The 70,418-nt window shown below is 48.9% G+C and overlaps 2 protein-coding genes across 2 annotated transcripts; both read right to left on the bottom strand.

The window, feature by feature from the left end:
• Positions 1 to 25,741: 25,741 nt before the first annotated feature.
• SST (somatostatin) lies at positions 25,742 to 27,328 on the bottom strand. The gene is made up of 2 exons (XM_066556567.1): positions 27,109 to 27,328; positions 25,742 to 26,240 (listed from the first exon to the last, which is right to left on the bottom strand). The coding sequence occupies exons 1-2, from the start codon at positions 27,244 to 27,246 to the stop codon at positions 26,028 to 26,030; spliced, it is 351 nt and encodes a 116-aa protein (XP_066412664.1). The 5' UTR covers positions 27,247 to 27,328; the 3' UTR covers positions 25,742 to 26,027.
• An 8,971-nt stretch (positions 27,329 to 36,299) lies between these two features.
• BCL6 (BCL6 transcription repressor) lies at positions 36,300 to 54,541 on the bottom strand. The gene is made up of 10 exons (XM_066556695.1): positions 54,468 to 54,541; positions 45,805 to 45,843; positions 44,629 to 44,796; positions 43,343 to 43,564; positions 42,208 to 43,191; positions 41,421 to 41,602; positions 40,277 to 40,444; positions 39,067 to 39,197; positions 38,499 to 38,636; positions 36,300 to 37,607 (listed from the first exon to the last, which is right to left on the bottom strand). Exons 3-10 carry the CDS (start codon positions 44,787 to 44,789, stop codon positions 37,464 to 37,466), a joined length of 2,130 nt encoding a protein of 709 aa, XP_066412792.1. The 5' UTR covers positions 44,790 to 44,796; positions 45,805 to 45,843; positions 54,468 to 54,541; the 3' UTR covers positions 36,300 to 37,463.
• Positions 54,542 to 70,418: the final 15,877 nt, after the last annotated feature.

Genomic DNA, 70,418 nt, shown 5'->3' with positions numbered 1-70,418 from the left:
AGAGGGGAGCAGCCATTTCCAGTGCTGAGTTTCATGGTGCTGGTCTCAGGCTGTTCTGTACCCAGATGCTGCCTTGTCCTTGTCTAGCTGTACAAGCTGTCTGTTCTCCTAATTACTCCATGGCCACTGGAAAGAGTAAGGGGTCTGTCAGAAAATGAGGAGGACTTCAGGCTTGGTGCCATCTCCAAATTGCTCCCTGGAGACATTGTTCCTCCTCCTCTGCTGCCTGCAAAGCAAAGGAAGGACCCCCTGTGAATTTGTCCTGTTTGAAGTGCTGAGAGGCAGCGAGCTGCCTCCAGTGTGGGCGAGCCTGCCTTGGTGCTTCTACAATTCCCTGTGATCCTCACCCTCCCCTCTGATCTTGTCCAGATGCCACCACCACTTGTTAACTACAGCATCTTTGCACCCAGCTGCTCAGCATCACCCGGCTCTGATATGCAGAGATTCACAGCAGAGGGTAGCTGTGAGCACGTTCCTTTCTGCCCATAAATACAGATATTTTTCCTTTTAAATCGTGACTATCTGAACTCCATTCTATTTACTCCATTACCCACAGGCAAATTGTAAAATGATAGCCCTGTACTTCAGCTGGAAGGCTGTGCTTTGAGCAGCTTCTGCAGCTCAGAACCTCTTATTAATGCTGTGTTGTGAAGGGAAGGGTTGGGGACCAGGGAACGTGTGATTATTTAAGATAAAAATAATGGGAAATACTCCAAGAGGAATGTACTAAAAAGGCCCCCCAGTCTATTAACCACTGAGACTGGAGGGTGTACTGAAGCTGCTCAGTTTAAACCTTATTTGCCACTCCAGGGGATTTTGCTCACTTTCCTGCTTTAATCCACTTACTTTTATAGGCAGACAGGCAGATGGACAGGGACTGACCCCTCTCTCACTCCTCACCCCGTTATCTGCTGACTTTCGTCTGTCTGACACCATCATTTTGTGGCCTCTGCCTGCATTTTTTAAAGGTGTTCAAAATTATTCTTTGAGAGATAAATCCTCCTGCAGTTCAACTGAAAAATCTGAAATAGTCCTGGCTGGAGCAGGGATTAAGCAGCAAACCCTCATTTATTTTCTCCTCAATGCTCAAATCAGACTTTTCCTGCTGTTCCTGTGAGGTGTAGCTCATCCTGCCCCTGCAGACCCATCCTCTGCTGAAGGGCACTTCTGGCATCAACGTGCCCTGGGAATTGAGGAGAATCCCCTGACTGAGCAGGGGATGCTCTGGGGGATGTCTGGGGACCACAGGGGACACAGAAAGCAAAACAGCCCCATCTGCCCACAAAATTTCCCATCATTATGCATTTCATCTGCTTGTCCTAAAAGCACTCACATATCTGGAAGGAAACATCCTTGTGCACATTTACTTTGTTAATATGCTTGTTTTTATCAAAATTCACTAACTCTGAACATTAAATTGTGTTTACTGCCCCTCTGGAGACGTTTTGGAAACTGCCTAGCAGTAATCTGGCCTCTAGCTGTAATCAAAATGGGAATCCCCAGAAAAATCTATGAAAGATGGTATCTGGGGTCTGAACCGACAGGTAATGGAGCCTTCAGAGCTAATAACTTCATGCCCTTTTGTTGACTGGCAGCTTCAAAATTGAATGTCTCTGGTTGTTGCTCTTGGGAGCAGAGCTTCCTGTAGCTGTTCCTCGGCAAACAGTGATTAAACTGCTTTATGCTGCCAGAAAAAAAAAGAAAAAAGATGGAGAAAAGTAGCTTTGTAAACAAGCTCTCAGGACAAGCCCTCCAGTGTGCTCTGATCACCTTGTACTTTCTCAAAGTGAACATAATCCTCCATCTCTTCAAAGTTCTGATGTTTACTTAAAAATTGCTAGACTAATATTTTAAAAAAAAATTTTATTGCTGTTATTACAGTCTATGTTGGGAAACTAATTTGTCTTTTTCATTTTGCCATTGTTCAGGTTCTTGTTTTTTCATCTTGACTCTGAGCTGCATGGGCAGAGGAGAGCAAGACAGGGACCTTGAGCCCTGGCTGCACAGGACAAAAATGTGGGGATCACTCCTTGTCCAGGCAAACCCCTCTGCTGGCTCAGTCCTGCTCTCTTGGCTGCTCAGAGACTCTGCATCCCAAATGGGAGCTGCCTTGGACAGGCCTAATAAGGGGCTAAGGAATAGCAGGGCTGTTGGTTATCCTTCCTGGCACATGGAATTACAGCCTGGACACAGCCAATTCTCCACTCAAGGCTGCTGCATCCCTGTATTCACCTGCTGAGCAAATTTCTGACAGAACATTTGAAAATTAGACACTCCTAAATGTCATAAATGAGCAATCACTTCCCCCCCCCCCCCCCCCTTGGGCTGGTTTTTCATCTTCATTTTCACTTGTTGGTACATGGGGTGAGACATGACTGCAGTGGGAGCAGCACAGGAGCCACCTCCCACTGCCCCTTTGCTGTACCAGGGCTCTGGAGCAGACACTGGCTGTGAGACCGAAGCAGATGCTGATAATAAAAAATACTGAGATTAAACCCAGAAAAATCCATCATTTTCCTTATGCCCTTCAAATAAAACTCTCCTCCTGTTGAACAGGGACTTATTATTGCAGCATCTTGAGAGGAGGGATGTTGCCATATAGCTAATGTGATGATTTCAGGTACAGTTGCTGCTGCCTGATGAAACATCTCTGGGATCAAGCAGACTGCTTGGATTGAACAGGCCATTATTCTATCCCACTAACAGCAGACTCACAGAAGCAAGTTATAATTAAAATCAGGATAAATGTCATCACTAAATTTTGATGAAAAGAGCTTCTGGCTTTGTGCACATCCAGGCATGTTGGGTGAAATGCAGAGGACAGATTCTGCAGCTTCCTCCAATTCCTTTCCCTTCAGCACAAGGGAGCACATTGTAGTGGTCGGTTAGGGATTTTTAGGGTATAAAACACAAGATAATTCAGAACTTGTAGGACTAGACTAGATCTGTTCCTACTGCCAGCACCAATAACACCGGCCATGTCCCAGGTTCAGAAAAGCTGGCTCAGGAGTTGGGGGCTGAGACCCTGAGTCCAAGCCCTGCTGTGGGTTTGGGGATATACTGTGGACAGCCTTGGTCTTGGGGCTGATGTGGAATATTTAGAGGAGTAACAGAGAAGACTGAAGTAGTGGAGAAGATGGGAGAGCTGCCATAGGAAGAGACAATAAAAAAGCTGGGATTATTAGCAGGGAGAGGAGAGGCTTGAGAAGGATGTAATCATGAAGGTTTTAGGTAAGGTGACTTGTTAACTGCACCTCACAGCATCCTCACTGAAACTAGCAGGACACCAATCCAAAGCAGGTAGAAGGTGGCAAGGACTTGCACAGAGGCAGAACACGTCCTGAACATGCTGCCTGGAGATTGTGGACTCTGACAGTGTCAGCAGGGCTGGTGCAATTGAGGTGTTATTGAGGCTGTCCTTCAATCCACAGCACGGGGCAGAAGCAGCAAGGAGCACAGCACCATCCCACTGCTCAGAGCTCAGCAGACTCTCTTGTTTCCCAGCGTAAGATATTCAAGTAAAGTCTGTACGATTCCTGAGGCTGCTTTGCATGTGGGATGTTTGTCATGATCAACGTGGGGTGTCACTTAAACCTGATTCATCCAGATCCCCCTGGAATGACAAGTTCAATATGAATTATCTTTCTTTCCTCCAGCAATTTTCTGCTCCTCTCTATAGATCTGTGAGATATAGAAAATGCCATATAGCTTCTTTCAGGCAGCCAGTGTGGAAATTAAACATCTTACCTCCTCAAGGGACAGATTTTTCCCCTAGCAGGAGCCCAGGTAGCAGAGATGGCAGGCTGCTTTGTCCCTTCTGGTTTCAGAGACACAGCCTTGGTCAAAGCCCCTTGAGGACACATGCTGTTTGTGCCCCACAGCCCTGGTAGCACCCCTGCACCAGTGCAGCTGGCTTCCACCTCTCTTTCCTGCCAGGAAAAGACAGGAAAGAGATAAAATCCTCCCAGGGAGGCTCCAGTGCAGTTCTTGCATCATGAGATGCCTCAATCTTTTTGTAAATGTGAAGCCCCCAAATTTGTATAGATGAGACATAAGCAAAGGCCTCCCATCCACACCTCCCAGCCCCACACAGCATGGGACATTTCACAGAGCTTTTCCTCTTGAAAGTGTTTTCCATAACTTCTCTGGGTTTTTCCCTTCAATCCCACCCTGGCTCAGCACCACCTCATTAGTCCCACTGAAGTTTCCTTCTCTGAGGTGTTGTGGTTTAACCCCAGCCAGCATCAAGACCCCCACAGCCATTCACTCATTCCCCCACCAGCAGGATCAAGGGGAGAGTCAGAAGGGTAAAAGCCAGGAAACTCATGGGTGGAGATAAAGACAGTTCAATAGGGAAAGCAAAAAGTGATCAAACAAGGAAAGCAAAACAAGGACTTAATTCACTGCTGCCCATGGGCTGGTAGGTGTTCAGCCATCCCAGAAGAGCAGGGCCTCATCACACATTACACCATCACTCCAAATATCCTCCTCTTCCTCCTCCTTCTCACAATTTTATATATTGAACATGATGGTCAGTTTGTGTCAGCTGGCCTGGCTGTGTCCCTCCCAGCCTCTCCCCCATCCCCATCCTCCTCTTCATCATGGCAGTACAAAAAGCAGTAAAGGCCTTGGCTCTGTTTAAGTCCTGCTCAGCAATAACAATAACATCTCTGTATTTTCAGACCTGCATCCAACACAAATCCAAAACACAGCCCCAGACCAGCCACTGTGAAGAGAATTAACTCTACTCCAGAAAAATGGGGGTAATCAGCCCAGCCCAGCAGATTTGCTGCCCCAAGGCCGAGCTCTGTGCCCCAAAGGCCCAGCAGAGAAGGCAGCCCTGTGGCTGGGGAGTCTCTGGCCCAGTCACAGCTGCAATAGCCATGCACAGACACATCCCTGAGCAGGACCAAGGCTGTGGGCTGAGCAGTGCCTGGCTCTGAGTCTGGAGCAGGACCAGGGGCTCTCGGGGGTCTCTCGTTGGCCAGAGTGACGTTGGAGAAATGTTAGAAAGTCTCTTTTCCCAGCCCGGTGCTCGAAAAGGAGTCAGAGCTCTTCATTTCTCGGTCTCAAGGTTGTTTATTGTATCTTATCTGTAAAATTTTTTCTCCTGTCCAGCCGAGGTCCACTCAGCAAGACAGTCCAAGGCACTCTGCCTGCCCCCAGGGTGGTGTTATCTTTTCATACTAAAAGCTACATGTACAATGTTTACCATTACTTTCCAATACCTATCACCTATGTTAGACAGTGAGCTTCTACTCTAAACCAGTCTTAAAGTGCCAACATCACCCAGAAGATGGAGGCTAAGAAGAGGAAGGAGAAAGGCTGGACATATCCAGATTCCTCCATCTTGCCTCCTGAACCCCTATTCTAAAAAGCCCAAAAAATCTATTTTTCACCCTGTGATAAATTCACTATCATTGTACTTAAACTTTTGTGGCTTGCAATTCTTCCTATAAAGGTTGGTAATTGTTTTTTCCAAGGGCTAAATCAAAGGCACAGGGATCTTGGGCTCTGTACCAAGGTCTCTGAGCCCCCTGGGCAGGGACTCGATTCCTCCAGGGCAGCCAGAGGAATTTCCTGGGTTCTGACAATGGGCCACTCCACAAAGCTGAGGGCCAGCAGCCACATGTGATAGGAGTGTGTGACAAGTGTCTGTGGGTCTCTGCACACATCCACTCCTTGTCCTTGCCTCTGCAGGGACATGTGCCTGCGAGCACACGTGTGAGCCTGCATGTCCAGACTCCTAACCCCATTTCTCTGGGAAGGAGCCACTCAAGAGCTCTTTCCAAGTAACAATTCCAATGAGGAAACCTGCGCAAATGGTGCGTAAAGCTTTCATGAATCAAGGCCTTAATCAGGACGTCAGGTTTCCGAGCACATCCTTCAGGCCTTACAGCCCTTTAATGCATTCATCACATTAAGAGTTAATTTACGACACGCGGTTCGAGGCGAGCTCTCGGCCCTTTGCTGAGATCTGCCTGAAATGTGAGCCCTGCATTAACAACCCAAATGTATTCCACTCTCAGGGAAAAAAAAAATTACCCTGGATATTTTTGCCCTTCAAGGGAGACTCTGGGCCATGGAACAACATGGCAATGGTGTGACAGGACCACCACCGCGTTCATGAATTTTAGATGCTTGCGAGAAATTATCTATTTTTCTGGACCCTTGCTGGGCTCAATCAGTTCCTCCGTGGTTGGTGACAATTAAAGAACCAATATGATGCAAGGAGGATATTTTAGACACTGCTTGACACCAAGGCTCCCATCTCACTGGCTTTGGCCTCTTCCCTACCTCCCAGGACATGTCCCTTCTATCTCTTGCCCCAAAAAGGATCAGCACGTTTAATGTGCTCCCAGGAAAGCTCCAGGAAATGGGCTTTCATCTCCAAAGGTTGTGTATCTCTATGAAGAAATTACAATTATGTTAGAGGAGGAATTCATTGCCTAATACCCTCTGCCCATGCAGGATGCTGGGAAGTCTTGGGGCTGGACTGTGGAGCACTGTGCTCCATGCAATGTGGATATCAGAAAAGCACATCTTCCTCTCCTTCTCTCTTTTCTTCTTCTCTCTGTTTTGAATGCAGATGACAAATTTCAGACCATTTTTCTCATTTGAGACAGTGCTATTCTGGAACCAAACCACAAATCTGCTGGTGAAGTGAAAAGCAGCATGTTTCCTGGGGAGATCTTGCAGAGCTTTGCAAAGCTCTGCAGTTCCAGAAGGGCACAATAGTTAACAGTGTACTCTTACTGGTAAATAGAAACTGGTCAAAAACTGAGACACAGAGGGCATGAAGGGAGATTACAAAGCCACACTGCTGGCACTGGGACACTTTCCTCCCTCCTCAATCCCACTGTCCCCCTTTGCTGCACCAGCACTGCCGAAAGGCACAGCTCCCTGTCACATCCCAGCTGCAGGTGTGGGTTCCACTGTGTTCAGTAAAGTCACACCCAGAGAAGGGAGATGATAATCAGCTGTGCCCCTACTAAAGATGGCCAGAAAAGCTTTACAGTTTTGGATGAAAAAAAGGCTATTTTGATTTACATGAAAATCTTTTTCAAAACATATCAATTTCAGCACAATATTGTCTAGGGAAAAGAGGCTCAAATTATCCTGTATTCATATGCTGGCATTGGATGATTTTCATTTTTAATCTGTTTTGATTCAAAAACAAATTCACAGTTTATAATGTGTATACCTCTCATATAGCTTTAAAGGTCAAACCAAAAAGCAGCTTGAATTTAGTAAAACTAGACATTGCAATTAAAACAGTTTTTACAAGCTGAGAACATTGGAAGAGTTTAAAACTTCATGGTTTTCTACTTCAGAAACGGAAAAGAAAAAAAAGTAAAAAAAAGAGAAGGATTTATGGAATTTCAATGAAAAAAATAGGGGGTTCCCACACTGCTTTGCATGATGGAAGAAGGAAACCAGAGTTCACATCCCTCACCTGTGTACTTTGGAGATTTGGATGCCTCTTATATAAAGAAAAAACAACAACCCACTTTATTTTTCTGTCATGGGCTTCTGACATTTTGTCCTATTCAAAACGTTTCACTTTTCTACAAGGTAAATAGAACAGACCTGTTAGGCTTTGCCTGGACCCTGCTTAGAGCAGCATCCCTCCATCAGGGTGTTTTCCTCTTCCTTGGTCTGACCAATTTTAAACAGCCAGAGGAAGCCATTGCTTTCGTTAGGTGAAATTTGCCCAGTCCTCCAATTAAAACCCCTCACATTTCCTGGCATGTCTCCAGCCTCTGCTCATTTCTGCTGTTGTGTTTCTCTCTGTGTTCCTTGCTCAGCAGAAAGACTCTGCCTGTGAGCACCTTCCCAACATTTCAAGGCCTGGCCACAGCTGAGGTTGTTTCTCTTTTCTGTTGCACAAGGACCTTGGTCAGGGTAATGCCACTGTGTTTATGATGCATGAGGAAAGTTGGGTGGTGTTATTGAGAAGGCTTCAATTTCCCAGCCCAGGCAAATACTCCACTGACTTTTCCAACAGAGCAGAAACAAGTTCTCTGCTGCACAACAGGCAGACAAATAATCCTCATGCAATTTATCTCAAATCTCTTGATCCAGTCTTTGAATCTAGGAGCTTAAATCATGTAAATACATATGAAAGCCTATTAGCTCCTTTGATCACATTAACCTGCTGCTGTTCACAATTAGTTTGAAGTCTTTGTCTGAAAAGCTCCACATTAGTGTAAGAAGAGACACAGGGGAGGAATTCAGCCTGTCAGAAGAAAATGACTTTTGAGAAGGCAAAAATTTTGTACAGTTATGTGATTCAAACATAATTCTTGCTAGTCTAACATGGAAACCAAATCCAGCTGTAGCAGAAAGAGTTCCAGGATGCCACTGAGCCCTCTGCAAGGCTTGTCTTGGGGCAGACAGGCACTGGCTGTGGGTGGACACAGCATATAATGGGGTGACAAGCATGGAAAAAAGGATAAGGTCAGGGCCTGGACATTAAAGAATTTATGATCTAAATAAACAAATATTTTGGGGAAAAAAATTATATTGTTCCCATTTTAAGGTCTTATCAGGGGCTAGTCCAGATGAAATGCTGAGTTTTCAGCCCTGTATCTTGTCTTATTCGTGGGATGATCCCTTCCTATCTGGAGGGACTTGATTGTGTGTTCTTTGAAAATGTGTTGATCAGGCAATGGGAGAGAGGATTTTGTATAGTGCAATTTCACCTTGGCTGTTAATTATATGGATTTCATTGCCTGGAATGCCTTTGTCTGGAAGGGATGACCATCCTGTTTCCTCCAAACATTTCCAGACAACATTCTTGGGGTAAGCTGTTGGAGAAGCTCACTATCCTTGTGAGATCTGAGCTTGGACCCATCTCTTCTGTCTCATTCACCTGATATTTTTTTTTTAGCCCCTGCAATGAGGTGAATGGATCAAGGATCAATGACAGCATTTTTTGCCTATAGAAGGCATAGAACTTAGTGCTTCTAATCTTGGATTTCTGCCTTCATCTGCCACTGTTTGAGGTGGCTGGAGGGAGCTGCAGCCTCCCAGAGGAAATGTACAAAGCAGCCACATCTCCACTTGTGCAATAGCAGCAGTGTCTCTTGTCTGCAAAGACGATGTAAGTGGTGAAACACTCCATCTGAGCCAGGCACAGCCAGGTTTCCAGTTTAATTAAATGTGAGGATCTGTTGTAGGGGGAAGGGAAGAAATCTAACCCTGTTCAATGAGGGTATTCCAGAGGGAGCTGGTTAAAATAATCCATGGGGCTAATTAGGCATGTTATTTTCTTGTTATTTCTGTGTACCCTGCATGGTATCAAATGTTTATAGTGGCTATACTCCAATCATCAGCAAAAGGAAACAAAGAGCATCCTCTAAACATGATGCTGGAAGAAAGTTCACTCTACCACATCTTAATCTGTGCAAGACTCTGGGAGATCAGCATCTCTACACAGCTCCTTGGTCTGTCAGTGCTAACAAAATACAGTAGTTCTCCCTGTTTCATGTGTCTGGCAGTGCTCACATGCTCTGATATTCTGGGATAAAGCCTACCCCACACTGCTAAAAAAATCTGCTAAGCTCCTTGCTGTGCAACTCACCCTGCTGCCATCCCTGTAGCTGACAGCCAGTCCACACAATGAGACTTAAGTGCTTTGTTTTTCAAGAGGGAGATGGAGGCAGATGAGAGCTACACATGCCTCATGTTTTGTATTTGCACTCGTCCTGATTTAGCCCTTGCAGAGGTTTAAGTAGAGCAGCAGAGAAGCTCTTGTGGCCACTCTGAAGGACCCAAAGGCACTTGTGTCCTGACTCTGCCTCACTGAGCCATCGATGAATTGTGGCAGAAGCGCACCAAGGTGGTAAGAAGAGAAGAAATCCACTTGTAAACCTAAAAAGAGTTTGGGAAGCCTTCACCTGAATGTGATAACCTGGTTTGTATCAGACAACAAAGTGTTGGCTTAAAAACCCCAACCAAATATTTTGGTGCACAGAGCAAAACCTTCAGCAATGGGAGGAGCTGTGCATACAGGACATCAGTTACGTGGTACGTGGCACGTGGCACTTTCAGAGGATGTGGGACCTCATCATTGGCAGAAAAGGTGCACATTACAAATTAAACTAATTTTCAGACCTGTTCTTGCCCTTCTAGCCACAAACACAATGTCACACCAGGCATAGAGCAGCAGCAGGGGATTGCTCCTGTTCCTGCAGGCAGAGGGGATGGCTCCCAGTTGCACACACGTCCAGCAAAAGCAGTGCCACCTCCCACTGCCAGTGGGCTGTGGAAAAGCCACATTCCTTGGGCAATTTGATAGGGCATGATACTGGGAATAATAACAACATCTGAGCATTGCCATGCTTCTCTCCTCACTGAGCCAAGTGACACATGCTTTTCTGGCACTATGAGGGACTGTTTGCTAAATGACACAGCAGCCAGACATTTCCAGACTTGTGATAATTTGGGGAATTGTAAAGAAATAAATTGTTTGCCAGCTGGATAGAGAAAAGAGAGGAGCCAGGAATGCAAAACCTGAGGAATCTGTTCTCTGCTCCCCTGCTAGTGATGATACTCTGAGAAATGATAATTCAGAAGCAGCCCTTTACCTGGCAGAGATGATTTTCCAATTAGCCAAACTTCCAGGTCAGCTCACGTGAGCTCTGTGGAGAACTCACCTCTGCATTATGCAGATCTGCTTGTCATTTCTACCCTTTCAATTCACCTTGATTTCTGCTCTTCAAAAACTAGGAGAGTCAGGAACAGGTTCATACCTGGATATGTTCTATATCCAGGAAAATGCCAGAGATCTGCTTCACAACAGTTGTAGCTATAAAGAAGAAATGAAGGCAAAGGGAGCTCTGCTGCTCTCTCTGGGGTTTGTCCTGAGTGTTGGACTCCTGCAAATGCTACTGGATCAAAGCCAGTCCCAGGGACCTCTGTAGCAAAAGGCTTGGGCTCAGGGAGAGGATCTGCTGGTGCCCAAACACCCACTGAGCTCCATCAGCTCCTGCAGAGCTACAGAGAGACCTGGCTGTCCAGGTGAAAATGAAACAAACCCACTGTCTCACAGCAGCAGCTCCTTGCTGATGGATGCAAATTCACACAGCCTCATGGGTGGATCTTGCTTTGAACACACCTGGGCTGTGAGTACCAGCTTATTTAATGCATTTTCTTCTCTGAGTCTGCATCTCAGAGGCTTTCATGCGGCCTTTCCAATACAGCCTGCAGGACATTCTGTGTCTGCCAAAGGGCCCTGGCTGAGGGGATTGAGGTCTCCATGCAGGCTGTTGTGAATTATAATTGAAATTGCAGCAGTGCCAGGACTTTTCAGGTTTGCAGGTGTTCAACAGCCTGAACACTGATGGGAAACCTTCCTGAAAATATCTGGTCCATTCAATCAGGAGTGCTCATTGGATATCTGGGTGGACCTTTCTGAACTGTGTAGTCCACAAATATCCACAATGTCAGAATAAAGGGTCAAATTAATATTTATAAACTTAAGATTTTAATAAAATCCACTGCTTCTCTGTTGTTTGGCTTTCCCTGACCAAAGACCAACATGCAACCAGACACTTTTTACTCACTACCTTTAATCTTCCTGATACTCAGGGAAATAGAATCCCAGGGGCTGACTTTCACCTTTTCCTTTACTAAGGACTCAAGCCACCCTTTCCTTGGGATCTGTGAGGATGCTCACTCTGCTGACCTGCCTGGGCAGGACAGGAAAATGAATAGCCATAGGGAGGCAAATGTGACCCAATGAAAATTATTGCTAACCTTTAACTTTCCAATGAAGCAGCCATTTCTTGAGCCTGGTGACAGGTGACCCCAGGCTGTGTGATGGGCTCAGGGCTCTGGAGAGGGGATATTCCTTAGATGTATGATCACAGAGTCAGGACACCACTCGTGTCCATTTTGCAGTCTGCTTTCACCACTGCTGAGTGCTGACAGAGTGGCAGCAGCACTGAGGGGAATGTCTGGGGATTCCTCAGTCATCAGCACTTGACACAGTCATGCAGAGTGGCCTCCCAGCATGAAGCATGTACCTGTAGCTGAAGCATTTTGAAGCAAGCTGAGGTTCTCATTATTTTCGGAGTCTGGCCACAGCTCTGTTACTTCCTCTGAGACTGTTCCTTCTGCTTCTGAGGAGCTGGCAGGAGCCCACCCACTCCCAGCTGGCAGAGAGAGTTTCTGAATAAGCACCCTGGAGTTGTGTGCAGTGCTCAGGCCCAGCCTTACAGACCAGGACTGTGCTCTCACCACTGACAGGCAGCCAGGTAAGGAGAATCTGGAGAATATCCTGAATATCTGATCCTGGCTAGATCTGTGCCAAAGACAAGCCCACAGCCCATAGCAGCACCTCTGTCCCAGGCAGCCTTTTCTAAATGGATACTGGGAAGCAAATAAAGATGGCAGAGAGTGGTTGGAAGCATGGAGAGATCTCGGCTATAAGATCAGAGCTGTCTTGGTAATTCCTTTAGGTATGGAAATGGTAACTTTCCTATTTGTCCCTTGGTGTGTTTTGGTTCAAGCCCTGCAGGTCACTGATGGAGACAGTGAATTAGGGACACTCAGAGAGTAACAGACACACAGACCTCAGAGAGTAAATGGTGTCTCTGATGGACAGTTTGCTGTGGTGGTGTTCAGTCACATTTCTCTCACTGTCAAAGCCAACAGGGAACCTGTTGTGAAGAACATCACCACACAAATACTGTCAATCCCATTGGCTCCAGCGATGGAGCTTGGAGGGATGAGTGTGTGCTATGGGAAGCCAGAGTTTGGGAAAGGTTCTGGGAGCCAGGCTGCTGGTGTGCCAAAAGTCCTAGTACTGAAGCTTTTGCCTGAGTTTCTTGGGTGTAATGGCACAGTTCCCAGTCATGATCCCTTTTTCCCATGGGCTCCCAGAGTTTTGAGCCATGCCAGATATGTCAAATGCTCTCAGATCTGCACACTGAAGTTTCTCAGAGATGAATTACCACATGTAATTGCTGTGATGGATAACACAGCAATGTATTGAACAGGGCCCTGGAGTCATTCAGGACCTACATTTGCCCCTTTTGTTCAGATGGAAAATTAAATGATTCTTAAAATAATAAATGTGCACCCTGGAGAGAAATACTCAGCTGCTCCCTCAAGAGGTGCTGTGCTGTTGTGTTGAGCAAGGCATAACGAAGGTAATTGAAAAGTTATTACTTTGGGGGCAAATTTGTCTTGGCTTGTACTGCCTTGCAAATAGATTTAGTTGTGAAGCAACCCATGTACTGCAATGGGGGAACAGATGTGCTTCAGGAAACCAGGCCACCAGATCTGGGGCCAGATTCTGCTCCTCCTTCTTCTTTGTGCGGTCTTACTTCTTCTTGCTGGAACCAGCCTTTCTTCCTGTAATTTTGTCTTCCGTGTAATTTTGTTTTCTCCGTGGCTGTAGTAAAATGGTGACTGTGAGAATCTCTGTCTTTGGAGATGTAAAACTCAGCATGATGAAACATGAGCAAACATGATCTAACTGTCAAGCTGGACCCTTTGTGCAGAGGGGAGGGCCAGAGACCTGCAGAAGTCCCATCCCGCCTCAGTTGTGCTGCTGCTCTGGTGCTGGTTTGAAAAGAAGAGGAATTAAACCTTGCTAGTTCTGCAGAGGCCAGAAAGCTGTGGGAGAGGCACTCTGCCTCACCAGAGAGTTGTGTCCCAGACCGAGGTACAGCTGATAAATACTTTGTTGGTTGTGCTGAACATCTTGAAGGGTTTTTTTGTGTCTCTGATGATGAGGCAATGACAGTGACTTTGTCCCCTGCAGCTCAGAGAGGGGTGGGACAATGCACCTTCACCTACAAGAAGGTGCATTGATTCCTTGAGATGTGTTCAGTGATGGTGCAGGAAGGGTTGTGTGAGGACCTAGCGTGTAACTGGTCATCCCTGTCCTGCACACCCTGAAGAGAGAAAAACTAGAGAAAAACAAAAGGGAAAATTTGCTCCTCAGTGTCATCTTAGGACTCGGCCTGGCTGCAGGGAATTGGAAAGAAACATTTTGAAAACAGGTTTTCTGTTTTTGATTTGTTTGGTTTTTCCAGCTTCTTTTAAAAAATTAATTCAAGTGAAATTACAGTTTTCACATGTCGATTTTCTGTTTTTAAAAAAGCTCTCAAATAATTAGAGTACTCAAAGTAAACGGTCTGTTATGCTTTATTACCTGATGTGTGCTATGACTCCATTAAAGCCCTGTTGCACTTCTGCCATTTTTCTGTATTTCAAAATGCTTTGAAGATGGAACTCAAATCATCAACATTAATTGCCAACCAAACAGAAATGAACCTTTTAAAAGGGAAATAATTTTATAGCTCTAATTTGATTAAGTAGCAAAGCGTGTTGTTTCCATTTTAAGTGGACAGTATAAACATAAGTAAAGTTAATATTTATTAATCTTAATGTGCATGCCAGGTAATTGCAGGCCCACCACAGCAGTGAGGGCTGTGTGACTCTTGCTCTCTCGCTGTATGTTTGCACACCCTTCAGGTAAACAGGAAGGAGAGGAAGGTTTGCTGCTAATGAGATGAAATTCTCTTTCCAAAGGGCTCCTGATTTTAATCATGTGCTGAGGACTAGGGATGCAGGTAGGGAATCGTGTTTGGTGACCATGGCCAGAATCCAGGAGTGGGTGAGCAGCTCTGGGAGAAGCTGTGACTTGCACACGCAGAGTTACACATCTACACTCCTGCATGGTAGTCATTTCCCACACAGAAATCTTTCCATAGCTCCAAAATTGTTTCTGTAATCTTGTTTTTTTAATTCTTGTCCCTTTCCTTGCAGTCTTGAAGCAAATCTGGCTGAGGTGTGGAGCATCCTAACACTGTGAGCAGGACCAGCACTGCACTGGCACCAACAGGAGTTGTGGGACATTGCTGGGAGCTGAGTCTTGAGTTCAGGAACTTTTGGGTTGGATTCTGGCCTGCTGTGACTCTCCCTGTGCAGAGGATGACACAGGGCCAGAGTGAAGGCAGGGTCAGGGCAGAGCTGCTCTTGCTGGCTGGCAGAGCAGGGCTTGCAGAGCAGAAGAGCTTTAGCAGGCACTGGAGAATTGTCTCTCCTTGGCTGCGAGTTTGAATCCATCTCAGGACAGCCATGTCTGAAGGATTCTTCTCCAACAGTTTTACTGGCCACATGTCTGTAATTCTGCTCCCTTCCACCACTGCAATGAGCTCCTCAGCACCTTGTCTGGTGGACACAGGGCTTTCTGTAGGACAGGTGCATCAACAGGGGAGTGGAGATCCATGTGTGGGAGAAAGGCCATGGCAGCTGCCCAGGTAGATCAGAGCCATTGTGTTACTAAGTCAGAACCATACCAGGGGCAGAGAGCTTTCCTGTCTCTGACTTTCCTGTGCCTGAGTCGAGCCCACTGTAACCACATGGGCTTCACATGGCAAGCTGAGTGTTGCCTTCATCACACCATGGCTGTTTGAATCCCAAGCCTGGCTGGGACCTGCCAAGCCAGGCAAGATTGGCCCCACAGCCCTGCAGACGGGGCCAGTTGGTATGAAACCTGTGGCCTCTGGATCAGTACTGACTCAGATTAACACAAGCTATTTCCAGGACCATTTGTGCTGGGCAGGAGCAGATGTAGAATCTTTCTAACCTCGTCTCAAATGACTTGGTTGAAAAGAAAGGAGCCCCAGAGCATCACAGGTCTAACATTTGATTTCCCCATCAAGCCTGCTCAGCATCTTGCAGGATTTGCCCTCCTGCATCCTGCCTTTTAATTGCTGACTGATTGTAATATAGGATTTTATTTTCCCTATAATGACTCTTGGGGCCCCCAGATGTTCTCCTCAAGTGTGGTTGCGTCAGCACTAGAGATTGAATGACTGATACCAGCAATTTTTACAGCTTGAAAGAAGAGAAATATGTGAAGGGGATTTAATTTAGCTCCAATATTGTGTCTTCATCTTCAAGACTCTACAAGAAAATGACACCAAAAGGTTATTTTACAATGAGAGGAGGGAGAATTAGCCTGAGAGAGGGAGAGATCACCAGGCTGGCTTTCTAATATCAGTTCATTACAGAGAACACATTTGCGCAGCCACTTCACTGCTGCTGTTAATTTAAACTGGGATGATTAAAAGCTGTAATTGCACCATTTTAAATAAATGTCCACTATCTGGATTATTATATTTTTAATTACTGTGTCTCTGTCGAATGTTTTTATCCCTCTGATTGATTTGTTTATACTGTATTTATTTATAATTCCTTGATCTCCCTGACCCTGTTACCTCCTGAGAACACAGTTTGATTGTGATTCCAGCAAATGGAAGAGGACTGAACCAGGAAAGAGCAAAAGGTACCAGGTCAGCTTTCCCTTATGAGATCTTTGTAGCTCTCCTTCTTTGTCTCATGACCCAGGTGCTCTTCTGCTCTTTTTTCTTCCCCAGGGCTCTGGGGGAAGATGAACAGCCTGGAGGACTGTCTGACTGGGAGGCAGGAGAGGGGGAAATTGAATTGTTATCCAGCAAAGCTCAGCCCGTGGAGCTGGCGAGAGCATCATGCTGTGTGTTAGGACCCATTCCTTAACCATTGCTTCACAAGCAGGAACCTGCTGCTGTGGTGTAAGTTCCAGAATAAGCACTTAGACCCATGATACCCCACTGCATGTTGTTGTCTGCCAGGGGCAAGGAGCTGCAAGCAAGATTGACTTGCAGAGATCATGATCTGAGTGCTCAGGGCACTCCTGAGAGCTGCTCTGGGACTGTGCTGTGGGGCACCTGAGAGAACACTGCTGCTGAGAATATTTGAGAGGCTGCTTGCTCCTGTAGGACTCCAGGCATCTCTGCTGATGTGTTTATCTCCCATCACATGCAGTATCTGCAGGACAGGGACTGTCATTTGCTCTGATTTTGTTCTGCACCCTCTACAGGAGGCTTCTGATGGCTGGCAAGGGCTCTGAGGCACTCTGATAGCATGAATGCATAGTTTGCCTGCCGGGCAAATATTGCAAAGCTTCCAAACACTTCACTTTCCCCCGTTTCCTACAGTCTCTGGGACCCTTAAGGAATGGATCAGGCCTTCAGCATAATAGAAGAGGAGTCTGCACGTGCCCCCTGGATACCAAAATGTGTGGCCTCACCATATTAGTTCTGTCAATTGTTTAATGGCTTTTCCTCTAGCAGTGAGTCAGATGCAGCACTGCAGCTGCTGCGTGGGGCAGGGGGAAGCCTGGTGAGACCCCAAGGCCAGGGAGGCTTTTGCAAAGGGAACATTCTCACTGGGCAAATTTCAGTGTGGACTGAGTCACAAGGCAGTGGATGGACAGACTTATCAGGTAACTATACTGGAATGGTGTTTGGGCATCTGTAGAGAGCATTTCCAGGAATGAATGCCTGGGGCACTTGCTACTAGGAAAAAGGGAGCACAGCACTGGAGGAAGCCTCCTGGAACAGCACATCCAGTTGCCTGACCTGAGAGTTCAACACGGATATGAATTTGCTCTTAGAGGGCCACATACAGGGCAGCCAGTTATGTTGCATGTAAGTGACACAGCTCCGCTCCAGGTACGTCCTTTAGCACAAAAACAGGGGCTGTCACAAGGACAGAGCAGCAAGGAACAAAAGAACAGAACCTCTGCAGGCATCAGCCATGTCCTCATTGTGAATCCTCCAGCTACACAGCCAGAAAATTAGGCAGAAACCACACATGAGCACCAAAGCATGATTTCATGAGTACTTGAGCAGCCCTTGGGCAAGTACAGCACAGATGAATGGGATAGGTGAGAGGGTGGCCATGATTTTGTAGCAGCATTAGAGAGAATTACAGTCTGCAGCAAACCAGTCATTTTGGTCATTCAGAAAGGGTAATTACACTTTGAGATCTCTGGGAGGTAATTTTCTTGTTGGCTGGTAATCAGCCTGTGTGTTCCTTTTTTCTTATTTTAATTAAAAATTTTGGTTTGCCATGTTCACCAGGACCTAGCTCACTCTGCCTGAGCACAAATGCTTAATAGCATTTTGTAATTGACTGAATTGTCTATTAGTAAAAAAGCCATGTAATTCAGTGAGCATCATTGAAGTGCTTACTGTTATACCTGACACAAAGCTAAGGACTCCCACCTAAAGAACTTAGAGACAAGAGGGGTGTTAAAGACAAATTAAGGCGATTTTACATGAGAATAGCAGTGTACTCGGAAAAGTGGAGCTGATGGATGGGCAGGGTGAGGCATTGGCATTCTGCAGTCGTCCATAGCAGCTCTGCTCTCTCAAACTCTTTCAGTCTGACAAGTGAAAGTGGGTTTGAAAGTCAATGTATTGATTTTAGCTAAGAGAAGCCCGCAACTTTTACAAATCGCTTTCTCCTATGAGCTTCCTCTTGCAACCTTTGTCTCTGGCAGGCTCCCTGGGCAGCTGGTGGTCAGTGTTCAGGAAGGCAGAGATACTGTTTGGATGCCCTGATCTGTCTCTCATCTGAGAACCAGGGCACAGTTGGTCTGATACTTTACTAACTATGAATATTAGAATGCTGGAAAATGCCATGGCAGGGCTCCTGTGAAGGCTGTTCAGGAAGGGTCAGCACACAGCTGGCTCTCTGTCCTGGCCAGATTTGTACGCTCTGTACTCAGTTTTGACCTGAGGTATCAATGTCACCCACCTTCCTTTTTTTAAAGGGCAAAAAGAGATAACTCACATGGTTATTTATGCTGGAGTTTCTTCTTAATTGGTTTGTGGTTCTCACCATCTGCCTGCTGATACATGTGTGGAGGAGACCTGGATAATTCTGAGGTGCCAGTGCTTTTCCTGCTGGTGGTTCTTCCTGCCCCCAGGGACATCATTCCAGGGAGAACCATGTATTGGCATCCTTTGAGGGGACCTGACTGGCAGGGAGCCTCTTGTGGGCTGTTCAGCTTGCAGGGCTGTGTTGCTTGTGCAGGGTAATGGCTGTTGCTGCAGTCTTCCAGGCAGCAGGATGGCATCAACTCCTTCTCCTTCATGGACCCTCCTGTGATCTCTGTGGATCTAAGAGGAGATGTTCCCACCTTAGGATGAAGGAACAAGGGAGGAGAACCTCCTCCAAGGGAGGAGGAGGAAGAAGCTTCTCTGGTGTCCTGTTCGCTAACTGGATGATGGCCAGGCTTTGCTTCACACAGCTCTGCAAGAACAGGGGAGGATTTCTATGAAAAACTCCAACTTCCCCCAAGCCACTTTTTCTTACATTCATATATATAACTCCTCTAGACCTTCAAACTCTATTTGGAGAAAATTCTTTGTGCTTTGCAATCCTGTGAGCTGCCCTGGGCACCTCCCCTCCTGCTCCTACAGTTGATTCACCAGCCTGTGCTTGGCAGTAGGGCTGTCTGTCTTTTGGAGGGAAGCTTCCACCTCAGAGCCAGCTGCACCTGAGTCAGGGTGAGGTGGTCCAGCATCCTCACTTTTGCACAAGATATGCAACAGTTTTCAGGGTCTGCAGTGGGAGTTTGCCCCACTGTGTGCTGCCTCAGTGTTTCCTTTGGAAAGTCTTCCTGAGCGTGTGGGCATCCAACAGGATTGCATCCATGTTGCTGCAGATGATGCCTGGCAGAAGCCACATGGTCTTTCACAGCCACTTGGCCATCAGCTCAGAAAACTTATCTGGCTTGCTCTCAGCAATCAGGCTACCTTGGAGCACAAAAGATCAGCATGTGGTCAGATTTTTACAGCACCCCCTTCATGAGGACATTAATGGCTGTGTTAGTTTCTGATTTTCCTCTGTGCCTCCATTCGGGAATTCTAGCACTAAGGTAAAGAGGTTGTTCATTCCATCCTTAAGCATTTCCAGTAGGGCCTCCTGAGCCAGTTTCTTCTGGAAGACAGAGTTACAGGATGACACAATTACATCACTGAATGATTTGTTCCTTCCCTCATTTCTTATCTTCTTCCTGCCGCTGGTTGATAAACTTGATTGATTGAAAGCTGGCTACAAGGAACTCATTAATGTGCCCAGACGTGGCTTCTACTTTGTTCCTCTGTCTCAGGATCTCCTCAATTTTTTTTCTTTGCCTTGTTGCTGGTGTCAGTATCACCACTGCTAATGTGACAAATAAGGGAATTGATGGTGGAGGTGACATTATGACATGTGTCATCACTGTCTGAGGAGATAAGCAGGGTTTGGAATTCAGGGTTCATATCTAACTGGATTATATCTTTCAGTCTAAAGAGATTGTGTTTTCTGCAGAGCAGCCTGCTCACTTGCTTACTTGCATGTGGAGGCAATGTCTGGGGAGCCATATCCACAACTGAAATTTCCTCCTCGAGAGCAGGTGGGCTCTGGCTTCAAGGGTGCATCTCTGAATGCTGACAAGAGACTTCACATCTTGTGTTTGAACCATGCTGAGGTTTCTCATTGAAACACATTGTTGAAGAAACTCTTGACCTGTCGGGTTCCTGTTTTGCAATATGACCCAGCATCCTCATATGTTCTTCAGGAAAATCCCCAGCTGTTTTGAACAGGCTAATTCCTTCCTCTGCCCTTGCCACTGCTGCTTAGACTGTGACGTTTCAGAAGATCTGAGTGAATAAGGAGAGGATGAAAAACAAAAAATGGGAAGAAGATTTACATGGAAGCAGTTTCTTGAAATTTGCCATTAGGACAAACCCACTGCATTTTACCCCAGGTAGAACATTTAAGTTATTACCATGTTATTTAACTTTATTCTGGCACATTAAAAACTGGCAACTGTGACATGAGAAATGTCCTCTAGAAATGAGAAGCAGGCACTTTGTTTGGGAAAAAAAATCCTTGACAGTGCAACTGCACTGCCTGCATCCTGATACAGCTCTGGCCCCCAAAAGTGCTGCTCCATGGAAACCCCTCTTTGCAGGACCTCTGACTGCAGCCCATCTCCCTGTGGTGAGGTTGTAGCCAGAGGTGGAACAGCTCCTGGCTCAGAGGACCCCCATCCTCAGCATGTGGGCACACACGGATGAGCAGGGCTCTCTGTGCTCTTTGGCTCTCTCTGCTGGCTGCAGAGCCCCCCAGTCCTGGGCTCGGGCACTGTCCCCCCAAGGGCACCCTCTGGGGAGCACGCTGCTGCGGGGCCAGGCACACAGGCTGAGGAATATCGTGTTTGAGCCTCCAGGAAGAATCACAAACCCTGCCAGGCACAAGCAGTAAAGCAAGAAAAAAGAGCTGCCAGAAAAGAATTACAAAAGAGCTTTGCAAATGTGACAGCCGATTTCCAGAGGGATCCTTTTCCTTCCTCAGTCATGAGCAAAAGGAGAAGTTTTCCTTGAAGGCAGAGTACAGAGCTCTGTGCAAGGGAGCAAATGATCTACCTCGGGCAGAGCAGCACTGGGCTGATTGCTGGGCTGGGAGGGAATCACTGACTTTGGCTCTGTGCCTGGGACATCTCCGAACAGGGGCTGTGGGATGAGTATGGAGGGCCTGGAGCATCTCTGAGCTCTCCTCCAGGGAATGCTTTTCCAGGGCTGGAGGCCAGAAGCGTTTCATCCTTCTGCACCACAGAGCACAGCAGGCTGCTGCCTGCAGGAGCCAGCTGCGAGGGAGGGGGAGGCAAGCAGTGGAGAGCGTCAGGAGGGATGCTCTGTTGTTGTATATGAGACCAAGTCACTCTCTCTCTCTTCTCCAGCAGCCAGTCTAGGTGATAAACAAAGCCTGGGTCTGCATTATTTCATGTTTTCTCAGGGAATACCTTTGTAGAAAATACTAGGGACCTTTGTTAAATTAATTTTGCTAATTAAATGACCAGGTGTGTTTCTTTATCAGATGATGCTGGAAGTAATGATTCATGGAACAAACTGGCATTTTTACTATGTATATGAAGAAAACTGAACTTGTGGGGTTTTTTTGTGACTTTGTTAATTTTTTTCTTGTATTCTACAAGTTGTTTATGGGGTAAGTTTTCTAAGACTGGGATACAAAAAGTTTTCTGAGATACCCAGATCTGGCCAAACAGCTATTCTCAGAAGTGTAATTGGGTTTTGGGGAAAAAAATAACAAATAACTCCCTAATAAAATAAAGACAAAGTTGAAGAAAAAAGGAATAAAAGTGTTTTTATTGCATTATTCTGGTGATAAGCTGACAGAGAGTCAGAGGGTGTTCAGTGAGCAAGGAGCACAGTCTGTTCCTTTATCATAATAACTTTTATTGCCTAGTTATATCTTCTCTTACCCTGCTCAATAACCATCCTGCTGCTTTGCTTGCTGAGGATTAGGACTCTGTTGTAGCAGTGAGTGCTTCTCTCCAAGCACCTGGTGCTCACCCATGCGGGGGCTGGGGGTAGCTCTGGTGCTCCTCAGAGATGCTGGGAGTTGGGTGGGATGAAAGGGAAATTTCCTGTGGTGCAAGCAGAGGTCTGGGAATCAGAGATGCTCCTGGTAGCTACAATCAGCTGGTGCAATTCTTGTGAGGAGCCCCAGAGGCAGAGTAAAGGCAAAGGCACCACAGAGCATCTCATGGGCTCTTCTTGGGGGAGGGAACTTGTGCTCATGGGTCCAGGTTCTTGGTATTTTCTGCAGAGCCAAAAGGAGCTGGATGGTGCCAGAGTGGACTCAGGATATGAAATCGGGGTCCCACAGTGCTTCTTCTTAGCACAGCTAGGATCACTTCAAGCTATTTGTCCCCAGTGAGCCTTCTGGACCAAAGAAGACTTCTCTTTTTTACCAGCTAGAACTGCACCTAAAAAATAATCTTGGCCTGCTTGCTAGATCAAGAGACGCCCCCTGGCATCATTGGAGACTTTGCCTTTGGGGATGGCTGAGAAACTCCTCACTGACTTCGCACAGGTCATGTGTGTTTCCAGGCCTTATACAATTTTTCTGGTTTTCATTAAGGGCAACTCTTCAGGCAGCAGTTTCAAGCCTGTTTATGTTGTTGCTTGCAGACATTTCTCTGCTTTGCCTCAGATGAATCACCTGCTGATGAAGGTACCTGCTGGAGGGGCATTACTCGGGTCTGCCCGTGGCACCAAGTGCAAGAGGGGAGATGAATCAGCTGAGTGTGGATCACCACAGCCCCTAAGGTCCCCCCAACCCATGCTGAGGCTGTCCCTCCATGGAGCCTCCTCTCTGACCTGCAGAGAATGTGGCTTGAGAACCTCTCCCAGAAAGTGCTCTGCTCTTGGGCAGCCCTGGCCTGTGTGCCCATCCAGACTCAGCCTTGCCCAGCAGGAATGTTCCCAGCATGGAGCACTGTTCCATGGCTCCGTGTCTAGGGATTAACTATACTTATTTAGTCTCTTTAGCCCATAACTCCCACATGTCAAAGGGAAAAAGAAATCTTTCTTTTTCTTTCTAGTCTTTTTAGCTCGGCATGGCAGAGCATCGTGTTTGTTCAGCTCCCAGCACCTGGGATTGCTGGCACTGCCACAGTGCAATTGCATGTGGTGATACTGCATTTAATGCCTTGGAAGCCAGCTCCCCAGACTCCAGGAAATCCCGAGCTGACACAAGGAGCAGTTTGTCTTTCTGTCTCTGAACTGGGGACATGCCTTCACCAGTAGATCTTCATTAAGCTTCCCAGAAGCTGCCATGGCATGTCATCAGCTGTATTGAAACAGGCTGGTGTAGCTTATGAATCACAGTCTTTAATTCCTGCTTGTGACTGGGGATCATCCTCATCCCTTTTTGGGATGAGTTTCACTCCAGCAATTGGCAGGATTAAACTCCCTTCAGCAGCACGGGTTGAGCAATATGAACAAGGGGAAAAGCCTCAGGCGAGTAGTGGTCTATTTATATCCCATGAAAGATGGACTCTCTGCATAAGAATATTCAAGCCCCTGGCCCCTCCACCCCCCTCCTGTTCCTCTAGCTGCTCTCTTGAGGCTGTCTCAGCACTGAAAAATTAGTTTCTTCTTGAAAGCTAAGAGGAACCTCAGTCAACACAAGAGTGAACAGTCCGGGAAAGGGAGGTCTCTGCTTTACTGAATCCCCTAAAATCTGCTCTGTTGATGCTACACAGCAGTGAAGGAATCAGATGTGAGCTGGGACAATTACTGTCTCCTCACAGAGTCTGTCTCCACATTTTCAAGCAGGCTTCTATTCTTACCCTGCCTGCTTTTTGAGGCTGATTACTGATCTAAATTACCGGCACTTCTCAAATATCTTTTTGGAGGCTTTTTCCTGCAGTGCAACCCTGTCCATCCCACAACAATGAGTTAATCCTGCATCCTCCACAGCTGCACCAGCTGCAGAAATCCAGGGCTCCAAGAGGGTAAGGCTCTCTCCCTGTCCCCACAAAGTGCTGTGAGAACCACTGTGCCCTGCCCAGTCTGCACTGCACCCAGCTATGGTAAAGAGGGCAGAGCCCCTAACCCCAAGGCACTGCATATGGAGCAAGCATTTCGCCATCCCACTCCCAAAGAAGGAAGAGAGAAGCTCCCAGGCCGAAGAAGGAAGAGAGAAGCTCCCAGGAGCTGGGGAGACACAGGATAGTATCACAGCAAGGCTTTTCCAGCAGGTGCAGGATCCAGCTGGGCCAGCAGCAATCCTTAGCCCTGCCTGCAGCACAGGCTAAGCCACGACTGCCCTGCTCCAGGGAGGGAGAGCAGAATCCAGCCCTGCCTCTGGCCCCCTCAGAGGGGCTGAGACCAGCAGCTCCCCTTCCTGGGCATGCCCCTGATGCCTTTGCCTGTTGCCTTTGTTTGTGGAGGAGCCCAGTGAGCTCTGTAGCAGGGCTGGGATTTCACACTTTACAAGACAAGGGATTCACCTTCCCCTCAGCTCTTATCCAACAGCCCCCTGCCTGCAGGGAAAGGAGGCACAGACCAAGAATGAAAGCAATGGTCCATAAGCCATCAAGAATGATGCCCCACAGAGAGCTACGCTGAGCACAGACCAGAGGCAACTTAACAAGCCTTCATCTGGGGAATCCACCTTCACTGGAGTCATGCTGAGTCCTGTGCCCATGAATATCTCTGAAATCCCCCATTTTTCACCCTTCTTTCACATATGATGGCTACAAAATACTTATTTTTAATCCTGAATGATGAATTTCTCATCAAAGTGGCACCTGTCCCCTGTGCAGGATGTTTGCTCTATGGCTCCAATTCACCTGTGAGTGTGTGGCACAAACCATCACGGCCAGAAAGCTGAGACTGTGCAAAAGCATGAAAAATCTGTCTTCCATTGAGAAAATAATGTTTTTCTCACAATGCTAATCTCCTACCCTGCTGAACCCTTCAATATTGCCTTTCAAGATGATGAGGTGGGTAGAAAAACTGCTATGACCAGTTCATTAGATGAGAGGGGCTGGTGCCATGGGGTTAACATCTCAGCTTTACAGGGATGTGAAACTGCCCCCTGCACAGCAGAACAAAGGAAAACTTTCTGAAGGAATCCCTGGAACAGTGTTTGTCAGGAATACTGCAAGGACCAAAATATGCCAAGTAGGGAAACCTTTTAGTGCCTGTGGCTGAGGAGGGAATGAGATGTGTGGTGTAAACTTGTACCATGAACTACTTTTACCATCCCCATCACTCAAAATACACAGCTGAGATTTTTACTGATCCCTCTGGTGATGGGTGTAAATCCTCCAGACCCACTTGAAGCACCAAATGCTGTGGATTTGATTCAGCCACAACTGTAGGGATTTGATATCTAAAATATCACTGTGGCTCTATTTCTTTTAGTAAGACCACAGAAAAAATATCCCATTATGATACACTGTGTGTGTGTGCATATGTGCGGATGTGCACGGTGTTGGCTGCCCTGAGACAGGCAGTGTTCTGAAGATGAGCAGCCTGAGAGGTAACCTCAGTTTTCTCATTGACCACCGAGCCTTAGCATCACCGTTTGAAACATAAATTTTATTGCAACAGAGAATTAAAAATAGTACATTTGAAAGAGTTGCAGAGTGCATGTCATCAAAGAACTAGTCAGAAATCACAACTCAAGCAAATCATGTACAATTGGAACAGAAAGTTTTATTAAAACAAGTGGAAATCAAACTCAAATTTTCCTTGTTTAATTTCACCATAACTGTGGATTGTGTATTTACAGTCTTCGCCTCTTGTGGTGAAGGTTCTGCTCAGAGCAGGGCAGGGATGGATGGGGAGAGAGGTGGGTTTCAAAAGCTAACAGGATGTGAAAGTTTTCCAGAAGAAGTTCTTGCAGCCTGCTTTGCGTTCCCGGGGTGCCAGAGCGGGATTTGAGTTAGCCGAGCGCTCCAGCTCCAGTCTCACTTCATCCTGCTCAGCCCCTCGGGACAAGTCCTCAGACTCCAGGGCTTCATTTTCTGTCTGACTTGGCTCTGAAAGCAGTTCTGCCAAAAAGTACTTGGCCAGTTCCTTGGGGACAAAAGACAGAAAGGGAGAAAGAGATAGAGAGATCACAATTACTCCTTGATTTCTGGGGGCTCACCACTCTGTTCCTCTAAGACTTCTCCATGGCCAGATTAGAGACATTCAGGATGCAGGAGGAGAAGAGGAGCCCTGGCTTTCCAAAGAGCCCAGCCTGACAGCTGCTATGCAGCAGTTGTGTCTATGGCATCTACCTGGTATGGGGAACAGACTGCTGTCCTGTGCATGACAGGGAATGAACTTGTCTTTACCTTCTCTTCCCACCGCTCCAGCACTCAGCAAGGATGCCACAAGCCTGCTGCTAAAGTGACATGGGAAAGGTCTTTGGGGAAGATGGCAGGGGAGGTTGAATTGGTCACCATCTCACTGGGACTTATTTTTCTTCTAGTCCCTCCAAGCCTCGGCTGTCACCCAGCATGGATAAGACCATTGTTCTGTGCTCTGAGAAAGATGCTTTCATTCTGTGACCCGGAGAAAACCTTGGGAGCTTCACCAGGAGCCTCTGCCCTGTGCTCCAGCAGTGCCTGCTCTTTACTGACCACCAGCACCCAGCTGGACTGTCTCACCTCCCAGCACCAGCTGCCCAACCTGTCGATGGCTCAGCCCCGGCGGGGAACGGGGGATCTGCGGGGAAAGAGGGGTCTGCAGCAAGCAACCGCGCGTCTGAAACAGGGACACTGGGGAAGCCTGGCGAGGAACGGGAGGGGTCCGCAGCAGGGGTGCCGGGGCTGTGACAGGGAGCGGGGGTTCTGCAGAAGGGAATCGGGGTTTCTGTAGAAGCGGGAGCCTGCAGCGCGGCCGTCGGGGCGCCCGGGGGTACCCGCGGTGTCCGCCCCGTCGCGGGGCTCTCTCTCACCTGCTTCCCGGCGGCGGCGGCCAGCGACTTCTGCAGGAACTGCCGGAGCCGCGGGTCCGACGGGGCGGCCGAGACGGTGCCGAGGGCCAGGGCGATGGAGAGCAGGGCCAGGGCGCACTGGAGGCGGCACGACAGCATCTCGCCGGCGGGTCGGGCGCGGGAGGCGGCGGCGGGAGGCGCTGGCGGCTCCGCTGCGGCTCGGCTCCGGCGTTGGGGATCTCCTCGCCGCCCGCCGCCTTTATAAACCCTTCTCCTGACGTCAAGGCGGGGGCGCCCCCCTCGCCCCACGCCGCCGGGGGTGGGTCTCTGGGACGGGGGGGGGGAACGGGACCGGGGATGCTCCGCTCTGCCCGGCGCCGGCCAAGCCTCCTCGGTTCCCCCGGAGCTCCCCTCCCCTCTGGCCGGCCCCAGTCCCCGTCCCAAATCACCGCCCCGACCAGAGCTCCCGACCCTGCCCGTCCGCTCCCTCCTCCCCGGCCTCAAGCCCACCCGAGCGGCGCTGGGGGGTCCCGGCTGTTACCGCCCACCCGCGGCTCTGACCCCGCGCCGGAGGGTGAAGCCCCCCAGCAGCCGCGCTGCCAAAGCCCCTCGCCCTGGAGCCGGGTCCCTCCCCGTCGGTGAGAAACGGCTCCAGAATCCGGGGAGCGGCAAAGGGTCCCCTGAAGGGCGATTGCTTCCGGCTCCTGCAGCGGGTGGGGGTGCTGAGGTGCCCTTGGGGTCGGTCCTTTTGCCTCCCCTGCCCCTGTGGGTCGCTCTGGCACCGGTCCGTCCCCAGGCTCCCTCCCGCGGGCAGCTCCGGGGGCAGCGGGAGCCTCAGGGGACGGTGCCCGGCTCCTGCCGTGGCTCTGCCGCTCTGGGAGGCGAGCACAAATCTGTGCCTGGGTCGGGGCGTGCTGGTCCCTGGCTCAGCCTGCGGGGACCCTTGTCTCCATCTCAGGGTCGCTGGACATGCTGGTCCCTTGGCATGCACCTGTCCCACTCGATGGTGGGACAGTCTTCCCCACTCCTCCAGCCTCTCCTGAGAGTTGGCTGGTGCTCACAACGCGGAAAAGCTGCTTCAACCCCCCTGAAGGATCAGCCTCCTCAGCTGTCTCCCAGCTGGCAGGAGCAGAGCGGGATGTGCTGGAAAGGGCCTCTGTTGTCAAAAAAGGGGTATAGGAACCTCTCCTATCTCAATTTGCAGCTGAGGAAAGTCAAAGACTTGAGGGGACAAGAATTCAAGTACTGCGAAAAGGTCTCCAGAAGCCTTCAAAATGACATTTTGTTTCATGATGAATTAATGTGCATCCCCTGCTCCACTTTCAACCCTGGTGCTGCTGTCTGGGTTTGTTGAAGCTGACCAGGGAGTGTGAAACATGAAACAAAGTGTTCCTGCTCTGTTTCACAGTCCAACATGATGAATTGGTGCTGGTTGCTGGTTCCAGACCAGGCAGGACTTTGGGCTGCACTGTGACTGCCCTCCCTGGATGGTGCTCCCTTCCTTTGTGCAGTGCAGCTCTGTAGCCTCACATAGCTTTCATCCTCTTCATCTTTCCCAAATTATGGAGCAAAATTAATGAAAATCATGAGAGAATAAGCCTTCATTTGTAGCCCATGAGACCCTGAGGTTGGGTTTACTTGTGCTGCATTATAGCCAGTTTTTCCTCATCTGCCTGACATGGACAAGGCCAAGCTCCGTGCTCCTGGGACCCTGTCTGTCTTCTAGCACTCGTCTTGCTCTGGGGAAACCAGTAGAGAAGCATCAGCCCCTGCTCTGGTTTAGACAAATTCCCTTGCTTTGGACACAGGACACAGCCTCCTACCAACGCCAAAGGAAATGACTGGACCCAAAAGAGCAGACTGTCCCTAAGGGCTGTGACTGTCAGAGTTTTTCTCTCTACCAAGATCCTGTGTGAGCAGCTGGACCAGCATCTCTCTCCTCCTGTGGGCAAAGAAGCAGAGCCAGTCCTGGCCGTGGCAAATGGCCAAGGCAGCAGATGCCAGGGCACCAAACCTATCCTGGATCTCTTGCCTGCCTTCCAGAGAGGTTTCCTAGGAAAGGATTCTCTCAGCAACAATAATTTCGCCACTTTTCTAGATGGCACATCTAGAAAAAGATGCACAGCAGCATCTTTTTCTAGATGGCACATCTAGAAAAGTGCCATCTTTTGGCATGCAAAAAGATGCAGCAAGCTGGGCTCTCCATTCTACTTGCACTGAGAATAGAGTTGTTTTGTAGCCCCCAGGCTCTCCTGCTTGGCACAGCCGAGCCCAGCTGTGCCACACTGCAGTGCAAGCCTGGGCCAGCTTTGCAGAAGGCTCCAACTCCCCACCAGCTCATCCCAGCTCCCCCAGCCCAGGGCAGTGCAGCTTGCTTGGGTTCCACATTGGAGAAGAGCAGAGATGGGAATGGGAGACAACACTGGGTTATTTCAGACTCCCCTGTGGCTTACTGGAAACTCTTACCTAACATCCCTTGCCACTGCACAGCAGGCAGCTCTCCAGGCTGGCACTCCTTCTGTCATTCAGTGTGTCACCCCAAGGGGATGGGCACACTGGGAACTCCCATCACTCCAGAGCTACAGTCCTGCTTTGGCTCCCACAGTGATGGGTCTGCCCTGAAGTGCCAGAGGGATCAGTTCAGCACCTGTATTTCTTAGAGCACTGCAATGGGCTGGAGTGCAGCCTTGGATTGCTGCATGGGATGGAGAGCTGTGCTACATTTCATCACCCTTTGGACCCACCTGGACACTAACATGGAGATGAGAGCTGTAGGAGCTGGCACAGTGCAGGAACAAGCTCATTGATGAGTTCCCCTCTTTCTCATTACCTGATAACTTCCTGTGGGACCAGCAGGACTTAGACACACCTAGTGGGATTGTGCAGAGTTGCACAGCTCAGCTGGAGATGGATGGGTCCCAGGTGGGCTGGCAGGGATGGTTTCAGGAAGTTGGTATGGTCCTGCTGCCATCAACTGGGGGAAGATACCAGACTAGATTCCTAAGGGGTTTTGAGAGGCCATTCTTGATGTCCTGCCCAAACCCAGGCTGCTCAGCACCTTGCTCTTCCCCAGCTACCCGCAGCACCTCTGTGTGCATGAGCCCAGCTCTATTAAAGATGTTCAGACCAGAACTGTTCCTTCCCTGTCTTCACTCACACCTTGTTTTTCATTTTTGCATTTATCCAGCCCAATCCTGCCCTGCCAACCCTCCCTGGCCACCTGGCAGTGCAGGGGATCCAGCCATAGAACAATAATGCCCAGCAGGACTTTGGGTTGGAGAAATGTTGTTGGAGTTGTGTTCCTGACAGTCCAGTTCCAGGCAAGCCCAGACCATCAGTCACACTGGGAATTCCTGGCTTGGATGTTCACTGGCTTTTCCAGGTACCTGAGGACAAGACTTGGAAGATGAGGTTGGCTCTGACTCCATCTCTCTGTGCAGCACTGGAGCTGGGTGGCTGTCCCTCTGTTCCCCCCTCTGCCTGAGGGAGGCTGGAGGAATTCCATCAGTGTTCCCCAGGAACAGGGGAACAGTGACTGCATGGAAGTGTCTTGGATTTGTCCCACTGAATTTCAGAAGCACACCTGAGGAAAGTGTGGTTGGTTTCTTCTCTATGGTCATGGCCTCCATCGGGACATGACTAAGCTCCTGAGCCAGAGCAGCCTCAGAAAGGCTCTGACATCCACCTTTTTGGGATTTTACCTTTTTGGGATTCAGCTGAGGTTGTGAGGCTGGTGAGGCAGGACCAGAGACAAAGCTTTGATGGGACTGTTCCCCTAGAAATAACTCAGCCTGTTTAGAGGAGAGAAACTGAACTCTCATAGCGTCTGAGCCTTGTTGACAGATACAATGTTGAATGGACCATAGTTCTCAGGTGATGTTTGTGAGAATCCCTCTGATGTTCTCCTTCTGAAAAAATTATTCTTTCTTTTCAAGGAAAATCTAAAGGAAAAAGACCACATGCTTTGGTTCAGAAAACCACCTTGTGCTGACCTGAAGGAACCAGCAACAAGGGAGTGGAGAAAGGAAGTTTTCATCTGCTCCATACAAGTCTGGACTGTCTCCCGCAGAGGACTCCTGGGGAAGGGGTAAGGGCAGACCTCCAGATGTCCTCATGGCTGGTGCAGGCATAGATCAGCAAGTGAGCTGCAGATTGACTTACCAGTTTCCCTTCCCCCAGCTCCTCTGTGGGATCTGTGTGCTCTGAATTTTTTTGCATTCATTCTCCAGCCAGATAAATCCATCATCCGCTGGGCTGTGGCAAAGGCAATTCTGTTCCTTTCTTTCTGCCGCAGCGCTGCAGGGCATGTGGCTTTGCAGACGATTGAATTGCTCTGAATTCCTGTGACTGCTTCCTTTCCCCCACGCTTCCAGCTTGCTCCAGGGACCCAGAGCAGCGCAGCAGTGCCCGGCTCTGGGTGCCCAGGCTGTGTACTCGGCAGCGAAGCGTGCCCTCTGCTGTCACCGCAGCCGCCAGCCCGGCTCCCATCGCACCTTATCTCCCTCGCTATCACCTACGGAGCGCTCTCCACACTCTCAGCTCTGCTTCCACGAGCAGGACAGTTCTGCCCTGGATCACTGCCTTGCCAGCAGGGAATACCGCTTTTCTTTATATTCCAGCGCTCAAGCTGGTAGGGCTGAGCGGTGATCTGGGAGCCAGGGCCGTGGCATTCCCCACACTGCCTCTGGACATGCAGCTGCTGCTGTGGGGCAGTGAGGAGGCTGCAACAACCCCACAGCTTTAACAGCTTGCTGGAAATCTAATAAAGCAGGTTTCTGCCCCGGGAGATCCAGATGAGTGGAGGAAAAGTAGTCAGTCATTACCTGAGTGATAATAAAAACCAAGAGCTCAATAAGGGAGAGAGCCTCTGGCTGAATGGTACCATGTACCCCTGGAATGGGGCACAGAGACAGCAGCAATGTTGGGGTTGTACACAGACTTACAACAGCCCTGAGAGGTTCTGTTTTTATAGTAAAACTTGGGCACAGATCCAAAAGAATTTGCCTCTCCATCAATTACAAGCATCTGGGATTTCTGCTCCAGTAGCAAAGAGGGAAGGCAGTCAGGCTGTGGAGGTTCACAGAGGTGGAATTCTAGTACCTAATTTTTGGAATGTCTCTAAGAGCCTGAGCTGTGTTTAGGATTTCTGATGCTGTTACCTGAGTTTTATTCCCAGTCTCAGCCACCTAGGATACTGCCATGGCATCCATAGGGCTGATAGCAGCTGCCTTGAAAAGGGAGAGGGAAGAGAAAGAGGAAGGGAAAGATATGGTAAAGACAAGGGAAAAAACAGTACAAACACTTGCAGAAACACAGCTGAACAGGCTGAGCTAAGAGTGATGTACCAGGTATAATATGAGAGTTAAATACCGAGGTATTTACTTGTACTATTGCAGTGGCTGCCAGGAGCCAGGGCTGTGTTTGGGACCATACAGAGAGATGCTGGCCTGAGCTGTGAGGAATTATTAGCATAAGGAAAGAGATTATGGGTACAGATGGATGAGCACATAAAATCAAGAAATAATTTTCTCTGCTTTATCTCTGTATATAATTCTCCTCTATTAACACCATCTCTGTTCAGCCTGGAAAAGGCTCTGGGGAGACCTTATAGCACCTTCCAGTACCTAAACAGGATTATAGAAAGTCAGCGATGGACTTTTTCAAGGATATGCAGTGACAGGACAAAGGGGAATGGTTTTAAACTGAAATAGGGACAATTTAGGTTAGATATAAGGAAGTCATTCTTTACTGTGAGGGTGGTGAGGAATGGGTAATCTAGAGAAGCTGAAGATGCTCAACACCTGGAAGAGCAGCCTGGATGAGGCTTTGAGGAACCCGATCTTGTGGAAAGTATCCCTGTCCACGGCTGGAATTGGATGATCTTTAAAGTCCCTTCCAACCCAAACTGTTCCATAATTCCAGGACTGCGTTCTTAAACTCCGTCTTCCACTGCCCTCTCGTGGAGACTCGGCAGAATGCAGCGCCCCGGCCCCGGCCCCGGCCCCGGCCCCGGCCCCGGCCCCGGCCCCGGCCCCGGCCCCGGCCCCGGCCCCGGCCCCGGCCCCGGCCTGGCCCCGGGGGTCGTCCGTCAACGCTGCCAAAAGAAATAAAGCATCCCCTCCCGCAGCCCTGTTCGCTCCCCTGGAGTTTGAATTCCCATTTCCATGCTGGGCCTTCCTGGCAAGCAGCCATTCCATAGGCTCGGTGGTGACCTTCCCTCTGAATGCCAGCCTGTCTCTGAAGCTGGGTTTTCCAAGGGCGAACAACCCATCAATACGGACACGGGCAGGGCCGAGCAGTTCAGTGTTTATGGGTATAAAGCAGGCATAAAGCAAGTGTAGGGCAGCTCTGTGTGTGAGGGCTCCCTCGCCTCTCCAAACACCCTCCGTGCCAGATGCCTGCAGGCCTGTGAGTGCGGATTGCTATCACTTCAGCTGAACTGCCCGGAAAAGCCATGACATCACTGTTTAAAAAAAATAAAGTCTGTCAGGAGGAGGAAACCATGCTCCAGGAAAATACAGTATTTATTTTGCAAGTGCAGCTGGGCAAGTCAATAGGAAATAAAGGTCGTGGCAGCACAGCTGCTTTTCTGGGGCAAGTGGAGCTGTCAGTCCAGCCTTGCTGCTTCCAAAAGTGACAACTGCAGTAACCAGAGAGGCGGTGAGCTCAAAGGCAAGCAGGTCCTGACAGGGAGGGCAGAAACCTAAATATGTGTGTCAAATGAGAGCAGTGTGTCAAAATCCTGCTGTGAGGAGAGCCAGCTTTACTAAACATTAAAAACCCACCCGAAAAAGGTAGAAAGGGAAAGCAAATGAGGGAATAAGGTGGGAAAGTAAGATTTTGCTATTGTTAACACTAAGGCAATGATCCATTTGTGGTTATTTTTCCACCACCCTGTGTCTAACATGAGTAAGTTGGTGAGGGCTCATGCTGGCCTCAGCCTTCGGGGTAAAAAATAGACTCTTGCCCAGAAGGATGCTTGGGAAGACCTCAGTTCATGAAATGCCTGCCCCACAGCAGGCAGGCACTTGCTGCAGGCTGCCAGGCAGCTGTCCTGCCTGGCCAAACCAAACAGGAGAAGAGAGAGGCTGGCTTTGCTCAGCTCTTGCCTTTTTGTGGGGTTTCTTCACATGCCAGCAGACCTGGGCTGCTGGGAGACAAGCCAGAGGAGCTGGGGGGGGTCACAAAATCATAGGATGGCTTGTGTTGGACAGGATGTTAAAGATCATCTTGTTACAACCCCCTACCATGGGCAGAGACACCTTCCCCTGATTAGAGTTACTCAAGGCCTCATCCAGCCTGGCCTTGAACACTTCATGGATTTGACATCCACAGCTTCTCTGGGCAACCTCATCAGTTGTTCCAGTGCCTCATCACCACCATGGGTAAGAATGTTCTCCTAATAGCTAATCTAAATCTACCTTCCTCCAGCTTAAGGCCATTCCCCCTTGTGCCCCCACTACATGTCCTGGTGAAAAGTCCCTCTCCAACTCTCTTGTGGGCTCCCTTTGGGTACTGTAAAGTGCTCTAAGGTCTCCCTGGAACCCTCTCCAAGCTGAACAGCCCCAATTTTCTCAGCATGTCCCCACTGAAGACGTGTTCCAATCCTGCTGCCAGCTTAGTGGCTCTCCTCTGGACTCATTCCAAAGGGTCTTCCTTGTGCAGGGGGCTGCAGAGCTGGACACAGTACTCAGGGAGACCTGACCCTCAAAAGACCAGAGTAGAAGTTAAAAAGTTTAACTTTCATCCTGAAACAATATGTTTATTTAGAGGCAAACAGGAAAAGGCGACTACATTGCCTTTAGATGAGCACAAAAAGCAAGAGCTCAAAGATGTCATAAGGAGGAGTAGCAGACCTAAAAGCCACAAGCTCACAAAGATGAGGACCAGCCACTCTATCCAGCTCAGCAGCCTGTCCAGATCCAGAGGCTATGCTAAGCAAGACAATTCCTCAGGTGAAACTTCTCTAAGAATAGCATTGCTGTTATCAGTCATCATGATCCCACTTATGGGGCCCAAAAGCATCTTCATAGCTCCTGGTCCTAAAAATGTTCAGCTGATGTCAGCAATAGTTGTGTCAGCCTGCTGTGACCATCAGAAGGCCAAGTCAGAGCAGCAAGGATGCTGAAAACCAGCAAATTGGCTCCCCCTCTTCTTGGCATTTTCTTCCCATGCAAAGCTGCTTTTGTTATCTCACATCCACCTCTGTCCCATGGCGTGTTGAAAACCAAATCCTTCTCTTCATCTCCAGCTCCTCCTAAGTGACCCTGCAAACAGCCAGGCCCTCCCCTTCCTGCTGGGGCTTCCAAGTGCCCCCACTGTGAATCATCTGGCGATCCCCGAGACAAAGTTATCCATTAATTAACTAAACTCAAAATGAAACTCAGACCCCACCCCGGGCTGTGCTGAGCCATGGCCGAGCTCCACACCAGTGCTGGTTCCAGCCAGTCCTGTGTAATTCAGAGGAACTTTTTGCCTGAAGCTCTTTGGTTTTCTGAAACCAGCAGAGCAGCGCAGAGCTGCTGGGCTGCCTGCACAGAGCTCAGGGCCTGGGCACCCAGAGCTTCTCCCAGCACACCACAGCCATCCAAACAGAGCAAAGCAGCTCCTCTCCCCACCAGGGCGAGCCCAGGGACTCTCTCAGGCTGGGCTGTCTCAGCTCTGGCCCAAAGCCAGACTGCAATGGCTGGAAACAGAGATGCTCTTGGCCAGTGAGGTCCTGGATGGGGTTACAGACCCTGCTCCCCTGAATCATCCCACAAGGCAGGCAGAAGAGCAGCTCCCCCCCATCCCAGGCTCTGAGAAGAGAGGAGCAGCAGGCGGTCATCTTCCCTGAGCAATTCTGGCAAGTGCACTGGATTCCAGGAAATATAAATAACTACTCAGCCATCTGGAGCTGTCCCTGGGCTGGTTAGCAAAGGTTTCTCCCAGGCTCTGCCCTGTTCCTGCTGGCTACTCGGTGCCAATGCAGAAAGCACCAAGGGGGTGGCACAGTCCCCACCAGGATCCAGAGCAAACTTGAGTCTTGCTCCTGCCAGAGACCACCCTCACTCAAGGCTGAAAGAGGCCCTGCCTTCAATACAGGGCCAGAGCCACACCAAGCCAAGAGCTCACACCAGGGCTTGGGATGCTCAGCCCCTTCCCCAGGCACCAGCAAGGCTTCAAGGTGTTTAAGGAGAAGGACAGGCAAGAACAGACCTCTCACTCCATCATACATCACTTTTCTTCATTTTATTCTTTTATTTGTACAGCTATATTTTACAGAACGCATTAATGCAGTTTAGACACAGCCCAAACCCTGTCTCCCGAGATTGTTTATAACACAAGCATGTAAAATAAGACCAAAAAAAAAATCCAAAACAAAAAAAATAAAACATTCCCCCACTTAAGAGTTCCACCAAAACTCCTTTTGCAACATCAGGCTGTACCTTGAAGAAACTGAGCTCAATATAGTCCATACACTGAAAACTTCCATTGAAAAGAAAGGCACCGTGCGAAACCACATTTTACATATATACAGACTGAGAACTAGAACAAAAAATTACACTTTATTATTATTTTAAATTCCTTCTGCAGCTTTGTTGGTTTAATACACACTTTTTTGTAAATTGTAAACCTTCACTTGCAAAAAAATACAAATACACTGATGCATTTAGACAAAATATTTTCTTACTTGTACAGATGCAATACTTTAAAATATCTCCTTAAGTGCTCTATCATAATAAAGATTCTCAGAGTGGCTTCTGCCTGCAGAGTCCAACTGAGCCTTTAATGCATTTTATATATTTTTAATATAGCTTTTTTAAAGGTCTATATATATTTATTTTATATATATATTTATATATTTATATCTATATATATTTACAACTCTGCCATAGATTCCTTCACCTTTGGTTAAAAAAGTTAAAGCCCTCTCTTTAATAGCATACTTTCTCTTTAAAAGAACACACATTTTGCATACAAAAGAAAAAAATCTGTTCCCATAAATCAACATTACATTCCTCATCTTCAAACTGCAAAGGCTGTGAAGGTTAGACTCCAGAGTTTATCAACACTCCACTGCACAGACATTTAAAATGACTATTTTAAATTTTTTTATGTTTTATATACAGTAAGATCTGAATAATTTTATTTTTTCATTTTGTTTCACATAACTGGGAAAAATAAAACCCGTGTATTTGTAATTTTTTTTTTTAATTTCTAATGTTTTTCCACCTATCTGTACTATGGGTTTAGAGGCACTCCATCATGTGATGAATATTTTTTCTCTCTCTCTCTTTTTTTTTTTTTTTTTTTAAAGTGTTGCAAGTATCCTTTGGACAGCTGCTCCCCGCCATGCCCCCCAAGACGAGCTCCTCCTGGGCAATCCTGTGCCTTCAGCAGGCCTTGGGCAGCTCCGGGGGCACCTCGCTGGCCGAGATGCGGTACTGCACCTTGGTGTTGGTGATGGCCCCGTGCTTCTGCCGCAGGTGGAGCCGCAGCTGGCTTTTGTGGCGGAAGTGCAGGTTGCACTTCTCACACTGTGGGGCGACAGGCAAAGAGAGAGGGTGTCAAATGCCATGGCAGGGGACATGTCCTCCCCTCAGGGCACGCTCCACCAGAGGCCCCAGGACACTGCACCCACTATACAGGCAGATGAGGGGAAAAGTGGGAACATGGTGGGAGGAGCAGCACCTGCGGGCACTCCATCCCAGGCTTTCAGCAGCATGTATTTGTTTTTGGGATGCACAAAGGGCAAAGTCCCTCAGGAGATTACTCTGGCTCTGATAGACATAGCACCAAGCTCCATATCTAGGTGATCAAACCAGCTACAGGGCTATTTCTGGAGCTGCTTTTGGCCTCTGCTGAGCTGAATGGCTCCAGGATGTTAGGATGTCAACCTCTTCTTGGATTCTCTTTTGAACAGATGGTGAAAGCCAGGAAAGCCCCAGCAAAGCGCTGGGAGCCCACAGGGCTGCAGGCAAGGCAGGGCATACTGCTTGCTGTGTGTGATTATCACCATCAGAGGGGAGCTCAGGCCAGGCTGTCTGCTCCTTTCCCCTATCCCCACACACCACAGGCAGCTGTAATTTAAGCCACAGCTATTTGAAGTAGTGTGACCTTCTTCCAGATGGGGTGGAAGAAAAGAGCAACTAAGATGTACCCAGCTTGGGCTGCATGTCAGTGTTTCCAACACAGCCACGCCTGAAAAAACACCACATCAGCATCAGCTAATGCCCAGGAGGGAAATGGGGCACAAGAAGCAGGGATGTGACCTTGGTGTGGGGCCTCATGAGGCTGGCAAAGGGCGTTAGGATGCTGCAACCAGCCTGTGCAAATGCCCTTGTGCCTTCACAGCCCCTCAGGCTTGGCAGCATTGTCCCCCAGCCCAAGCTGAGATTCCCCACCACCAAAAAAAGCAGGGCACTCACATGATAGGGTTTCTCTCCTGTGTGGATTCGAAGGTGACTTTTGAGGGTCTGCAGGTGCCGGAAGCGTGTGCCGCAGATCTCACAGGGGTACGGCTTCTCCCCGGTGTGAATGAGCACGTGAGCACGGAGGTGGGCCACCTGCAGAGAGCAGCTCTGGGTCACAACAGCCCCAGGGAGGATGGCATCCCACTGGGAGCAAGGGTATCCCTGCGGGAATGGGGTTCTGCCCAGACGGCTTTTTTGGTCTGTTGGGTTATAGCTGGGAGTCAGGGCCATGTGTCTGAGCTCTGGTACCTCCAGTCCTTAAGACAAAATGGAGCAGAATAGCCACAACCAGCAGTCAAGGTTTCCTTACTAAGCCAAATTTTTCCCCTCGGACCTTAAGGTCCAAATTTATCCTACAACACCATGGGAAGAGCTGCCCAAGGCAGCAAGCTGAGCTATCATCACCCTCCTCTCTGCCATGAGGCATCACCAGTTTTGGCAGTGAAGATCTGCCAGTCTTGGGCAGAGGATCCAACCATATCCCACCTCCCCAGGCACCGTGGGTCCCAGAGGCCACACGCACCTGGACAAATCTGGCCCCACAGGTCTCACACTTGTAGGGTTTCTCCCCAGAGTGGATGCGTGTGTGGGTTTTCAGGTTGGCTGGTCGGTTGAACTGTGCCCCGCAGATGTTGCAGCGGTACGGCTTCTCTCCTGCAGAGCCCAAAAGGAAGGGTGAGGGATTAGCTGCAGGTGTGCTCAGCACCCAGGATCCATGGTGCTCCCCAGAGTTCAGTCCCTTCAGCTGCCAGACCCCATGGCATGAAACACCAGCCCTGACTCCTGTCCTTTTTGAAGATGGCTGTGGACAAGCAGCATTGGGCAGGGTGTCCACAGGGCAGGTTGAGCTCAGGAGGCAGATTTTCTCTTTTGGATTGGGAGCTGCAGCCTTCAGGGCAAGAGAGGAAGTCAGGCACCTCTGCCAGCAAGGATTAATAGCATTGTTCCTCCTGACCCTGGGACAGCAGCTGGCATCTACATCTCCCTAGAGCTGTCAGTAAGCACCCTTGAACACTGCCCTGGTACTTGTGTTGTCTCAGTCCCCTGCACAGCCCTCCTGGAACTCAGCTGAGACTGTGGGAATTTGGGTCTAATTCAGTGCAGCAGTACAGAGTCATCAGCCCAGACTTCCCCTCCCCAGCTTGTGAACTGGCTGTTGACATGTTAAGCATTAAAAGCATGAAATAAAATAAGCCCTAGGTTTGTCAGCAAATGACTAAACCCTTAATATCCTCTTCCTTTCTCAGCTTTCATTGTGCTGATTCACAGAGTCCATCCATTCACAGATTTTCTCATCAGCACAGTTTATGCCAAGCTAGATGTGACCTGAATTTCTAGGATGTAAAAATAAATCTCAGACTTCTCCCTAAATGTTCTTTAGACTATTTTTAATTTTTTTTCTTGCTTAAGTCTACCACAAAGTTACCTAGAGGCCATGCATTTGCTCCCAGTTATGAATTTTGCACGACACCTTTAAAAATAGTGGTGCCCAGTGCTTTACAGCAAAGGAGGTTGAGTTCCACCCTTGCTGCAAGGGCAGGTATCTCCCCCATTCCCAGGTTTGGTGCTCTGTCCAAGTAGCAGTGCCAAGTAAAGCACCTTGCTCTTCCCATCAGGGACAGCTTGGGACACAGAGTATAGGACGCTGCACCAGGCACAAACCTAGCCATAAGCACCCACGTGCTCACCAACCCACAGCCTCCCCAAAGCTGTCCCCACAGCCAGCACTGTACCTGTGTGGACGGTTTTGTGGCTGGCGAGGTTCCCCTTGTAGCGAAAGGAGGCCTGGCAGCGGTCACACTTGTAGGGCTTGTCACTGTGGACCTGCAGAGAATGTCTCTTGAGAGAGGCCTCCTCGGAGAACCGGCAGTCACACTCGTTGCAGAAGAAGGCTCCGTTCTCTGGGAGGGCAGAGAGAGGAGCAATCAGATGGACAGTGCATGAGTCACCTTCTTGGTAGGCTATGAGATGGATTTGGGTTGGAGGAGAGGCGCAGCCAGTTCAAGTGTTGGAACAAGCAGCCAAGTGCAGGTGTTCATATTCAGTTGTGCTTCCACTGTGCTGTTACCTCTTCCAGAGAGGTCCGTGAAAGCACTCAAGAGATCAGGCATCCTCTGAAGGATGCTCAGCTCTGGAGCAACACCTGCACCTTCAGAGGTCTTTTAACCTTTACAGGCACAGAGCTCTGCCTTTAGCTTGGGAAGATGATCATGATGCAAATCACAAGGCAGACTCCCCCAGTAGGAGGATGCCCAACTCTTAAATGTTGTGTTGAGTGTCACCACAGTGATGCTCCCTCCTTGGATCTCTGCCCACACTACAGGTGGCAATGCTGCATTCCCCCTCCCTGAGCTACAGGCAGATGAGTGCACAGATACCTGTCTTTGGGCTTGTGGGGTTTTGTAACAAGATTGCAAGCCTCATTATCTGCATTTCCCCAGATGTGCACCCTGGGCTCCCTAATAATAAAGATATTATGACGGATGCATGAGACATGCCAGCTTGCCCAATCCCCATTACGGGTCATTACATCTGTCAGGCTTGTTCTCCTGTGGTTCTGGTGGGGTGGGGTGCACTTGTTTCCTGTCCTTATCTGCCAGGTTTGCAGCAGGTGACTACCTCCCTGCACAAGGTATCTGGATGGTGCTGGGGAAGGGGAGGAAGGCAGCAATTCCCACGTACATGTGCCCCTCATATGCATGCACACAGCTGGGCAGACAGTTAAGAGGGGGCTGTAAAGCACTGTGGGATCCACCAGCAGTGGACCTGGGACAGGTCTGACTGTGTGCTTGATCACAGGGCACTCAGTGATGGGTCCCTACATTGCACAGCCCCCAGCTGCTGGTTGAAAAAGATGACCAAGGATGCAAGACTCACCGCAGCTGGAGTCGGAGTATTCAGACTGGGTTTCCCCCATCTCTTCTCCAAAGTTTGAGCCAGGGGTATGAAGGCACATCTCAGTATGTTGTGGGGACTGGCAACCACAGGAGCTGCACTTTGATGAATGCATGTACAGTGGGGACTGCCCTTCGCTGCTCTGAGGGGACCCATCCCGGGACCTGTGGAAGGAGAGCAATGCACACAGCTGTGAGAAGGCCCTTGCTGTGCTCGAGATACTGAGGGTGTTTGCACCTCTCCCAACACAAGGGACAGACATATTTTATGGGGACATCTTTGTCGTGAGCTGCACAGCATAGCCCTGATCAACAACAGATCCTTAAGCTTCAAACCTTCAGATGTTCATCACCAAATGACCTTGTATGTCTTTAGGAACATCCAGGTCCAGAAGATGGCATCTTGTTCCCTGAAACTTTGGCCATTCCAATGCTTACAGCCAACAAAAAACTTGAGGCATAGGGAATCTGGTGGAAACACAGGCTAGGCAAATCCAGGCTCCAGGAATAATCCAGAGCTGCCAAAGTTACCCAGGGATTCACAACCCAACATTCCCAGTTCCTTTGCCAGTCCTCGCTGGCACCACTACAGTGGGAATGGTGGGCACTAATGTCACTGGCAGCCCTCCACCATAAGCAGGGGATTCCATCTGCTCATGACTGGACTTCCCAGCCCAATGCTACAGATATTTCACACTTCCAAGCCCTCACCAACAAAGCAGGAAGTCCTGTTTCTCAGGGAGGGGCAAGGGGGGTGGAAATCTTCTCACCTGTTAACAATATTGTTGAGTCTGCTCGCTTGTGGGATCGTAGAGTCTTCACCATTCACGCTTATCTTGGTGGGGGATTGCACATTGAGATGCTCCGGCTCCATGGACTGCTGGCAAGTGGACATGGGCACATAGGTGCGAGGAGAGAGGGTTCCCATCTCGTTCTGGTCAGCGCTGTCTTGCTTGGTGTTCTGGTTGAGAGAGTTGAGGACAATGAACTTGTACTTCTTCCAGTTGCAGGCTTTGGGGTCTGTGGGGCTCTTGGTGAAGAGGGAGCTGGAGTTCTGGCCGATACGGGCATTCTTGCTGCTGCTGGATTCAGTTGGTGAGTTGGGCTGGCAGTCTGACTTCTGGGGGCTCTGAGGGCTGATGAGTCCCTTGCGGTCCAGGGGTGTGTTGGTGGGCTCAAAGTGCTGGCTGATCTCGTCCTCTGAAGAGGTCCGCTCCTCCTCTTTGGCCACTTTATCGCAGGGGAAGTAGGGATTGTTCCGGACTGAAGGGATGACAGGTTTGGGCCCAGAAGCCACGCTGTAGTGCATGTCACTCCTGGCTTCTTCAGCAGCACCTTCTTTAGGAGCATAGATGGTAGCGTGGCACATGTTGGCAGAGATGTCGGTGATGGTTCTCACGTACTCAGTGGGGATTGTCCTGGAGCTGTCGCACGGCAGGATCCTCTCCTTGGGGAAGGCACCTGCCCTTGAGAGTTCAGAGAGAGGCATCCTCATCTCCCGCAACTCATCATCCACCAGGAAGCTATTTAGAGGGAGAGGGCTGTATCCATGGTAGGAAATGGGGGATCCAGACAAACTGTTGATCAAGCCGGGTGCAAAGGCCCTCCCGTTGCAGAGGGACCCATTTTGGAGAGGCATTCCGTTCTCTGAGACATCTCTGCTCCTATAAGCCATCACCTCTGGGTGGCCCAGCATCCGTCCAGCCAGAAACTCTTCCCTTGGGGTCTTCACAGCAGACACCATCTCTGCTTCACTGGAATCGGGGAAAACAAAGTAATTGTTTAGGAGGGAGACAAAGTCATTTTCAGCTGTTAAAGACATATTTGCAGATACTTTGTCAGTTCTTCCCTTGTCCACCCAAACACACAGTCCCCAGCTCTTCAAAGCTTACCAACTGCACTCACCTAGACTTGACAAACCTTCGGCAGGTGTCAACCACGTGCTCCATCTGCAGGTAGAGTGCTGTGGCCATCACAGCCATGATATTGTTCTCCCTCAAGTTCAGGCGGGAGGTGTACATGAAGTCCAAGAGGATGCAAAACCCCTCAGGGTTAATTTCAGGATCCAGGTTGATAACATTCAAGTTGCACTTGAGCTGGTCAGTGAAGATGCTGTAGAAGAGGCCACTGCAGAGGGGAGACAGTACAGAGGAAAGTGTTATGACAAGTCAAAGGAAAAAAAGGAGAATTTGTATGAAATCCCTGAGTACAGAGGGGGTTTGTGAATGGGAAGGGAGGAGGAGGAGGCAATTACTGAATTCCCTGAGCTTCCCCCTTATTATCAAGCTTGGTTTCTCAGCTTAGTAAGCGTCTTCTGCACTGCACTTTTCCCAACTGGAACAGCCTGCTTTTAGATCTCACCTGCTCAACAACTCCCCACTGCTTCCATTTAGTAATTCCCCAGCTTTTTTGTTTTTTTCCATTGTTGTTCTTACCACCATCCCCCTTCCACTATGACTCATTTCTTTCAGAAGCCTCTTGAGGCATCCACACAGTTTTAAACCAGAAAAATAAAAAAAGGAGAAATGTTGGCAAAACATTTTTCAGACATTTTAATAGTCAAAGCTTGGCTTTTTGAAATCTTTACACCATGTCAGCAAGAGAACCTGGAAGGCATTTGCTGTAATTCAACTGGGCAATAGTGGGATATTAATTAGCATTCACTGGGAAGCAATTCCAACAATCTTAGGAGATGGAAAGGGATTTCAGACTCCATCAGGCTTTGAAGAAAAAAATAAATAATCAACTAAAGTGGGTGCAGCCAGCAGTCTGGGAGCCAGGGAGGAATAGCTCTAAAAATAGCTGTGGCAGGGGACACCTCGGTCACAGAAGACTCACTCATCCCAGCGAACATCCTGCCCTCCCTCTCCTCTCCTATCCTGTCCCTGTGGCACATCTGTGCTTTGCCTTCAGGGATGTGCCTCACAGCTGCTGTGCTCCTGCTGGTCTCCATGGGCTGTGTGTGGGCAGATGTGGGTACACAAGGAGAGGTGAGGGCAGCACACTGGAGGGAAGTGGTTTCAGCTCTAATCCCATTACAGGTACAAATTTCTTGGCAGCCCCTTTCAGTTCTGTTTCTCCGCCTCTGATTCCCTGTGAATCCCACAAGCCCCCACAGGACTGCAGCAGTGCTTCTGGAGGCCAAAGGCTGAAAGAGCAAGGAGGGAGCCAGGGAAGGAGCCTGTTCTCACCTGCAGGCCATCAGGACTGTTTTGTGGGCTCTGAACTGCTCCCGGTTCACGATGATGACAACATCGGTCAAGATGTCCCGGCTTCTAAGGCGGTTGAGGTTGAGGAGGACGTCGCTGGCGTGGCGCGTGAACTGGATGCAGCTGTCTGCCGGCGAGGCCATCTTGAGTCTGGGAGACACAAGCATCAGAGGAAGATGAGAATGGAGAACAGCCAGGCAAGTACCCTAAACCTGAGGAAGAGATGGCTGCTGCTCTGGGGCATGCTCAGATGGCCAATTGCTCCTGGTAGGGGCAGCACCAGCTCCTTGCTCCCAAGGCAAACAGTGCTGCACCACACCAAGCTTTTGCCAGGCTGCCTGGTGAGGTCCCTGGTCTCCTGATAGTGAGACCTCGCACGTCTCATCCCACCCATCAAGCTGGTGGGTGAAGGCAATCAGACCCTCCTGATGATTAGCCAACCATCTCCTCTTTCTCCCTGCCTCACCCATGGCAGCCCCACCCCAGGCCACTCCACCCACTCAGGTTCATCTCCATAATGTTTCCAACATTAGAAGCTTCTAGCCTTCCAAACTCCCTCAGGAGCGATCCTTCTCACCTGTGTGATGTCTAGCTGTAAATCCAGCCACAGGAATCAAAACAAGCCTTAAGGTCCCAACTGAAGTTGAATGATTTCAACTTCTGGAAAATCCAGCCCACAGTGGAATACCAGCCCTCACCCAGGAAACTGCTTTCCTGTTCCCAAGTGGTGGTCACTCTGGAGAAGACCTGTCCACAGTTTCCCAATTAACTGGTGAGGAGTAGAACTCATCTAACCTGCTGGGCTGCTACCCACACCATGGCCCATGAGCAAGGTTTGGGTTAGTCGAGGAATATGACTTCTCCCAACACGACACCTGTTGACACATCTCAGAGGTGTCCTCCGAAGCAGCACCCAGGATGGCTCATGTCTCCCTGAGGTTTGGGCTGGAATGTGCATCTTTGGTGGTAAATTCTTCGATGATCAACCCCCTCCCATAATCCTGACTCCTCCTTCCCCAGTGACACATGAACATACAGTAGTTTCTACAGAGCAGCTGCTCTCCCAAAAACAAATTCCAGCTGTGCCTAATGAAACGTTGCATTAAGGAAAGGGGGAGACAGATTAGGAGGGAAAACACAAGATTTAAATTTACATACCCAATGCCTCAATTCACAGTCCAAAAGTTTCTTTCAAACCTACAAATAAATCACAAGAAAACAAACACCACATTAGCTGGTAATTATGAATTGGCATGGCAGGTCACAAGGCTGCTATTTTGCTCAAGTATCAGTTGGATAAAAGCTCGAGATAACAAACCTTCTACTCTCCAGTAAGGTTAACATTTGTTTCTTCCGGTACAGTACGTTCTTATCACAATCACAGGCTTTGAGAATCCAATCATAGCTTCTTCCACACCCTCTAGCCCAAACCATGGGCGGATGCCAAGGAGATTTTCATTTCCATGACTCAGGAACTTAAAGGCAGGTGGGGAAAGGAAGTCAAGTGAGAATTTTCTCACCACTTCTTTTGGAGATAACTCTTCCCCTGCCAAAACTGAATTCCTGCCCAGTGCCACATTCAAGCCATGCCATACTCCCAGCACCCTGTTAACAGGTATGACATACACACAAACATCTGCTGCCACTCTCCTCAGAAACCCACATGCTCCAGCCATTGGTGAAAACGCCCTGGGATGGGATTGCTCAACAGATTTGGGAGGATATAGGTGTCAAGTATATACATGACTTGGCCAGGACTGCATAGGAAGCCAGTGGTGGAGACAGTAAGGATGCAGAACAAATGTCCCTTCCTCTTGCTGCTGCCAAAGCCTTCCCTTAAACCACAAGCTGTGTCTCCAGGCACTGGCTTCACCCAGCAATGTAGCTGGGACAAAACAGCAAGGAAACCAGGAGTTAATTGCCTCACAGAACTCATACTAATCCTCCAAAATTTACTTAAACCAAACCCAATTGACTTGGCACCAATGCAGAAAGAATGTCCTCAGAGAACTGCCTCAGCAGGTAGAAGCACAATAAATAAGTGAGACAACAAACCCCAAGACCTTCATCACACCATTTTGAGGACCAATCCCTGGACTGTTAAGACAGCAAGAAGCCCAATAATCCCTGTGAGACAAGGGATTGTCAAGTTGCTTCACCTCTCCCTTGCAGGAGATGTACAGGATTGGGGCCCACGATCCCCTCCCATCCCCAGAGCCACTGGGATGAAGAAATGGGATTTAAGGCAAGGTATCATACACAAAACCCAGAGGGTGTCTTACAGCTTTATTCCAGCCATCAAACACAAATCTTCAGAGCTGCTCTGAGCCTGGCCAGCTTAAAACTTCATGCACATACAAAAAGTGACTCATTTCCCAAATACTGCAGACTCTGACCTTTCTGTACATGCTCACTGCCAGCCACTCACTACCATGAACTGCGAGCCAAGGGACTCAGAGTGTTCTGCAAGGAGCCCAGCGCACATCCCTGTGCCCACATGAGCAGATGTGTGTGCCCGGGGCAGCTAGCTGGCACCCCAACCTCAGCCACAGTGGCAGACATACTCTGCCAGGCTCTGGGGAGTCACCTCAGTGTCACAGAGGCGAGGAGGTGATCCACTTGTAAACCAACAAAGTTACAAACAGCCAGATGAACTCTGTACCCCTGAGCATCATGTGAGAAGCTGCTACTGTCGCCAAATCCCCTTATCCACAGTGAGGGCACAGCACTGCCAGAGGGACACCCAGCTTCTCTCCCAGAGCTGGACCCCAGCACAGCCCCCTCCCCACCCTTCCAAATTATGCCTCCCAGCACAGTGCTGCTGCAACGTTCACAGCCCCAAGAGCTGGGCAGGTGCATCCCAAGCAGCTCCTGGCTGCAGGATGTGGGCATGCAAAGGGAAAGGGACTTTCCTTCCTCTTGCTGTGCTGAGCTGTGTTAACCCTGCCCCTTCCAGTCCCCATGCAGCACTAGCTCTGTACCCCAGCACGGGAGGATACTCAGACCAGAGAGAACAGGATGGCAAACAAGGACCAGAGATCAGTGATGGGGACAGAAAAAACCACTGCAGCCAAGCATGATCTTTGCCATCAAAACCCCCCTCAAATCCCATGAAGCTCCTCCAGGCTCAGCTGGGGCCAGAGCATCATCCCACACCCCTGCCTCCCCTCCAGTTTTCCTGTCCAGTACCTTGAAGGTGTGAGCTCTCTGACAGTGCTCGAGGCTGTGTGCCAGGGCTGGCTGTGCCCATAGAGGAAGGTCTGGAATGGGCACAGGGCCCATTTTGGGGGTGGCCACACGGGACAGTCACTGCTGTTGCCTTCCAGGAAGGCAATGAGTCTGCCCCAGCGGTTCAGGGAACAGCCCTTCCCTGCCGGCACCTCCCCGAGAAAACCCATTCCTGGAAAGGAGCCCAGAGCTGGCCCTGCCTTCCCTGCAGCTCTGTGAGCACAGGGAAGGTGTACCTTCGTGTGGGGGAACCTCTTTCAGCTCAACCCCAGGCAAAGGGGAGACCCTCTTTGCTCACTTACTCCAGGGCAGAGCTGAGAACCAGGGACTTCCAATCCATTTTTCTGCCATGCCTCTCCATTGATCTACTCTCCCAGTTAGAGACAATCCCTTTTCAGCCATCCTCCTCCCACTCTGTGCACAGGGGGGAACTCCTTGCTCCCCTGTCCTTCTTTGCATGGTGATACCCCATGGTCTTAACCCTTCTCCAACCCCCAATCGCATAGGCAGGGAGGAGGGCATCAAACACTCCCCCTCCCTGGGCCCCAATCTCCTACCCCTCCAGAGCCTGCAGCGCCGACTCACTCACATCACCTTAGAGGGGTGGCTGGGTGAAGTCTTCCTTCCCCACAGCCTCATCCCACACAGTGTTCTGAAACTGCCCGCCCAGGGGAAGCTCCATCCTGCCCTCCTCCTCCTCCCCAGTCCCTGCACCCTGCAGGGTCCCAGCCCCATGTGAACATCCCCGCTGCCTGCCAGGGCCTGCTGCCAGCTGCCTCTCCACCCTGCCAAGGAATGCCTGGTTTCTCCTGAACAAGGATCAGGGGGACAACCAAGAAAATGAGGTGGGGTGTGGGTGGCTGCCCCAGCAAAGCCATGGGTGCTACATGCCATGGTGAAGAAGATGCTTTTGGCTGTGGGTGTGTGAGTGCCCAGCTCAGCTTTCTGATACCATGCAATCCAGGGACACTAAGTGTCCTTTAGTTGTCACAGCAGTTTTATTAGTTTAGTAGCTTGTGGTTAGTGTCTAGGCCAAAACGTGGCTGGGTTAATAATAACCCAAGAAGAGACTGAGAGAAGCCCACAGCGTCAGCACAGATCAAAAGCAGCACCACCAGTGCAAGCCCTGTCGTATTTTCCACCGTACCCTTCCGAGAGCGGATCGCGCTCGCTCTATCGAGCGGTCTCAATCTGATCCAATTTCCTGCCAGCAAACAAATGTTTCTAGGAAATGCAATGCATTATCTGGACGGGTTTATTATCAGCATTTGGAACCAGGAAAACTGCATATTTTCTCGAGCGCCGCAGGGAACTTTATAGTTCATACTTCAAAAGAGGGTTTAAAGGATTGCCCTTGAAAGCTGGCCCAGCTCAAGTCTCACATTGTTTTGGTCTTTGCAGAAGAAAATGCACAGAAGGGAGGGGGTAAGCACGCTAAAACTGCCTCCAATGTTTTCCTACTAAAGAGGACTCCCCTGCCCTCTACAGAGCCAAGCTCTGGCTCTGAGGCAGAGGCAGTGCGTGCCCTTGGGAAGCAAGGAGTTGAGCCTTCCTCAGCATTTCAAACGACCCCAAGCAATCTGGCACATTAATTTTTCAAGGGAAGGCAGGAACCATGTGTCCTGGCTGAAATCTAGGGAGCTACTCCAGAGAACAGAAGATGGACTCCGTGCCCTGCCAACACAGCCCTGCACTGAGATGCCGACCTGAGAGCAGGGTGCAGCTGGAGCTGGGTGTCCCCAGCAGCTGAGCTGGGTCCCTGGCCCCACTGGGCTCCAAGGAGGTGTCTGATCATCCCAACCCTGCTCTGGGACAGAAAATTATCAGCTGGCACCTGACCCTCCCTGTCTCTGTACTCCTGGGGCTGAGGGTGGCACAGCTCCTTCTGGCAGTAAGGAACTGCTCTGGAATCCCACCTGGATGGGATGGGACACATGCCCAGTTTGGGGTGCCTTGGCCAGGGCAGAGACACCTCCTTGCCCCTATATTTAGCCAAACAGATTTAAGGAGGTGAATTTCAAAGGGTATCTAGTCCTACAGGACACCTTCTTCAGGAGTCATTCAGAGCCCCCTGTCCTGCAGTGTGCTTGTCTCAAGCTCTCTCCTCCATGAAAAGGGGTACAACATTCCCCATGGGTACCCAGCATACAGCCCAAAGGCAGCAACTGACCAAGAGAAAGAGGGGAAGGAAAACAATATAGATCAAAAATTCCCTAACCCTCTCCCAAATGCCCCTAGTTCTGTCTCTGGCTTAGATGGGAAGCTCCACTGAGATTACTGAGGTTTTAAAGCAGTCCTAAAGTCTACACACTTGCTCCAATTTAGGGGTGTGTGTCTTTTGGCTGCCAGCATCCTGCAGTGATGCTAACACATATGATCTAGCTTGGATTTTAAAAAGAAAAAAAAAAAAAAAAGGAAAAAGGAGGACTACATTTGCAGTCTAAATTTGCAGTCTGAAGGAGCTCACTGGACAGATGCTGACTTTTGGATACTGATCTAACCAAACTGCAAACTGTGAACTCCTGAGGTTTGCCAATGCCTGCTGTAAACATGGAAACCAAGTGTCACTTTTTGCCAAACAGAAGAATGGTTTAAAAATAGATCTAGAGAAGAATACAGGCAACTCGGCATACAGGCTCCCGTTTATAGACTCCCAGGCTACTATAAAATGGAGCAAGAGGTTATGAGCACACAAGCAACCTTCCACCAAATTTAGATTTTACCAACTTCTCAGAAAAATGAAAACAACATTTCAGGCTCCAGCTGAACCAGTAAAAGCTCTTTGAGTGAAGTTCCCAGCCCAGGTATTACAGAATGCAGACTAAACCAGGCATGAAACAGTCGTTCAACCTTAACACCATAAATATATGAAGGTACATAAATTGCACACTGAGAAATGCATCTACTGATTAGAACTTCATTTTATTCATCTATAGACTTTGTAAAAAGGTTTTATTTTTCATGGAAAAATAAAGTGAGAGGACAGTTCCACCACATAGGACTGGCACACAAAGTTTTACCACCTGTATTTGTATGGGGTTTTGAGGATAACATTACTGTTTACTAAGAAAAAAAATGTGCTCCAAACCCAAATACTATTCCTACAAATTCATATTGGGCTGCTGCAGTTGGACACTGAAAGCTTTCCCCAGCCAAGGAAAAAAAAAAAAAGAAAACAGAAAAAAAGCATCGCTTTACAATACATCCTAAATTAGGCAAAAATTCAAGGGCAGATTAACACCACAACTCGGAAAGATTTTCACATGTGATTTCATGACCAGACCCAGAGAGAACTCCATATGGAAATGTCAGTGACTTTATTAAGCACTCGGTTGTTTCCAATTAGGCTCCTTAAGTAAGTTCAGTGGCATCCAGAGTTTCCTCTGCCACCTTCCTCCAAGCTGGCAAGCATTTTTTTTTCTTTTTTTAACGAGCAGTTAATAAACATGTTCCCACTCTCCCGAGGCTGGCGGCCCCGCCAGCCCCGCGCGGAGCGGCGGGAGGTGACACTAGGTGGCACCAGTTCGCTTTGCTGCAGGAGCAATTTTTCCCCTTGGAAAATAAAACACCCCAACCAAACCTGGAAAACATATAATTTTGTCGATGTAATTCTGTTTCTCTTAAAACGCATCTGAGCAACATTATTTTTATGAGCTTTTCCAGCCTTGTTTTGAAAAACTTAATGTTTCTGTTAGGTTTATTTTTGTACCATCCAACAGCCAGCTGAATCTTCTCCACACTGCAAACAGGGATGTCTAAAATGTGTCACAAAGCCTTTTGACGGATTTTTTTTTTTGCTTTGTTTTTGGGGTAGGATTTGTAAGAATCACTTCTCATTCCAACTTCTTCCTTCACAATAATAACTAACCAGTTAACCTCCACTTCCTCTCCCAATATTGACTCAGACAGTCAGAACTGAGGAGGATTGGAAATTGGAATTGAAATGTATCTCAAGAGATCTTTGATCTGTTTTGCCAATCAAAATTGAACACCAAGAGATGAACTCTTTTCTTACTGGAACAATATAATAATCCATTCTTCTGGAAATTTTCTAGATACCCTTTGAATATTTTAATGGTTTAGTGATATGTTTCATGGGGCAAAATGTTTGCCATCTATAATGCAAGTTTTTAAACCTGCAATCCTACCCTTAGGAGAAAATAACAGAATCTTTGGTTCTGCTTCTCTGTGCATATATAAACAGAGGATTCCCCTAAAATATTTTTAGAGCAATTTTCAAACTGTAACCTACTCAAGGACTGGAAGAAGGAGCCTGCATTTGCTCCTAAAGCTCTTATCCTTTAAAGTCTTTAAACAGTATGGCAAAAAATAATTTTTAAAGCATTTAAAGGCTCGGGAGAGGAATCAATAAAATTCCCAGATCGAATAAGGGCCAGATCCCAAACCCAGCCCTGCTGACACTTCCACTGGCACAAGTAGCAATTTGGCCCAAGACAGAGATGTCGGACCAATGTAGGAGCTTCTCATTGAGCCTCATCCGTCTGTCCCCAGCCTCCCTTCGCACTGATCCTGCGCCTACTGAAGTCAGTGGAAAAAACTAACCGGGGATGGGTTTGTTTTTGTTGATTTTGACTCATGATTTTAAGCCCAGATTTGCCTTTTCCCTGGAAATGCAACAGGGGGGTTAAAGGCAGCTTTTTAGGCACACCTGAGAGGCTGCCGCGGATTTTTCTAAGCAAACGCCTTGCTTTCTGTTTCCCTCCTTCCCAAGAGGCGATTTCATAACATTTCATATTGTGACTTTGCAAACTACAGGCGGGGGGAACGGCGGGGGGGGGGTGGGGGCGGCCGGGAGAGGTCGCTGCCGTCCGACCACGAAAGTTTTCATAACAAAGTTGGGCTTTTTCGGTTTTGTTTTGCCTTTTATTTTTAAAGGGGGGGAGGGGGAGCTTAAAAAAAAAAATTAAAAAAAAAATGCGCACACAAGATCACGCACCTAATAAAAAGCATTAAAAAACCCCAACAAACCAAAACAGCGCTCTGTCTTCCCCGCCCGCTCGCGGCGGTTTCGGGGCCGCAGCGAGCGGCGCGGGGGTTGCGCGGCTCCCCGCGGCCGTTCGCTCCAGGAATAGCGTGTGGCCGGGGGCCAGCCCCGCGGCTGCCGGCGGCAGATTTACGAGCGCCTGTCCCCGCGCCAAGTCCGCCGCGGTAGTAAACACAGGGCAAGGGCTGCGCTGGGGGCAGCGGGGGGCTCCGCACGCATCGCGCCCCGGACCCCGTCCCTCGCATCCCTCGCACGGCTGCGCTCCGCTTCCCCCCGCCCGCCGCCTTCCTCCCGGCGGGGGACGCCCGCTCCTCCCCACGGGTGGTGGTGGTGGTGTTATTATTATTATTTTCAGCCCTACGCGTGATATTCAGAGTCGCTTCATACACTTTTGCCCCTTCGCGAGTTTTGCGTCGCGGTTGCGTTCCCGGCCGGCAGCCGCCCCGCACGCACCATCGAGGCGAGCGCGGTCCCCGCCGCCCCGGGCCGGCGCTCCGCGGTGCTCCGGGGCCGGCAGCCGGCGGCGGCCGAGCCTCCCCGCGGGCTCCCCCCTTCCCCGGGCAGGGAAATGCCGCAAGTCTTCTCCATCACCGCCCGCTCTTAGCCCGGGGCTTGACAGATCACGGCGCAGCCCCGCCACAGGTTGCAAAACGCACTAGCCCTTTCGCGGTTGCACCGGGGACAGAATAACAATAATAATGCTTTAATAACAGAAATGGGGGCTGGCGCGGAAAGGCCGGTGCCCGGTGCCGCCGAGCCCCCGCGCTGCCGCCAGCCCCGCTCCGTGGCGGCTTCGTGCGGCGGCGAAACGACAACAGCGACACAACACGCACACACCAAAAAAAAAAAAAAAAAAAAAAAAAAAAAAAAAAAAAAAAAAAAAAAAAAAAGATAAAAAAATAAAAAAAAAAAGGCAAAAAAAAAAAAAAAAGGCAAAGAAAAATAACACACCCCGACTGAAAGATCCAGCCATTGAGAGCGGACCCCGTGTCACGCCACAAGCCCGGCGGCCGCCAGCGCTCGCCGCCGTCCTGCGCCCGCGGAGCGGCTGCAGGTGCAGAGAGGAGCCGCCGCCGTCCCCCCCGTCCCCACCCGGCCGTCACGCGTGCGGGAAAGCCAATAATCCCAGATAACCGATAATCCCCGGGAGAGGACGGCGAGGGGAGACACTCCCACCCACCCCGCTCCCCTCCCCTTATACACGCTCCCAGCGTTAAAGACATGCAGGCACCCCTATTTCCCTAATTTTTTCTCGCCTAACAGCGGGAAAGGGAAAAGGCGGAGATGTGTATGTGAAATAAATAAATAAATAAGGCAGGGAAAAAATTAAATTGAGATGAGAATAATAATAATAGTATTAAAAAAAAATAAAGGGCACCTGCAGCGGGAAAGGGGGGGGAAGGAATGAGGAGGGAGAGGGAAAAAAAAAGGGTAGAAATATATAGAGGCGGCTCCGCGCCAAGCGTCGGAGCGGGGCAGGGAGGGAAAGAGGAGGGAAAAAAATGGAGAGAAAAAAAAAAAAAAAAAAAAAAAGCGAGCGAGAGAATTAAAGGGTAAAATCGGCCGCGGCAATAGAAGCAGCAATCACCTGGTCTCCGGGCTTTCCTAGAAACTCCTTGCATCACCACTTCTAAGAACCCCAGTTCTAAGAATCAACAGAGCCCAATTCTCGGAATTTGAGCTGCGGACTCTACCATCGCCCTCGTCATGGGGAGGGCCACGGACCTCCCCCCTCCGCTCCTTCCCCGGCGCCGCGCCCCTCCCGGTGTGCGCGCCCCCCCGGGGCTGCCGCCAACAGGGTGGGCGAGGTGGGGGCGCGTGTCCCGGGGGGGCCGCGGCGGCGGCAGGGGTCTCACGGTGTCGCCCCCCGTTCATCCCCCTCCCCGTTCCCCCCTTCCAGCAGTGGTCGCGCCCGGCCGGCGGGTCACGTGGCGGCGGGTGCTGTCGGTGACGTGGGGGGCGCGCGGGCGCGGAGCAGCGCGCGCGGCGCGGATCGAGCAGCGGCGGCGACGGCGGCGGGAGAGGAAAACGGGGGGTCCCGGGCACGGCTCCGGGCGGTGCAAACACACATCTCACCCCCCTGCCACCACCAGCCTCCGCTTCTGGTTTTTTGTGGGTTTTTTATTTTTTTTCTACTCCCAAACCTCTCCGAAAACGAGCGAAGAGATCTTGGAAAAAAATGCGCCTTTTATTTTTATATATATTTATATATATATATATATATATATATGTATTTTTAATTATCATTTATCTTTTTTTATTTTTTAATTTATTTCTTTTGGGGCGGGGGGTCACTTTCGCGTTTCTAAAACACCCTCCTCCCCTAAAAAATACCCTAAGCCAACCAAACAACCCAGCGAGCAAAGCCAGGAGCCAGCTGCATTGTTCTGGATTTTTACTTTTTTTTCTTTAATTATTTTTTCCCTCATTCAGCTTTTTTTTTTAAATATTTTTTTGCAAACAGCCGCACTCGGCTCAGGGCCTCCAATGGGATTTACTCTTGGGGAAAGAAGTTTTTTCCTTAAAGACGGTTCCCCATGAACTCCCAATATTTACTTTTGGTTTTATTTTTAATTTTTTTTCTTTTTTATTTCTTTACCAGAATTCTCCAGACAAAAATCCCCCATTTTGATGATTTTTTCTTCTTTTATTTTTTTTTCCATCCGTGTTCTCTTTTCCTTTCCAGGACACTCAAGTGGTGGGTTAATTCTGTGTAGCTGTTTTGTTATTGTTGCAAAATAACCTGTAAGTCTATAAATATTCTGCTTGTATGGAATTGTTGTACTGTGCTGGGGATGCAAAATCGCTTTGGCTTTTCTGGAAAGGGATTTTATTTCTGCACTTTTTGCGTCTTGCTGGGCAAAGGCCTTTGCTGGGAGGTGGGAGGGGGGGATGATGCAAAGCCTTGCAATCAGTGTCTCGGGTGGGTGTCGCAGGGGGTGCCGAGGAGGGGACCTGTCACCCCAACCTTCCCCGCTCCCCTGTGCAGATGTAGCACCCTGAATGTAAATCTCTGGAGATTTCTGCGCCTGTCCCCCAGCCTCGCGTGTTTATTTCCTGGGGCCCTGCAGCAAGGGTTGGCTTTAGGGGTGGTTCAGAGCGCTCATTTTGCTTTCCCGGACGGGTTTTTGGGCTGTGAGCTGCCGGTCGCGGTGGTGGGGAGCGGGGGAAGGCACGCTCTGGGCTGTGAAGGCATTCCCGGGCCCTGGTGATTAATAGAAATTTGTTTACGAGAATAACCACCGCAGGTCACGGTGCCCTCGGTCCACTGGTGCAGTTGCTCGGAGCTACTGATTCCAGCCCTGGCGAGCCCACGGAGCGGCCGCCTTGGACGCAAAGTGCCCGGGTGCTGCCTTTATTTTCATTTATCAGCTGAGCTCTTGAACCGAAACATTTTAAAGCAAGGAGGTTGGGCGGCGGGGAGGGGGGGTAATAAATTAGGAAGAAAGCCCTTCTGCTAATACGACTCGTCATTAAAAATAGCCCGGTGGAAAGACAGGGATGGTACTCCCGAGACACTTGAGGTGGTACAGATATGCTGGAGAGACGGCTTCCCTGTAGTTAAAATGCGATGTGGGATTCCCAGGGAGTGAGTGCGGCTGGAGCTGTGTGACTTGTGCGACTCCGATCCCGGCCCGGGGCAGGGAGGGGGCTCCCGGCTCTGCAAGTGACCGAAGGAGGACGGACCCAAGAATAGCAACTCTGTTCCGGGATTTTGATTTGTTTTTTTTTTTTTCTTTTTCCCCGGCAATGAAACCCAAAGGAAGGGGGTTGTTGGGATCGACAGATCTGTTCTGTTTGTCATTTCTCTGCAGTGCGTGACGCTTTCGCTTTAGCCGGAGCCCAGCGAGCCCAGCGCCCGCGGGACGCTCGGGAGCAGCAGCGGCAGGGCTGCCGCTTGGGGGATTTTTGGTGGAGACCCGAGGTCGAGCACAGCTTCCGTTCAAGTAGCACTCTTACGGGGGAGATTTCTCACTCTGCCTGGCCACAGCCAAGCCGGGCTTACATCAGAGTTTCCATCCTAACCCGCCTCGTTGCGGGGACATAGGGAGCAGCCAGCAGCATCCCTTTCGGACTGGGAGCTGAGCGGCCTGGGCGCCTTTGCTGAGGTTTTGGCCTTTCTGCTCTGGTGTCATACCTTCTCCTACTCCCTCGCTGTCACTCAGGGCCTGGCTGCAGCTACCCACAGGCTCTTGCCACCCACCTCTGCTCCCCACTGCTTCCTGCTGCCCCAAAACCAACAGCGGTCCCTGTGCTGCCTCGCTGGGGACTTCAGGGAGCTGGGAATGGAGTAATTTTCCTGGGAGCCCTTTCCCACCATTGGCCAGAGGAATCTCTGCTGAGTGCGGCCTTGACACCCTCTTCCTTTGCCTGTCCGAGCTCTGGGGACCTGCACGGCAGCCGCTGGCAGTGGTGGTGGCTGCCAGGGTGGCAATGTCCTGGTGGGACAGCTTCCCCTGCCTCTGCAAGCGACAGCAAGTGCTTTCTCTTTGGGGGACAACGGCGGCCCCGTGGTGGGGAGGGTGGCTGGTGGGAGTGTGCAAAGCCAGTGGCAGCCCCACGTCGGCTGTGGGATGTTTCTCAGCGGCCCCGGGCTCAGCGTGGCTCCTGCACACCCACGAGGTGCCTGTGTGGCACGTGGAGGAACAGCAGCTCGGCCCTGCCTGTGGGAGGCTGTGGCAACCCCGCTGGGGGGGTCAGCCCCATGCACCCCTCTCTCAAAACACCCTCTACGCTGCAGAGAGCTCTTCGCCCAGGCAAGGGTTTGAACCCCTGAGTGCCACCCCTCAAAGTGGTGGCAGTGCTGGCACAGGGATGATGCTGCTGGGAAATGGTCCCCCTTGGAGTTGGCAGGGGTATTTCTGGTCGCACTGAAGCAGCTCCAAGGAGCAGGAGCAGAGGCAGGAGCAGTGCTGGGCATTGCCACAGGTGCCTCACACCCTCCCACGGACTGTCCCTCTCCAGCTTCTTCATGTCCTCCCCTGGCAAAGCTCCTGGGATGAAAAACAACCCCTCTGCCTGTGTGCTGGCGTGCAGGGCACAGAGCAGTGTGAAATTATTCAGCCATCCCTGGGAGCTGCAGTTGAGTGCTGAAGGGCCTTGGAGCTGGAGGTGCTACTTGGCAGTGAGGGGAGTCCCTGGGCTTGGGTCGTTTCCCTCCAGGGGACACAGAGCAGGTTTTTATGGTATATCGAGGCCAGTGCGTATTTTTCCCAGGTGAACCGCACCCTTGGAAAGAAATGCCTTGTCTTCTACAAAACACTGCTTAAATAAACAGTACCTTACTATAATTTTTTCTTTTGAAATTAACTCCTTCAGGCCATAAGGCTTCCCCATCTTCACACAAAAATAACTGCCAGGACTTTTAAAGGGAAAAAAAAATGTGTCTACGAGAGAAAAGTTTAGCCTGACAGAAGAGAGCCTGTGAACCTCTCTCCTTCGCTGTGGCCCTCGAGGATGGGTTTTAGGGACAGCCTGCCTGTTTTGAAGCTGGGTGCCACTGCATGAGGATGAGTTTCAGGGACAGCCTGCCCATTTTGGAGCTGGGTGCCACCGCATGAACATTACTTAAAAGGAGTTTTGTGCACATTAATGCAAATGCAGCGAGGCCAGGCTGCGCAGGGACAGCCAAGTCCCTGCCTGAATTCAGCTATCTTGTTTTCTAATCTAACCTACTTTTTTTCTTTTGCCTTTTTTTTTTTTTTTTTTTTGGTCAGAGGCCGGTGCTTTGCAGGAACCTGTTCTCAGTGCAATCTCAGAGCTTTTTGTGGGTGTCTGATTTCTGTAACACGTTTTGGTTTCCAGTATGAATGTAATGTACAGAGAACATCATGACACTGCTCTAGGTGTATGTGATCTTATCTACCTGACATTTAAGGTTTTTTTAAACCGTCCAATTCATCTGATTTGCATAGAAATCACATGATTTTACTTTTTTTCCTCCTTTTTTTCATGCATCATCATAACAAACTACTAAGGTTTACCAGGCTGTTTTATGTCTGTCAGCATGAACATGGGGCCCGTTTCTCTCGTCTTCATTCCTCCCTGGTGGATGTTGGGGATGTAAAAGATGGCACTTGGAGGGGACTTGCGATCCCAGCCAGCCACTGAAATCCTTAATAAGCAATTATGTACAGTTTAACTTCCCAGAAAACAAAGCAGCTAAGCATGCATGCCATGCAGTTGTTGTTAATTTAAATAGTTGAGACTTCTTTTTATTGATAAGGAAAATCCTCTGGAACAGCCCCCCGGATCCCAGCAGGCTCCCCCTGCTGCAGCCGTCCTCATTACAAAACAAGGCCGCAATTAAAATAAACTCCAAGAGCTAAACAAACTGCTGCCTCTTGCTGGTCATGTGTTAGCTTTAGCCTTTAACGCGGAACAAAATGTTTTCCTGGGTATCGGAAGAGGCATGGGCTCCGACTGGGAGGAGAAGAGGGAGCAACAGCTGGGCCTCTGGGAATGGCAGGGAGTGGGGTGCTGCGATGCTCATTGGGGCTCCTTTCTCTTGCTTTCTTTTTATTTTTTTCTTGTAAATTTGAGTGTTTGTGCTCTAACTCGGTATTTACTGCAAGGGAAAGGGCTGGAAGTGGAAAAACTTGAATGTTGTGGTAAAACCTGGCTGTCCCAGCACGCCCTGGGCACACCTGACTGTACCTCACCCTCGCCCAGCCTGGCTCCCACTGAGCCCACTGGCCACAAGCCCCCGGCCCCAGTCTGTGTTATTTCCTTTGCAGTGGCTTTAGGTGGCTGCAGATACCACTTGGCATCTGCCAGCATCTGGATGGGTACTGGGAAGGGAAGCACAAGGTGCCCTGGAGGACAGGACCAGAGGGATGAGGTCTGGATGGAGGGAGGGACAGCCAGGGGCTGTGGAGGGGTGTGTGGCTGGCCGGCCCTCAGTGCCTCTATGCCATGCCACAGCTCCCCTCACGGCCTGAGAACACGTTTTAACCCCCGTGCCGTGTCCAGCCGTCCTGTTTGGGATACTGAATTGCCCTTGGATGAATACCCTGCAAGAAGAGCTGCTCTGATGATGGAGGGCTGTACATCCACGCTGTGCGCATGTCAACCCCCAGGATAATATTCTGGCAAAATGATCCAAATAACTGGCATATCTGCTTGCTGACAGGAGACAGTGTAGACTTGCCTGTCAAAAATTACTTTCTTGCCACATAGGAGCAAGATACTTGCCTGTCTCCTGCCTGATCTCCCAAACTGGCTGAGCACAAACAGCAGTTCTCGGAAGGTGGGTAAGGACTGTCCCCATTCCACTGAGCACTCACAGCCCCACATCAGTTCTGCCCCATCTTAAATTTAAAAGGGAAAATTCATCCTAAAGTTTTCCAGCTGCAGATAAATACCTCCCACCCCACCCTGGACCCAGTCAATTTTTAACCAGTTATGGACCAAAGCCTGTCCGTGCCTCAGTGGGGCTGTGCCGGGTAAGGAGCCTCCTGGCACAGGATGTGGTGGGGCAAGCCTAATTCCTTGCTTGTCCCCAAATCTTGTCATCCTGGCACCCACCAAACTGAAGTGTGTGACCAGTGGAAGCTGAAAATCCCTGTCCCATAGCTGAGCAGCACTACTGACCTCTTTTCTTTTCAGCAGATCTGTCAGCGTTCAGACGTTACAATGAAAAAAACCTCACTAACCCCTACAGATACTTCTCTGATTAGGAGTTGTGCTGAGGTAGTTCAAACCAAATGTGTAAGTTGCTTTGTTGGGGAAAAAAGTAATAAAAAGAATAAAAGGCAGTGTTTGCTTTGAATGGTTTATAATATTATTTATACTCCTACGTCTCAGAGAATCTTGCAGATACCTGATATTAAAAATCAGCAGAGAGACTAAGAAGAAGGACAATGCCTCAAACTTTTAGAGGCACAAACATATTGTAATTAAGAGAGGGATTTGCACTGACCCTGATCGTTTTGAAACCGGTCTCTAAAGTTCAGGCTAAACTAGCCTGGTTTATTTCTGTTTTTCCTTTAATAACTCCCCGGACTCTCAGCCAGTAGAGTACTGTGTGAATTTCAATTTCTCTCTTCAAATAAAACATCGACGTAATTTTTATATTCTTTGAAATGATCTGTGCAATTTTGTTCACAGAAACTCTTTGATTTAGACTTAAAGGATTTAGTGATTGGATAGGAGGGTATCTGGAAGTAATGGTGAAAATGGTGATTATTTGTTTTACTGCCTTCTGGAATTCTTTTATTTCTCCGTACTATCTCTAAAAGCATGTCTGGCAGTAACAAGCTGTCTCTAAAAAGAATTCAATTAAATGTATTGCCAACAGAATATTTTATAATTTTTTATACCAGTAGTTAGAGTGTTAAATAATATATTAGTAGATTTATAGACTACATTTAGGTATGACTATGAATAGCTACAGTAAAAACTCAGAATATTCATGTAAAAAGGGAGGGGAGGAAGTTTGGTTTCTGGGGTTTAAGATTTTTTTCTCCTCGTCCTTATTTGAGTTTCAGTTTTAGGACTTAAAAAGAATTAGATTTTCACATCTTTTTTTCTGTTATTCTCAAATGACAAGAAAAAGTCAGCTATTTTTTGAGACAAAAATTCCCGTGAGATTTCTACTTGTTTTAAATAATTAAATATTAAAGGAGTAAGAAAGAAGCAGGCAGATCCTACGATATGGACATGAATCAAATGGGATATTTATTTGCATAGGTACATGGCAAATAGGAAAAAATCAATCCCGAAGCTGTATGAAATTGCCAGTTACTCCATTACAGTGTTACAAATAGATTATTGCCTATAAGAATGTAACTCTTAATGTACTAAAAATAATTTAATGCTAGGATTATTTTTATTTAATTTGGTAAATGACAAATATATTTTTGATTCCTATAAAGCAGAAATAAACCATCTCCCAGGAACTGGGAACTAAACCCAACTGCTCCCCCCACCCCTCCTATTTTTTTATTGACTTTTTTTTACTTTTTTTTTTCTTCTTGTTTTATTTTTGCTTTCCAAACTCTCATCGGCTCTTCTGAATTTTGCAGTTCATTTCTCATTCTTTCTCCCTCAATAAAAATACTTTTCATCAGAAAACTTGATACTTTTTTCCTTCCGAGCCTCCCTGCGAATTGCCTCTCTCCCTGCAGACAAGTTTCGAGGATCAACAAGTTAACCTTCCCAAAGATTACAAAGGTACAAGTGGGCTGCTTAAGATGTGAATCATTAAATGTAAGGTGAAGTATACGACTGCAGGAGGTTTCAATTAAAGTGAGAGTCGAGGCAGCCTTTGCCTGCCCAGGAAGCTTTGCTTTTATTGTCAGAGCCGTGCTGGGAGCTGCGTCCATCCCAGGCAAGGAGATTTGGTTCCCAGTGTCTACATTCTGCATTCCCAGGTCTGCTGCTGCCTCAGTCCTCACTCCTGAAACAACTCCATGGGTTTCAGTGTCATAAATTCAACTGTCACAGCATTAAAATGTGGGAAAGGAGCCAGATCTCCTTTATGTCCCATTCAGGCTGGAATCAAGGAGCCCACCTTGGAACTGCCTTCACTCAATGCTCCTCATTACCACGTCCTGAGGAAGAGCCCACGACCTACCCCATTCCTTCCCCAAATCCTGCTCGCTCCTACTTATTTTTATGTTTTTGAAGTAGTTTTGGTTTAATGTCACAGTATATTTAATGAGCAGCCCCAGGGTGGAGGGAGAAATGCGAGATCCTTGCTGGGTGGTGGAAATCCTGCCCCGCTGCTGCCTTGTCCCCACATCCCTGCGTCTGCTTGGCATGGAGCACCCCTAGTCCTCCTGCCAAATGTCTCATTTGCCCTGACACAGAGCCTGTGTCCACGCACAGAGGGTAAGGCAAAGACAACCAGTCCACAGGCAACTGCCCCTCATGGAGGTCCCACGTGCTTTGAAGCAGTACGTGCAATGCTGGGCTTTTTTTCCCTGGCTTTTTGGAGTACAGACAGCATGGTGGTGAGGCAGGAGGTAGAAAGGGCACAGGCTAGATTTTGTCCTGCATGGAGCAGTGCTGTGACATTTTTTGGCACTTTGCTGATTTAAATTTTAAGTATTTCTGAGTTTTACATTTTGCTCTGACATGTTCCCATATGGCAGCCCCAAGTGTGGATGATATCCTCGCCACAAGGATGCTCCAGCGATTGGGTTAATTCCCTCCTACTAATTCCTTACATAATCATGTGGGCTCAGATCCTCAAAAGTATTTGTGTGCCTGCCTCCCTTGGAAATCAGAGAGTTTAATTGTCTGCTAAAATTATTGTGTTTTGTTTTGAAAGCAGAACAGGAAATAAACTTGGATTTTATGAGATTTGTTTGCCTCTCTGTGGCCACAGAACACTTTTTTTACCTTTGCAAATGAATTTCCTGTTAAATAATGTAATGCCCAGATTACAGGTGGGTTTTTAGACAGTGACCAACAGGAACTTGAGTGCCAGCATAGGTTAGGGAAGCTGGGTCTTGGCCTTTTGGTACTTCTGGTCCTGGTTAGTAAAATGTGTGTAGGACAATGGCAGAGTCTTGAAGAAATGCTGGAGGGAAGAATCCATTAAAGCCTGTGAGATGCTGAGATAGGAGGATAATAGAGATCACGTCAGTGAGAGATGCCATCTATTACAGATAACATTTGCACAGCTGACTGCATCTCCCCCTCTGGAAATGGCTCCTTTCTTAGTTTCATTTTTGGTTGTACAACCCAAAAGAATTCTTCTCACTCCTTGGCATTTGTCCCCTTCAGATATTTCATGCAATACGGAAGAGGGAGGAATCAAAATTCCATGACATTGAAGTTCATTGCCGATTCTGCTCACGTCAGTTGAAATCAGTCACTAAAACCTCAGCCTGCAGGACCCCGTGCTCTGTATTTTTCTAGTCTAGGTAATCGCGATGGCAGCAGGGGGAGGTAAGTAGAAGGAAAAATGAACTGATTTCATTAGGTGTGAGAAGAGCTTATTAGAAAATAGGACAAAAAAAGTAATAAAATTATGAAGACGGGAATTAAAACAAGTGATGAAATCCAGTCTCTGCTGACTGCAAGGGGACACTTCTCACGCACCCTTTCTTGGTTTGGAAGATGCCCAGGCATTGATAAACATTTTACGAGAATTCAACTCCACAGCAGCAAGCGGCGGCGAATACCAAGAGAAAATATACTCGTGTGCCAGGATCAGCCCAGCAGCTTCAGAGGCAGCGTTTAACCTGCTGCCTCACAGCCTCTGGGCCCCGTTTGGGTTTGTTGTCAGCCAGCAATCTGGATCTGCACTATACCTGGGTTATATTTAGGACAATTAAATTAATTGCTGGAACAGACAACCCTTTTTAGACCCAAGGCACTTTGCCCCCCTTCTCGATACCGTAGGGCTGATGTAGTGATTCTGGGGCTTTGGCTTGGCAGTCAGAGCATGTGTGTGTTTTATGTAAGAAGCAGCAGTGGGGATGGATGCTGCTAGACAAATATTTGGTTAATTTTTGTAATTATTAGTAATAACAATACTCTGCTTTCTCAAGCACCTTTCATGTCTGGGTGCTTTTGAAACACTGGTAAAGTCAAGTGATGCAGCTCCATTCTAGGGGCTGTAATTAGCTTTAGCTCCACTTTGTAGATGTGGAAAGTGAGGTGGAGGGAGGCGGGAGGATTCGAGGTACAGCAGAGTTGGGGGGTGGTGCCTTGAGCAGCAGCCAGCAAGAGCTACCAGAAGTAAATCTCGGGCCTCTGCCAGCCTCTTGGTTGACCTGATCTGAGAGACAAGCTCATCTCACCACGCTGTGCTGATATTTGGGCCAGCGCCTGAGCCAGGAGCCTGAACTTTTCCTCCTAGGAGGTTCAGATACACCCTGTCCAGGAGGATATCCCTTGTCCGCCTGCCCCACCTGCCCATGTCAGCTCTCCTCATTGTCAGAAGTGATGGGACAAGATGGTTTCATGTAGTTCCTCTTCCCAACCCTCCTCCTGACTGGGCTCCATGTGCCCATGAGATGAGAAGGGTCCCTCAGTGACCAAGAACAGGAGGGACCTGCTGGGCTTTGGAGCCTGGTCCCCACAGGCCTGGGTTACCACATCCTCTTTGGCCAGGTTGGCTTTTTGCCTCTGTCTGCCTGTCACAAGATCTCTTTCCCCACATGGTTAGGGTGTTTCTTCCACTTTGGTCCCAATGCTGGTTCAGAGACCATTGGTCCCCCACCATGCTTAGGTCAGCTCTGTACCAGCTCTGTCCCTTTGCTCTGGTCTGCTCTAGATCTCTTGGACATCTCTGTCCAGGCTGTGTTTGTCTTGGTAACAAATTATAGCAAACTCAAGAATTTGCAATTATCCCTTAGGAAACTCAGGATTTCATTCCAAAATGAGCCCTCTGAGATTTCAGGGCATGGATTGTGATTTGCATGGGCTCTTCCAGTCTGCACCTTCCTCCAGTAGGGTCATGTCATGTTAGCTGGGATGTAGGCCTAAACCAAGGATGGGTAAGCTCTAAATCTAATCTTGAGTAAAAAAAACCAAACAAAACCAAACAACAAAGAATTAATAATCTATCATTTCTATTATTTTTTTTTCTCTTCTGTTCCATTCTCATCCATCCCAAATGTGTCTTCCCAGCAGGTTCCCTGGTTTAGGCCCCGAGTGCCAGCACAGAGATTCTGGCTGCAATGCTGAAATTAGTTAAGCCCAGCAGATTGTCAAAGCTTCAACCCAACACGAGGATTCAATCACCTAAGTATATTTTCAGCTCCCAATTGACCTGGTGCTTCTCTCTGTTATTATGCGTGCACAATCTCTCCTGCTGTGCCAAGATTCCTGTGTTCTTCATTTCTCTTCCGTCTCTGATGCCACAAAGTCAAGTGAATGTCTTCAAGGAAATCTCGGTAATAAAACCTATTTCCTCTTCCCAGCTGCAAAGAGAAAGCAGAGTAATAGTTTCTTTATCCATCAGGGACCGGTTAATGCCTCACTCCTCATCATCACCAAATGCAACTAATAAAGGAGTAAAGGAGATTTGGCAGTTTAATGCAGCAGCTAATTTTGTGCCTGCTGCCCTGCCAGAAAGTATTTTCACTTTTGGGTGATGCCAGAACAGCAGAGCTGATTAATTAGCCTTCTCTTGAGCAGGAAGAGCTCAGCTAAGATGCCTGAAGCCCCCAGACATCCCAGGCATTGGCCAACCTTGTTAGTAGCCGGTGTTCCCAGTATCTCAGGGGTTCATCGGTCTGCCTGTCTGGGTAAGGCAAAAAGACGACAGTGCAGAGCTTTCCCTCGGGAGGGAGCAGGTCTGTTACACACATCAGGTCTAGCTCTGAGACAGAGAGAACTGGCTGGAGAATGCTCAGAGCACGGAGGAGCTGGCACAGCACCACTGACGTGGCGGCTCACAGCGGGTCCCTACAGAGCCCAGTGCTGCCTGGGAGGGACACAGTGCACACACTTCCAAATCCCTCTGCAGATGTGGCTTTGGAGGGGTCAGCACTGCAGCTGTTGCACACAGGCGTGGGATCCATGGAAAACAGTGCTCGAGAAATGTAAATATGTTTGTGAGATGAGCAGAAATGCAAAACAAGGAAACTCCAGCCTTGATAGGGAGTCTCTCAGCAGAGACATTCAGACTCCTTCCTTGACTGAGAACAATCAAATACACAGAAAACACAATCCACGTGTGAGGACACCCTCCAGAGCAGCATGAGCTCCACAAGACCACAACAAGCAGAGCTTCTTTGCCAGCTAAGTAGTGCTCTCCATGGGTCATTAACACCTCCTGAGCCCTCCCTGTCCTGCCTTCATCTCCCAGGAGGTGTTTCTGAACAGCTTAAGCCATGGACAGATTAATTAAACTTAACGACAGGACCAGGCAGTTTCTGCAGGGCCTGGTCATTTTCCTGTCCATGTAATTTCTCAGAGGTTTTATGGTAATGCCTGTAAGAGTTTGCAAGACCAGGAACTCAATGAGTGTGTTCACAGACAGAGAAACTTCCTTAAAGCGCATGAGATGTGTAGGATCCAGCAAAACAAGTCCTTTGTTCTTGGTTGGGTCCTCTTTAGATGCTATAACAGTAATGATAATACGGAGAATTTCAGTCTGGAGACTTGGACAGCCTCTGCTGTCTGGGAGGTGGTGAGGGGACAAGTGGCTGCAAAGAGAGGGGCAGGTGGGTGGTGTGGGGTGCTTCTCCTCTGGACCTGCCACTGGGCTGCACTGTGAACATGGGCAGGTACACCAGTGAGAGCATCTTCACTGGGGCTGGATAACTCTGCTGCTTTTGTAATGGGTGCAGAAAAAGAGATGCTCCAAAGAGGCCCTTCAACTAAAGGAGCAGTCCATGGCAGGCTGGCTGTGCCCTGCAAGTACCTTTAGAGACCACCCAGATGACTGCCTCAAGTGCGAGTACCAGCCTTGCAAGTGTTCATACACAACCCCTGTTTGGGTTTCTTCTGGCTATTCCTGCCTCCTTGGGCTTTCAGAGCATCGCTTCTGCCAGCCCCATGTGTCAGGCTGAATTTCCCCACTTGGTTGCCTATTCAGGGAGACAAAGGCTTGAACAGATTCAACACATCTTTAGTAGGAAGCAAGGCCTAATACCCTGCTGCAGGTAGGTGAGGTTTAAACCAGTCTGTAAAGAAATCCTGTTGAAGGGAAGCACAGTGTGCCTTGGACAGAGCCACAGAGCAGCTGGTGATAGCTGAAACTTGCCGTTTCTACATGCCAGACTGCTAAACTGCAACACGCACAGAGGAGACCTTGATCCAGCTAAGGAGATAAGGTGTTTCAACTGGTACAAAGTAGCCAGTACAGAACTGGACTGAAAACTCAGAGAAAGTTGAAACTATGAGGTGTTGGTGCAGCCTGGTGATGGGGCACAGCCTTCAGGCGCAGTGTGCTGTGATGTGTTACGGAGATAAGGGACAGCAAGAACACAGCCAGAGAATGGAAGGAGTATCAGTTTTGCATTTTTCTGGAGTGAAACACTTTTCCGTGTTAAATGTACGGGTGTTTCCCTCACATTGTAACCAACTTCACGATGAGGGGAAATAAGTTGCTTTTCTTGCACAATCCAGCTTTGATATGGTTAATCCAGTTGGCATAAGACCCTTGGGGTTGCTCATAGGATGCAATAACGACACTGTTAGGAAGGGTGGCCTCGGTGCCTCCTGGGCATGGTGGTGTGTGTGCAGTATGAGAGCCTGGCGAGGCTGAAGGCTCCCCCTGACCTTGCAGGGCAGCCCCTGTGCCCAGGTGAGGCTGCACAGGGCTGGGTGGGCTCGGCACAGGTGGCGCTGCCGGGGCCATGCGCTGCCTGCGTGCTCGGCAGAGACTGACAAATCAACTCGCCTGGATTTATCTCGCTTTCTCAGATGATATCTTGCAATGTCTCAATCCTATTGCTCCAGCCCAGGCTGGCAGATAAGAGGCAGCTCGTGCCTCGCTGGGGCAGGGTTTAGGCAGCCAGTGAGTCCAGCTGGCAGGAAGCTCATTGCCGGACTGCGAGGGGACGGGCTTTCTGCTGTGGCAGTCACGAGACCAAGAAATGCTTTTTCTTCAGAAGAACTTGTTGATTTTAAAAATAAAGCAGCCATGGCCTATGCTCCAAGGAATGTCTGGGATTGGGAAAAATGGAAAGGCATTTTTCTGTTCCTAGAGGGATTTGCACTGTAAAACCTAAACAATGTTTGTTCTCTGGACCTCCCCAGCTCCACACTTCTGTGGTATTTATCAACACAGTGTTTTAGTGAATGATCTTCCTCCAGTTAACTAGCATGACTTAAATAGCGTGGTGATATTGCCAGATTCCTGATATCTGACAGCTTCGCTCTTCTTACCCACAGCAGCCAAGTGGATCCAGGAAGTCCTTCATTCATGGACCTAAGAGGCTGACCTGAAAGTATCTTTGGACCAAGCCAAGGCTCAAACCTGTAAAAACTTATGCACTTGCTCAGATTTTATAGCATGTGTAATCTCAGAGACTGAACATATTATTGCTATCATTTATTCATATGTGCTATCTCTATTCCTCTCTCCCACTATTATCTGAGTGTCTTGTAAACATTAATGAATGATTTCCCTGCACACTGCTTCATTGTTTGGGCAGCAGGTCACAGGGAATGATTAAAGTGATGGGAAAAAATGGCAGGTTGGATTAAAAAAAATCTGGTTTATTAACGTTCCTTTGCCTAGCTTCTGGAACATAGGAAATTCAAGGTACCCTCATGTGTTTTTTGAGACATTTCAGAAACTAGGAACCATTTCCCAAGCTGCTTTGTTCTATTCCCTTCTGAAATGTTAATGAAAATCATTAGAGGCGTCTCCAAACCTTGCTGCCCCTAAAGAGTTAATGTACACAGCTAGAAACTAGATTTTCAGGTCATTTTGGATGAAAAACCATTTCCTCTTATTTAACTTACCTCCTAGAAAAATGTTGCTCCTAATCTTGGCTATCTTCTTTTATTGACCACTGCCATTTTCAGTGGGACCTCAGAAAAACAGAATGGGCCGAGGTCCAGCCAGGTTGGTGTGTGACCAGCTGCCTTCATCCCCTGGGAGGATGCTCATCCCTTCCAGCCCTGGGTGCTGGTGCAGGGAAGTGCCCTCTGTGTCCCCCATCAGAAAAGGAATTTCACCATGGTGCAAAGCCTGAAGGGTTGATTTTCTGCAGCCATGCATGTGAGATGGGGACCTCATGCTGAGGGTTTGGGTGTGACATTTTTGTCTCTGGACCCATGACCTGGTTGCTGAGGGGTTGGAACAGATTGTGGGATATGACTTGGGGTGAGTTCCTTGATCTTCCCCAGGGAATGGCCTTGTGCCTTCTGCCATTGTGGGAAGGAGAGTGACTCACATGAACTCAGCCAACACCTCCAGCTGCCCCTTGAGCTCTCTATGTGACACCACACTGGGGGGAAACCTTGCCAAAATGTTAAAAGGACAGAGCTGCCCAAACACAATATGGAAAGCCTCAGCAGTGAGAGGTTTGGTATGAATGTCCAGTTGAGTTAGTTCACACAATGGCAAAGGGCTGGGAGATGTCCTCAATTCCCAGGCTCAGAGCTGGGGATGGGTGCAATTATTTCACCTGAAACTTCCCTTGTGTGAAAAATGCAAATTTGGTGACAAATAGTTTTGAGCATTAGTTCTGGTTGAACTAAATTGTTTGTCCTGAGAAAAAAAATTCCAAGAAAGTACATTTGCAATGTTTATTTCAGTTTAAAATTCCCCTCCATTTTACTTGTAAATAGCTCCAAATCAAAGCACAGCATTTTCTCCTCACCTTTCACATTTTCTGTAATTTAAACTAATAGTCCTAGTTGCAATCTGAACTAATTCCCTCCTTCCTGACTTTTCAGAACTGCTCATGAAACAAAACAACTCCAAATTCATTTTTTCAGACATCTCTCCTCAGAATCATTAGACACATTAACATCCACCACATAAATGAAACCACAGGCTATCAATGTTTTGAGACAGCTGCATTTCCCACCAGAAATTTGCATAGCACCTTTGTAGCACTCTGAATTACTCTACCAATATTTTTTTGGGAAAAATGCAACTTACTGGTACTGAATC

This window comes from Molothrus aeneus, chromosome 10 (genome assembly GCF_037042795.1).
Source record: "Molothrus aeneus isolate 106 chromosome 10, BPBGC_Maene_1.0, whole genome shotgun sequence".
NCBI lineage: Eukaryota > Metazoa > Chordata > Aves > Passeriformes > Icteridae > Molothrus > Molothrus aeneus.
The sequence above is the reverse complement of the archived record's forward strand: the minus strand, read 5'-3'. Positions and strand labels throughout refer to the sequence as shown.

What these genes read in the sequence shown, in the direction of transcription:
- SST (XM_066556567.1), bottom strand. Translation starts at nt 27,246, where the DNA reads ATGCTGTCGTGCCGCCTCCAGTGCGCCCTGGCCCTGCTCTCCATCGCC. An exon ending in CCGCCGCCGCCGGGAAGCAG is followed by an intron (nt 26,241 to 27,108) that starts GTGAGAGAGAGC and finishes TTTGTCCCCAAG; the next exon opens with GAACTGGCCAAGTACTTTTT.
- BCL6 (XM_066556695.1), bottom strand. Translation starts at nt 44,789, where the DNA reads ATGGCCTCGCCGGCAGACAGCTGCATCCAGTTCACGCGCCACGCCAGC. An exon ending in ATACTCCGACTCCAGCTGCG is followed by an intron (nt 40,445 to 41,420) that starts GTGAGTCTTGCA and finishes CTGCCCTCCCAG; the next exon opens with AGAACGGAGCCTTCTTCTGC. An exon ending in GTGGGGCCAGATTTGTCCAG is followed by an intron (nt 38,637 to 39,066) that starts GTGCGTGTGGCC and finishes TGCTCTCTGCAG; the next exon opens with GTGGCCCACCTCCGTGCTCA.